This window comes from Ascaphus truei, chromosome 16, assembly GCF_040206685.1.
Source record: "Ascaphus truei isolate aAscTru1 chromosome 16, aAscTru1.hap1, whole genome shotgun sequence".
Taxonomy (NCBI): domain Eukaryota; kingdom Metazoa; phylum Chordata; class Amphibia; order Anura; family Ascaphidae; genus Ascaphus; species Ascaphus truei.
The window spans coordinates 18,357,899-18,429,987 of NC_134498.1; the positions used below are offsets into that span (position 1 = coordinate 18,357,899).

A 72,089-nucleotide genomic window follows, 5' to 3' on the forward strand; every position below is an offset into this window, starting at 1 on the left:
ATGGTCTGTTTACAGTTCCATGCACAGTACATTCACGGTAAAAGTGCATGTTCTTCAAAACCGTGGTTGTCAAAGGAACAAAAAGTATCCATCAGATGGTTGCTTGTAAGATCCATTATTAAAGAAGTAAGTATTTTAAAGTTGCACAAAAGAACTTACATACCTAAAGCCGTTTCACCACAAAGCCACATCACATACAGAAGAATGCAGGAATTGTATAATGTCTTCATATGTTGTAAGAATGAGTCTGCAAAATATAGAAAAATTGTTGTTCTCTCATAGATTGTTTCCTTTGTCTTTTAATACCTGGTACTGTTTGTCCATCAGCTGTACTAGAAATGCGATCATATTTACCCGGGAGAAAGAAACCTTTCAATGTGGTTTTCTTTAATAACTATAATAATAACAACTTTATTTCTAGAAAGCTTTTCTCCCAATGAAACGTCTTCACTGTTACAGAAAGGAAAAATGAAGAAACTTTTTAAAGCAGCCGTCCAAGCTGCCGTTTTATTTTTACATTTAATTTTTCCTCCTTAATATGTGCATCAATACAATCCAATAGTATAGTGATAAAGTGAAAAACAGGCGCAAACAGATAAAAGGGTTGAACACTAAATGTGAACCAATATAAACTTAAATAAGTGAAAAACAAGAATAAATAAATTCACGTGTATACAGTTCCACCCCCTGCTCTGACCCACTGGGAGGGGTAGTCTTCACTCGTCCCCAAAGGTTACAATAGTAGACACGAGATCCAGGGGGAGCATGGGTGTCACGCTTGTGCGAGCCCACAGACAAGACCTGACCCCGGCACTGAGGTGGGAAGGACAGTGCCACACACCCACAGTAGCGAAGGCGGGCCCAGTAGGTGGTTTGTAGTGTTGCTGGGTCTGGGTATGAAGAAAAAGGGTTATTCCAATACTCGCCAGGTTCCAAGGGTAGGAGAGGTACACGTAGTCATTATCCGTAAGCCAGGGGTAAAGAGCCAGAGAGAATCCAAATGCAAAGCCAGGTCGGTACACGAGAGGTTAATCCATAAGCCAGGGGTCACGAGCCAGAGAGAATCCAAATCCAAAGCCAGGTCGGTACACGGGAGGTAACTGTAGAAAACAAAGCAAGACAGGGCTGGACAAGCCAGGCGCACACACAAGGCTACACAAAGTCTATGTTCAGCAATGTATGCCAGGAAGAGGCAATCTTATATAGGAGACAGGAACCAATAGGGGAGGGAGCGGAGGCGGGACCTCCGCAGATGCCAGGATAGGCTGCAGGAGACAAGGCTCATAGCAAAGCTTGACACGTAGCTGGGGCTCGTTGCACGCCGTCATGCGCGTGCACCGCGCACAGCGGAGGTGCGCGCGTCCCGAGGGGGCGGAGCTATGCTCAGTGACCGTGCATAGAAAGAGCGGGTGCACACACGCTCTGTAACAGGAACGGTGATGCGCAAATCAGCGGGGGGCGAATCTTCGGCAGCTGCCGCTGCAGTAGAATAGATAGGCAAGGAGGGAACGCGCCAAAAGGGACGCACTCCCCGATTCCTCACAATGAGGAAGAAACAAACAAATCTAAGTGCAGCAGAATGGTAATGGGTTAAATGCAAGTTTCCACAATCTTGGCTCTTTCAAAATGACTACTTACAAGATGTAAGAGTCATAAACAGCAAGGCTGACTACTAGTCAATGGAGAGTATGCGCAGTAGTGATCATCAGGTTGGTTTTGGTACTCAGGAGGTTAAGTTCCACAATGCAAAAGAGAGAACAGAAACTGGCATAGCACAGATCAACCAAGATATATAAAGTTTATCTAAATATAAGTAATCCACTCACAATACTGCACCGACACACTTTATTCGAGCAAATACCCAGTATGTACCTGGCAGATACCTGGAATGCGCCGCTCCTCACCTCTGACAAGCCCCGTTGCGTTTGCCTTCCCAGCCTGGGTTCATGCCTGGTTGACGGGCGGCTGATCTGTTAAATGATAATGATTAGGATTTAATAGGCTGCAATGCTTCGCGTGTCTACCAGATGGCATAAATTCATGAATTGTAATGCAGTATATATATATATACTGTGCAGTATTGCAGCCAGCGGGAATAAAATGCTTCAATCCCTGCCTGGAAAATAACCCAATGCACTCGGGCAGAAAACAGTCACAAACCTCAATACACCCGGGTATACCCGAATTCGTGGGACTAGCCGAGCTCGAATAAAGTGTGTCGCCAGTGTATGAGTGATAAAAACGGGCATGTCACGCTTCATAAGTGTATGTGAGGATATCAGCAGCCAGCTGGCTCACCGTCCCGCAGCTCTCGGTACTCGTCTGTCTCTGCCTCTGCTTCAGTGCGTCGTCGCATGGCTCAGCGTCTGACATCAGATCCAGCTTCCTCGGTATGGTGGGGGCTGACCTCCAATGACTCCTCTCCAGACAGCTCCATGCAGAACACTCCCACTTTACGCGTTTCGATACGTGATTCACGTATCGAAACGTGTAGAGTGGGAGTGTTCTGCATGGAGCTGTCTGGAGAGAAGTCATTGGAGGTCAGCTTCCAGCTTCCTCGGTATGGTGGGGCTGACCTCCAATGACTCCTCTCCAGACAGCTTCGTGCAGAACACTCCCACTCTACGCGTTTCGATACGTGATTCACGTATCGAAACGCGTAGAGTGGGAGTGTTCTGCATGGAGCTGTCTGGAGAGAAGTCATTGGAGGTCAGCTTCCAGCTTCCTCGGTATGGTTGGGCTGACCTCCAATGTCTCCTCTCCAGACAGCTCCGTGCAGAACACTCCCACTCTACGCGTTTCGAACGTGATTCACGTATCGAAACGCGTAGAGTGGGAGTGTTCTGCACGTAGCTGTCTGGAGAGGAGTCATTGGAGGTCAGCCCCCACCATACCGAGGAAGCCGGATCTGACGTCAGAAGCTGAGCCGTGCGACGACGCACTGAAGCAGAGGCAGAGACAGACGAGTACCGAGAGCTGCAGGACGTTGAGCCAGCTGGCTGCTGATATCCTCACATACACTTATGAAGCGTGACATGCCCGTTTTTATCATTCATATTGTGAGTGGATTACTTATATTTAGATAAACTTTATAAATCTTGGTTGATCTGTGCTATGCCAGTTTCTGTTCTCTCTTTTGCATTGTGGAACTTAACCTCCGGAGTACCAGAACCACCCTGATGACCACTACTGCGCATACTCTCCATTGACTAGTAGTCAACCTCGCTGTTTATGACTCTTACATCTTGTAAGTAGTCATTTTGAAAGGGCCAAGATTGTGGAAACTTACATTTAACCCATTACCATTCTGCTGCACTTAGATTTATTTGTTTCTTCCCCATGCTCCCCCTGGATCTCGTGTCTACCATCAATACAATCCACACAATGATAAGTAATTAGAGCTAAGTTGCTGATCGAGCCATTCTGCTGTGATCGATCGGTGTAGATTCAGCTCGGCGGTTCACTAAATAGCTGTCAGTGCAGCAGAAGAGGACCAAAGTTGCAATGTTGTGTGGGGAAGATCTTGTGACCAGGCAGTCAGTAAATAAAATTGGTGCACTGTTAGAGAGAGGGCAGGGTTCAAAAAGGGGTGTGCCAGAGCCTGTTTCAGATGTGACTTTGTAAATGGTTGCTATAGAAACAAATAAAATGCATAAAAAATGTCCTTCCCAGTTATTTTCTCATAGTACAGAACTGATTTATTTTAAAAAACACACATGTAGGATATTGCTTGGTCTGCAGCTTTAAGGTTATAAGAGAGACCAAACACAAGGAAAGATACAATACAGGATGGGATGGTACTGTAGCTATTAAATGCCGGCCAGGTTGTGGTTAATTAATGAAATGCCTGGGAAAGCATGTAGTCTTGAGCCTGTGTTTATAGATGGGGCCTCTCAAACTGTATGAAGCACATGACTGTCAACTCTGTCTTGTGTTATGCATCAGACACAAGGATTCAGTGGTGGTTTTGAATAGTGAAATACCTGAGTTGCCTTCCTACTTAACCATTACACACTACAACCTTGTGCTGCTGTGGGAGACACCGCTCTGATAGAACAGTACCGGGAACTCAAAAGTGAAGCCACGAACATAAAAACAAACATGCAAAGGTCACATGTGCTGGTAATAAAACATTTTGACACTAAAAGACAGGGGAGCCCAATGCTACATCCAATTGACAAAACACATATGTAGTAAGTATAAAGTTAAATACTTCAATAATAATAATAACATTTAAAAAAATGAAGCCAGCTGGCGAAACGCGTTGAGTTGGAGAGCCTGTCATCACTTGAGACGTGGGAAAGGCGTTTTGGGAGGTATGCAGAGAAGTCACAGCGAATCAGCACCAAGTCTCATGATACGCGAGCCCCGTGACGTCATCAAACAGGAAGTAACTGCCGAGAGAGCTAGCCGGCGCTCCTTGGCATCCTTCCAATACACGAAGCAGGGGAGAGCTAAAACGAACATGCGGAGGGACCACCAAGGCCAAAGAAACCCATACAAAGTCTGTTTTCTGAGTTTTAAATGTGAGTTTACATTTTAAAACTTTGTTGTTTGACCAAATATACTTTCATGATCGGCACTATTGGATCTGTTTCTCTTCCATTTTCTATGATCCTGGGAGGAAGACTGAAGCCCCATGCAACCACATGAAAGAGAGAATTTTAAGAGGTTTATGGTTTTAAAATCATTTCTTATTCACTATTCATTTGTATTTACTGTATTCACCATTAGAATGTTCACTTTATTTATATATTGCACACAATTTGATATACGATCATTTGAGCGCTCCCCAAGTTTTTCTACACTATGTCATTATTACTCTCTGGCCTCGGTGGGCAACTCCTGTCCTCAAGGGCCACCAACAGGTCAGGTATTCAGGATATCCCTGCTTTAGCTCAGGTGGCTCAATCGGTGACTGAGCCACTGTTGGAGCCACCTATGCTGAAGCAGGGATACCCTGAATACCTGACCTGCTGGTGGCCCTTGAGGACTGGAGTTACCCAACCGTGCTCTCTGGGAACAAGTGACTTTGTATAGACTAACACAGCTGGTTATTATAAGGATTTTTTTTACCATTCATCCAAGGATAAATCTACTTCAAAAGTTTTTCTAAAGTTGTTCTTAGCAGTTTGAAGTATGCATCAGAATACCTGCGTGATCTAATAAATATGATTTATTAAGGCTACCCATCTCCATAAGAAAACAAAAACAGAATGAGCCATGATGAAGTTATGCCTGCCTAAAGGTAGTGACACTTTTTTTTTATTATTGGGCAAGCGATTGCAATCTATTAAAGATGAGTTTTCTATAAAAATGTTACGGCTTTTTTATTATATTGCTTTAGGAATTTCAGCTGCATACACCAGATGGAATTTCAGAACGCCTTAAGGGGGTAATGTCGCACAGAGGAACATGGTACATTTCTAGTTGGACATTAGTTTTAATTCCGAGAGACTATTTGTACTTGTCGTTTTCTATTATTTCATGTCTTTAAATGTTTTATTTAATTTTAATATCCTAAGCAATAGTTCAGTAATGTACAAATAGTTGCACTTTCTTCTCTATAAAGGGGGTATTCTGGATCCAGGGTCATGTCTAGGGTATGAATGAACCCAGCTAGCTTCAACTCAGCCCTCTTTCCAAAGCACAACAAGTCCTGTATATTTTCTTCACTTTATTTATGAAAGCAGCAATAAAAACAGGCACTTGTGGATAAGATGTTTGTGTTGGAAAGGTGCATCTCTGTGGATGCTTTGCAGTTAAGGGCAGGTGAAAAGAATTGGCCTTGCCATAGGGGTGTAACATGAAGGTACTCACTCTGCCAATGTCAGGAAGTAAAGACAGTGGGTACTGCTTGTGACACAGGGATAGGGCCAAACAAACTGTCAGCAGGGACAGGGGGGAATGGGAAAGCCCATTAACTTGGAGGACTAGAGATGTTGCCAGGGCAACCAGGGGTGTGATAGATTGGAAGGAAAAAAGGCAACATAATGTATCCATTCCATCTGCACTGGGAGTGAAACTGCAAGGAAAGTAACATCCAAATACAGCTAGCAGGCAGAACTGCCAAGGAAAGGGGGGGATGAAACAGAGAAGGCAGAAATGGGTATTTCTGTTCCATGACAGGGGGTGTAGTTATAACATTTGATGCATGCAACTAACTGAATGGACATGCAGTAGATGCTTTAAAGAGAAATTACGCTTTGTGACAGAACAAGTGCATTTTTACATTGTGTAGTAAGATATTGCCATATTATCAATCTGTATAGAGTGAAAGTTAAAGCTCATGCAGGCGAATGGGTTACTGTGTAATATCTGATAGAGGACAACTAGGATTAACCTCGCTCCAACCAAAATTTAGCATACAATATTTACTGTTCTGTGTGCCACCAGGGAAATGGAATACCAATAAAAGAAATTGATGCGTTGCATCAAGAAGACACGGCTCACACAAAGAGATCCCTATAGCGGTGCACAACAGATCAAAAGTACAGTGGTCTTAATGGTGATTACAAATTAAATTGTGTACAATATAGACTTTAATTCATATAATATATGAAGTTATACAATTACTGTAAAGTTAAAAAAAAAAACACAACATAAAACACTTGATCTGAATAAACTCCAATGAATAAATATACAAATATATATAAAGCCCTATAAATGTATCAGTACAAATGACCTTGCGAGGCTCATAGGTAGTGTACACTAGTATAGGGCTATTGGAGAGTTAAGTGATTTGAAGAACAGACGTAGAGTGTCTCCTCTACTGGGTTAAAGTGATACTCTATGATTTACTACAAAGATCTAGTATATGTAGCCCTTTTTCTGAACACCTACCTAAGGGACTACTGGTCGCTGTCTAACACCTGTGGCTCCAGGAGATCTGAGCCTCCGCTAGCTGGGAGCCTGGGGCAGTACACACTCATAACATAGCGCAGCGCCTCCACTTACCCAGGATCCCCAATTCGAAAGATTTACCCTGGGCAAGAACCATACCATACATTGTGAGACAACCAATCTTTACTGCTTCTGCCTGTGGCGCCTCCTTGACATCATAACATACATGAATATATATGGGTATACCATAACATAGATATCACATCCTAACACATTTTAACCGCTATTATGCTAAAGTGGCTCGGCCACACCTCAAGGGGAATAATGTCCTGTACATTCGTGGCTCTGCCACGCTCTCATAGAGTATGTCCTTGTGAAGCTTGGAGAGAATGTTATCTATCCGCTAGCCACTCGCTAGTGTCTGTTCAAGTTAATACTAAGGCGGGATCAGCGCCTGATGACCGGTGTCGGTGCACTTGTAGTATACAAAATACCTCCCGGTCACGGCGGTGACCACACCTCTTCTCAAAGGGTCCGTCGCATCTGTTCCAGACCTTCCGCTGTCTCCGGCTCCACCGTATGCACCCAGATGGCAGTATCAGTCCACAACTCTGTGCGCTTGAATCTGTCTAAGGTGACAATAACTATTAACTACGGGCGGCCCTACAGTACCGCAACCTACGGTGACGCAGGGGATACTCCTAGGGACCTGGGGATAGTCTCTGGCCTAAGCAGGCGGGTCACGGACCCCCTGCTCTCACACTCCCTGTTCCGGCAGAACTCCAACTCCTTCTGCTAGCGTGGTCCCTTCCTCCACGCTTCCTGTTCTCCTCCCCGACCAACCCAGCCTGTCCATTGGCTCTTCGCACCAGCTGACTCCTCCAAGGTACGCGGGGGTTAAAGTTCAGTACATAGTCCTTTCTTATTGGCGCGCTTCCTGGGCGCATGCGCGACCTTTCCTCTATACCAGTGACCTCGCAACATTGCGCAACAATATGGCGGCGCCCTGTACCAACTTGCCGGCGCGGAACCCGCCGTACATTGTACACATACACGTTGTATTAACACATCCCTACATTCTCCCCTCCCCAGAATCCAACGTCCCCGCTTGGCTATGCTACATAACATATATACAACAACATCACAGTACATCCCCTGCTCTCAGATTAGATTACACATCTCATTGAACAGTACCACTACTGAATGCATTCTATGTCGAGCCCACTGCTGAGCCTCATAATGGGGTGCCCCGAATTGATCGTAAGCCATTCTCATCGGAGGCTGACTAGTTCTCTGGCTTCGCCGAGGTTGTTCTTCATCGGCTTCCTCTGAAAAGTGTCCAGTCTCAACTGGCATTTCCATTTCTGCCCTTGAGGGGTTCCTGGGATCTACAATGTCTCTCTGTGGTGCAAAGCACGGGCTCTGCGTGTCTAATGGCTGACTCATTGGAGTCAGTGGATCTGTCATTGGACCAAGGGGCCCTTTACCTTTAGCTCCTTCGGGAGATGCCCCCGTGGCCGGAAAGCCCCTTTGAGAGGTTTCCTCCATAGGATTCTCAGAGGTGGCATTTATTACAGTCTCTAGGCCATCCTCTGTGTTCTCAGTTTCTCCATCCATTGATACAGTAGGTATTTCCAATTCGTTGTCCCCTACTTGAGGTATGGGGAGTAGGTGATTCCTATGCCACACCTTTACACGGCCTTCGGAGTCCTTGATACGGTATACTGGGAGGCCAGGCATCTGTGACTCTACCTCATACACCCCTTCTCTCCATCTATCAGCTAGCTTATGTTTCCCGGGAAGGCCAAGATTACGTAGGAGAACAGCATCCCCCGGGCGGATTTCCTTGTGTCGCACTTTGTGGTCATAGCGCCTCTTGTTACCCGCATTTAGTTGGGCCGTCGTTTTTTCAGCCAATCTATAGGCCTGCTGTAGACTATTCCGTAACCGCTGCACATAACGAAAGTGCGTTCTGTTTGATACCCCATCGGTAGATATCCGCAGTCTCACATCTACAGGTAATCGGGCTTCTCTCCCGAACATCAGGAAGTACGGTGTGTACCCGGTAGACTCATGTCGGGTACAATTATAAGCATGTACCAATGTCTCTACATGCTTGCTCCATTCTGTTTTCTGTGAGCCCTTTAGGGTCCCCAACATATCCACCATAGTGCGGTTGAACCGTTCGGGCATAGCATCCCCCTCTGGGGGGTACGGGGTAGTCCGTGACTTTGCTATATTTAGTAACTTTAACAGTTCTTTAATGAGAGTACTCTCAAAATCTCTGCCCTGATCAGAGTGGAGGCGGTTCGGTAATCCGTAATGAATAAAGTATTTCTCCCACAAGACTCTGGCCACGGTCACTGCCTTTTGATCTTTGGTAGGGAACGCTTGTGCGTACCTTGTGTAGTGGTCTGTAATCACTAGTACGTTGCCGATGCCTCGGTTATCGGGCTCAATACACAGAAAGTCCATGCACACCAATTCCATAGGTCCGGAACTTTTCAGATGGGCCATGGGGGCCGCTCTGGTGGGGAGTGTTTTTCTCTGCAGGCAGCGGGTACACCTCCGACAGTGTCGTTCCACTGACTCTCTCATTCTCAGCCAATAGAACCGATCCTGAAGTAGTCCGAATGTTTTGTCAACGCCCAGATGGCCGTGATCATCATGAAGGGCCCGGAGAACCATATTCCTCAGACGCTCTGGCAAGAATAGTTGTCGCTGGTCAGGATGATTGTGGTATGGAATTACCCGATACAGTAGGCAATTATCCAGTTCGAACTTCCCAAATTCATTCAACAATAGCTTCACCAGTTCTTTGGGGGCTTGCTTAAGTAGAGAGGGATTCTCTTGCTGCACAGCTTGACGAGCCAGTTCCACCAATGGGTCTTGGGTCTGGTGATGCACCAGGTCTCTCCAGGAAATGATTTTATCTTCAATAATATTCATTCCTTCTCGACTTTGATAGGCCCGTGGAATGGCTCGGGAGTGGCACCCCAGGGAATCAGCGACTCTTAGCTCTGAGAACGCCACCTGATCGTTGACTACGGCTGCTACGGAACATAGAGCACGGATCCCAGGGCCCGGAATTTCCTCCCAGACTTCCTCATCCGTAGTGGATTGAAGTCCCGGTCTCCGTGACAGCGCATCGGCCCCCACGTTGGTGGGGCCGGGTTTATACTTGAGGTTGAAACTATCAACTAGTTGGCCAGGGCTGCCAGCCACCGGTGTCCGGTGGCATCTAATTTGGCAGACGTGTTGATGTAGGTCATTGGGTTATTGTCCGTTCGCACTTCAAACTGTACTCCATACAAGTAGTCGTGTAACTTGTCCACTACCGCCCATTTTAGTGCCAAAAATTCCAGTTTGTGGACAGGATAGTTCTGTTCGCTGGGAGTCAAGCTTCGGCTTGCGTACGCCACAGGGCGGAGCCCGATGTCGTATTTCTGGTGCAGCACTGCTCCTTGTCCACTAAGACTGGCGTCCACATGTAAGACGCACATTGCTCAGGATCAGCATAGGCCAGTACTGGGGCCTGGGTGAGACTGGCTTTTAAATTCAGGAACGCTTGTTCGCAAGCAGGGGTCCATTTTTCCCCAAAAGGCGTTTGTGCCGTGACCTTTGTTTGTTCTGTATCTTCTGGATAAACTCTTAGGAGATTATTCAGGAGTTTGGCTTTGCTTGAGTAGCCTTCCACGAAGCGCCGATAGTAACCACAAAATCGTAAAAAGGAACGCAGTTCTTGGACGTTGCGGGGTCTGGGCCAATTCACCACAGCCTCTATCTTCCCTGGATCGGTGGACACCCCTTCAGCGGACACAATGTGGCCCACGTATGTCACCGATGGTCGACAAAACTTGCATTTGTCCAAAGATAGTTTGAGGCCCTTCCTCTGAAGTCGATCCAGCACCTTCATCAACCGTTCCGCATGTTCCTCTAAGGTTTTCCCGAACACTATAATGTCATCCAAGTACACTAGGCATTCTTGGGGGTTCATATCTCCCAGGGTCCGTTCCATCAACCTCTGGAAGGTGGCAGGAGCTCAGCAGATCCCTTGTGGCATGCGGGTAAACTGGTAGAACCCTAATGGACAGATGAAGGCCGTCTTTTCCTGAACCTCCTGACCCATTGGCACTTGGTAGTACCCTGACCTCAGATCGAGTACACTGAACCATTTACTCTCCGTCAAGGCGTTCAGGAGGTCCTCGATTCGGGGCAGCGTATACTGATCAGGGACCGTGCGGTTGTTTAGTGTTCTGTAATCCGCACAGAGACGGACCATTCCGTTCTTCTTACGGACTACCACGATGGGCGAGGCGTAAGGGCTACGGGATCCTTGCACAATACCAGCTCCCTCCATTTCGGCGAGCAGCCTTCTCACCACTTCCACGTCTCGGGGGGCTAGACGACGGGAGTGCTCCCGGAATGGGGTAGCATCACTCATTCGAATGGTGTGCCGGGCACTGCGACTGCACCCCACATCCATATCACTCGTGGAGAATACTCTTTGTCGTTCTTGTAGCTGGGCCCGCAGTCTCTCTCTCCATTCTTCTGGAAGCGGGGAATCTCCGAAGTCAAAATCCAACGGGGAGTCGTTAGTGGGGATAGTGTCCACTGGCCGTTCTGTCAGGGCCTTCTCCTCGGGTGTTACGGGGTATATACTACCCAGCAGCTGTCGCCGATCAATGCTCATGGGATACGGGGAGATATTCTGCACATACACCCAGGTTCGATCCGGGATTTTCCCGGGCCATTTCTTTACAGAGGCTATCACTTCATAGCCCAGCCGCTGTTCATCTTGGGCCATACTCTCCAAAGAGAAGAACTGATCCTCCGGACGTCGGTCCGGGTAGTGGCAGGCCGCGATCATCATCCTTCCCTCTCCGGGGGAATGTGAGTCAGTCCCCATTCTTTACTATATAGCATCCCATTCTCCTCCTCAGTCGCGATTTTACCGCAAACCTCTTGTAATACTGGACACGTAGCGAGGGCTAGCAGCGGAGCCTCGCCCGCTTCTTGCAAGTACATGCGGAACACTGCGCGCACAATGTCGGTGTTGGTCCCCAAAATTATCGGAGCGCTAGGGTGATCTTGAGGTTCGGGGCACACTAGCGCTTCCACTTCCATGGGATGATGTTTACCAGTGTTCAGCTGTGGAATGTCCAACTGCACCTTTACGACTCCATCGATGGGATAATCCTCGTGACTCAACCCCCTTAACCGTAAGGCATCAGCGGATAACAACGGCAACCGGTGTAAATGTTTATCATAAAAAGGCCTGTACACGATGGTCACTTGGGATCCCGTGTCCAACAAGGCCGACACGTAAATACCATCAATAACTACCCGAACAATGGCGGCGGGTCCAATTCGATTGTTCGTGGAAGGTTGGGCTCTGGCGCCGGCATCCTGGGGGGTGCATGGCATTGATTGAGCGGGCAGGGACGCCGTTTTCCGTAGGGAGGGACAACGGGCCCGAAGGTGTCCCATCTTCCCGCACGCATAGCACTGGGTTTGGCTGAGGTAGTTTTCGTTTCGCCCTGGCGGTGAGCTTCGCCCCGACATAGGGCGAGGTCGGGCCGCCGTCGGTGCCCCTGCGTCACCACGGTCTATTAGGTCATGGAATGTCAAGGCTTGTCCGGGCGTTAGGCAGCCACTAACACGTACGGATACTGGGTGCAAGGGCAGGAGCCCCCTCAGCAGCTGTGTAGTGCGCAGTCCGTCGGCATCCACTTTTGGTACCACGCCCTTCCTCACCATAGCCCACAAGTCTAGATGTAGACGTCTGAGGAAGTCGGACACCATTTCTCCTTCTTTCTGAGCCAGAGCATGAAATTTCACCATCAGCGCATAGGTATCCACAGGGGTCCCATAGGCCTTGGTCAAGCAGTAAATGAGGTCCGCCGCGTCAGCATCCGGGTGGTCATCCCGGTAGTAATGCACCATGTGGGACGCTGGGGGTCACAGGCACTCGACGATGCGCTGCTTCCGGACCGCGTCCGTGCAGGTCCACTCGGGCAGTACCTGCTCCGTGTGATCCAGCCATTCTTCTATCCCAACTTCTCCTTGAGGTATGGGCTTATCACCCGAGAACGCCTTTAACTTCCGGTATTGGAGGGACTGGGTGAAGTGGTGAATGGCGGCGGCCACCGCTGGAATAGAGGCATCGTCCTGTAGACTACCTCCAACTGAGGGGTAGGTGTCTAACCTGGACATACTGAGTCTATTTAGCGCGGGCCTCAGGACAGAGGGGGTGGACGAAGAGCCCAGGCTCAGTGCCGCCGGCCACCGTGGGTTCAGACTACTGTCAGGGGTGCGGTCAGGGCCTCCTGCAATGGCACCTAGCGCGGAGATGTGTTCTCGCTGTGGTGTAGAAGTGGCCAGCGGTTCAGTGAGATCCACTTGAACTATGGGACAGTGTACGCCAGGAGCCTCCGGCAGCAATAGTATTCGGGGCAGCGCTTCGTGACATATGTCCCGTTCAGTGATGTATAGGACCCTGCGCCACGTCCGGTCCCAGTCGTAAAAATGGTCTTTGGCTTGGGCAGTGTCCAGGAGTGGGAGTTTCCTGACCTGGTCGGTCACGGTGCCTAAAGATATATCGGTGGGGACATGCCCCAGGGCGAAGACACGGTTCAGGGGAACTCCATGCCGCTGGGCCCACTTGCGCACCTCGAGCGAGGAGGGCACAGACATGATGTAAAGCTAGTTGCAGATTGAGAAAAAAATGATTGGGGCACCCCAGGTCTAAGATCTCAGCAGCGCCTCCAAATGTAGCCCTTTTTCTGAACACCTACCTAAGGGACTACTGGTCGCTGTCTAACACCTGTGGCTCCAGGAGATCTGAGCCTCCGCTAGCTGGGAGCCTGGTGCAGTACACACTCATAACATAGCGCAGCGCCTCCACTTACCCAGGATCCCCAATTCGAAAGATTTACCCTGGGCAAGAACCATACCATACATTGTGAGACAACCAATCTTTACTGATTCTGCCTGTGGCGCCTCCTTGACATCATAACATACATGAATATATATGGGTATACCATAACATAGATATCAAATCCTAACACATTTTAACCGCTATTATGCTAAAGTGGCTCGGCCACACCTCAAGGGGAATAATGTCCTGTACATTCGTGGCTCTGCCACGCTCTCATAGAGTATGTCCTTGTGAAACTTGGAGAGAATGTTATCTATCCGCTAGCCACTCGCTAGTGTCTGTTCAAGTTAATACTAAGGCGGGATCAGCGCCTGATGACCGGTGTCGGTGCACTTGTAGTATACAAAATACCTCCCGGTCACGGCGGTGACCACACCTCTTCTCAAAGGGTCCGTCGCATCTGTTCCAGACCTTCCGCTGTCTCCGGCTCCACCGTATGCACCCAGACGGCAGTATCAGTCCACAACTCTGTGCGCTTGAATCTGTCTAAGGTGACAATAACTATTAACTACGGGCGGCCCTACAGTACCGCAACCTACGGTGACGCAGGGGATACTCCTAGGGACCTGGGGATAGTCTCTGGCCTAAGCAGGCGGGTCACGGACCCCCTGCTCTCACACTCCCTGTTCCGGCAGAACTCCAACTCCTTCTGCTAGCGTGGTCCCTTCCTCCACGCTTCCTGTTCTCCTCCCCTACCAACCCAGCCTGTCCATTGGCTCTTCGCACCAGCTGACTCCTCCAAGGTACGCGGGGGTTAAAGTTCAGTACATTGTCCTTTCTTATTGGCGCGCTTCCTGGGCGCATGCGCGACCTTTCCTCTATACCAGTGACCTCGCAACATTGCGCAACAATATGGCGGCGCCCTGTACCAACTTGCCGGCGCGGAACCCGCCGTACATTGTACACATACACGTTGTATTAACACATCCCTACATATATATTGAGACCTTCTTGTATAGCGCTGCTAGGTTTTTACGTAGCGCTTTACAAAGACTAATGGAAAAATAAACCGCTGAAGGTTGAGGGCTGAGTGCCCCTTGTGTGTGTATACACGTGTTTATCCACCTTTTCTACAACTTAAACCCTAGAAGACCGTGTCGCGAAGAGGCGGGGCAAACAGCAGCACTACATAAAGGGAGCCGTTTGTCACAATAAATATATATATATATATATTTATTTATTTTTTGGGGTGGTAACCAGCTTAGCTAGCCACTCAGTTAGAAAGGGCTGGAGTAAAGGTTTAGTTATTCTCCAAAGTGGAGTAGGCCTTTATATTGTTTGTTTTTGTATATTTTGCCTTGTTAAAGGAACAGGCGCAATAAAGCCGGGATTTAATTTCATCCTGATCGGCCTCCATTAAATATACCTCTGCAGACATCTCTTACAAGGTCACATACAACATAGGGGGGAATCATAGAATCTTTGCCAAGTGGTTCAAGCTATAGTGGTTTGGACTGCTTAGATAACATGTTTAAATACTGTGGGACTACAGAAAACTAACAGAACCCCTGAGGAAGTCGAGTAATTGAGCGAAACACGTAGGGTCTTTTGGCGCTTGGAGGCCACCATACCTGGAGTTCAGCGAAATTACATCATACCATCCCACAGTCCTGAGAGTACGGAGACAGCCTGGGGAGGCCGAGCGCACGGAGGACATGCAGCTGAGACAGAAGCCGGAGCCAGGTGGGAGTGCACCTCAAGTCACTCACTGCTTTAACCAGTGGGGGGAGAGTGAGTGTTTCCTTTCCCCACTGTGTTGTATGTGTCCTGTAGTAAAACATTAATATATTATTTGAGTTTCTATATGTGTTTTTCTATGCATGAGGTCATACTTTATACAAGAATAGGTGATTTCATGCTGTGAGGACATGGGGCCTCATGCAGTAAGCGTTGATAAGGGAAATATGGCCATGTTATAGCCAAAATTGGGTTTGAGATTCAGTAAGCGCCGATAAGTGCTTCATATCGCCAGGTTTCGGAGCCGATAATTTGGTTATGGCCAGTCGCCTGCCGATAAGCCTGTTTTCGACACTGATCGCCACTTTTTTAAATCGGCTGGATTCAACAAAAAAAAACAGCTTATCGGGGCTGATCGGCACTACGAAATTGAGATGTTATGGCCGATTTCTCCCGCCAACTAAAGTTGGCATTTTGGACGGGGGAACGATCGCTAAGGCTGCCGGAACGGCACTTAGAAAAAAAACATCTTCTGTACATCAATGGAAGTCAATGGAGCGGGGACGTATAACAGTATAGTACTGTTTACGTTTCATTGCTCACAATACAAGGGGGATTTGCATTACAGTGTGGGGGCATTCCCTGCATTGTGTCACAGCTGACGTGTCTTATTTGCATAACATTCGACTTTTACATGTTTTCAGCATTTGCGGGTCACATTACTCATCATGTGATGATGTGGCAAGGGAAAATACTATACTACACTCTTAAAGGAGAACCTCACATCATATCACACATTTTACTCAACTCAGCGACAATTATTTACATGATGTCACACATGTCACACATGTCACACATACACAGTATATTCATCTTCCTTTACATTACACAATGCTTGTAATGTGACACGCATCTTTAAACGTTCATGTACATCTGTATTCTCATGTTTACATATACTTTTGGGTCCTCCCTATTTTCATGACGTCACTTATTGGACGCTCAATCACATTGCATGTTTACATTGTAACCGTTGCATTACAAGCACTTCAACCTAACTTATACACACATGTACAGTAATTCATCATTGGGACACCTTGTAAACTCATTCTATACCAACTATCCTCCTTACACAAATGCATGCATATGCACACGACTATTCATTGTTGCCAACATGTCACATTAACATGGATAATTACACATGTTACACAAAACTTTTCCCACGTCAATCTCAGCCTTTTTGTCTCATTACATGACTGACTCTTGCGTTCACAAGTGTTACATGCATTGCACATGCAACTATTTATTTGCAAGCAATCTTTGTACAAAGCTTCACGTCACATCATTGCCAAATATCATCATTCCCTGCAGAATACACACAACAAATACTTAGAACAACAAGTGCACACAGCTTGCCACAGAAGTACTTTATTATGTTAATGTAACACCTTGCATTTTACTATGTCACCTGACATCATCACATACCTATTTAAAGGACGCACATTACCTGCTCATTCACAGCTACTCATTTCAAAATGTTGCGAATGTTTAGGAGACGGAGGAACATTCTTTTCTATGACATGCTTGATGATGAAGACAATCATATAGGGCAAGGGAGGGACACACCGAGGGACAGTGACAGGGACAGTGACGCGGATACGACAGGGACAGGGAGAGGGACAGGCCGAGGGACAGGGAGAGGGACAGGAGATCAGAGGAGAAGACAGAGGAGACAAGTTGTGCCTCGTCCGCGTCTGTACAGGGAGAGAACCCTGTTAGATGGGATGAGTGAGGAGGAGATTGTAAGTCGCTATCGTTTGAGTTCAGCAGCAATCTTAGCTCTTTATGAGGAGATAAGGGGGGATTTAGATTTTTTCACAGCCAGAGGTCGTGCAGTCCCTGGGCTTGTTAAAATGCTGTGCTCATTACATTATCTTGCTTCCGCGTCATACCAGACAACTGTGGGCATAGTGGGCGGGGTCTCGCAATCTACATTCTCGCGGGCCTTGACCCAGTTTCTCTATGCACTCAATAGACGCGCTAGGAATTATATTCATTTTCCTACAGAGGCAACAGAGTGGCTGGAAGTCAGGACTGGCTTTTATAATATAGCAGGGATACCATCTGTGCTGGGTGCAATCGATTGCACACATGTTGCTTTGATTGCACCTAGTCAGAGTGAGCATGTGTACCGCAATCGGAAGCACTACCATTCACTCAATGTACAGGTGGTATGTGATGCCACGATGAGGATAATGCATGTGGTACCCAAGTTCCCTGGTTCCAGTCACGATTCCTCTATCCTGAGGAACTCTTCAGTCTTCCATGCGTTCGAAGAGGGACATTTTGAACCTGGTTGGCTGCTGGGTGAGTACATATTTACATGTTCTAACACAAAACACATGTTGATTTAGGAATGTTGGCATTGTACAATTTGATCACTAATGTCAGCTTATGTGTGCTCCATTCATTATAGGTGACTCAGGATACGGAATTAGGCCGTGGCTCTTGACTCCGGTGCTAAACCCTCAAACTGAAGCAGAGGACAGGTACAATGCAGCCCATATATCTACAAGATCTGTTATAGAGAGGACATTTGGCCTACTCAAGACCAGGTTTAGGTGTCTGGACAGAACTGGTGGGGCTCTTCTATACAAGCCTCAAAAAGTGTCTGATATTATCCTTGCCTGTTGCATTTTGCACAATGTTGCACTCAGGCACAATGTACAGTCAGACCTAGCTGAGGCTTTGGTAGACGAGCATCCCACCCATGTAGCTGCTGAAAATGAACAAACAGCCAGTGGTGGCCAGACACGACAGAATCTCATCAATTCATTTTTTTCTTGTAAGTACAAACTCATATGTTCCTAGTACTACTTTTATAGTTTAATTATGTTATATTAACAATAATGTTTCTTTATATAACCTTCTGTTAGGACACAGATGAATATGGGTTGCACACCTTTCTTTTCTCTGCTGTGTGCACAAAGGGATGTGGCACCGGTATGTTATTGTTGCACAGGTTATATAATCCCTCTTCAATTGTACTTTAGTTGTGTGTATGTGAATACAACTTGGGTAACAAAGCACTAATATTTTAGCATTGTGTTATTCCTTATGCTAAGACAAAACACATATTATGCCCATAATCATTCATGCTTCTAGTATGCTTACATACAATGTTATTGGTGCAGTGTAACATGTACATCCATATGATGTGTACACCAGGCTGATTTACATTTTGAATGTCATGAAATATACATGGTGTTGTACATTTAACACCAAATACACACTTTGCTGTGTTGTTTACGGTACTGAAGATGGCATGTCAATGTTTGCAATTTATATATTGTTCCTTTGCATTATAGGTATATCTCCAGTATGACTGATCATGGTATGTATATTTGCTGACATCTCTCATAAGATGTGGCTACCTCAATCTTCCTATAATTATTGGAACTAAAAACCCAACATATTGGTTTAAACACAAATGTTACATATATGTACTTTCTGTATCATGTATATGCATTTAGCTACTCTTGAGCTTTCATGTGCATTGTATTACAAAATGATTACTCACATTTCATCACATTTTATGTATGTTTCCTTATAATTTCCATTAATGTAATATAGAGGTGGTTGGAGAAAAGGGGATAACTGTACTTATTTGTTTACTTACGGGAGCACATTCATCACTAGCATAGACACACTTTTTAAGACAACTGTTTGTGTCTCTATCAATTGGTGTAGGATCCATGTATAACACCGACAAATGATAACACCAGCTTTATTATGGTAGCTTATATCATCATATTGACTATACTATGTATTTCGAAACGATTAATAAACACAGTAAACTATAGTTAGTTAGGTTAATGAAATATACACAGAAACGTACTTCATAACATGATGGTGATGTCATATTCAGAACATCATGCATTGGAGGGGACCATAACATCTGGCCAGTAACATTATTTGCTACAGTCCCAAACCATTTTATCTACATACCCATGTAACAAGAGATTTTAAAAATAAATGGCTACTTGGTTGTAAGTGTCCTTTACATTGGGAGAAGGAGTGGCTCAGTGAGTAAAGACACACACTGGCACTGATAGTTTGAAGCAGGGGAGTCTGGTTCAATTCCCGGTGTGGGCTCCTTGTGACCTTGGCCAAGTCACTTTATCTCCCTGTGCCTCATGCGGCAAAAAAACATTTGTACGTTCCACGGGCCAGGGACCTCAGGCTGAAACATGTGTCTGTAAATCGCTGCGTACAACTAGCAGCCCTATACATGAACATGCTCATATTATTATTATTATTGTTACATAGTTTCGACAGTCATACGTTCCATTACATATTAGAATACACAAATGTGTTAGCAGAGTGGGAATGGTTGTTATATATAAAACACACCATGTCATAAAATGTTAGTAGTCATTAAAGAACACTCAATAAAAATTCATGAGGCACTCTTTTGCAACATCATTATGTTAATTAAGTGCTTATGCAATATAGGCATAAGGGTATCACATTTTTAATTGTTTGTTAATAAGCGCTGCAAGCAATATAAAATTAGTTCCATATGTAGTATAGTAGTCGGTGGCTCCTCCTCACAATCATCTCATATAAAGGTAGACTCTTCTGAAATCATACATTGATCCGATTGTATCTTCCCCGACATCTCTGAAATACAGCAAACACATGATGGTCAAAGATGGCACCTTACTAGATATGCATCCGTGACAACGCGTTACGCAGCTCTATATGATTGTGTAGATACACACGTCAGTCACTTATATGTTAGAAGTAAAACTGTTCATCAGTATGTAATGTTTCTTTAAATTTGTAGCAGGCATAACTATGTATAAGAAGTGAACGTTGCCTGTATACTGAAAGATGTGCGCGCACATCTTTGTGTGCGCACGCACTTCACGCTTGGCTCCACTAACTGTTAGCGCATGCGCAAAACAAAGCGTACGTTGTGCGTTCAATACATGTTGAAAATACCAGTAAACATAACATCTTTATTTCAAATACAATGAAGACGAAACTACATTCGTTCTAAACGAGTACATCTGTATTCTTTTTAAACAGACGTGTTTGAACAGAAAGCACGGCCGATAACACAATGCGCAAATGCAATACGTGTGACGTCATGTTAAGCCAGCGTGAAACGCACGCTAACACTCCTCCCACTCAATTAACATTCGGCTAACGCCCAGGGTACGCCTACAAACACTGAGCCGCACGCATCACACACTGCAGTTACCGTTACTATAACAAAACATGACAGCCAATAGGCTTTGAGGCGCGCACGTCGCTTGGGGGCGGGACTTACATCACTAATCCTTTTTAAGGACGCCTTGGCCCATGACAAGGGTCCCACGTCATACGTGGTGGACCCGGTTTTCAATGTTGTAGATGTTGCATGATAACAAAACAGGTATGTGTTAGAGTAATGGTAAAATGTTGCTAATATGTTTAAAGGGATAGGAAAGTACGTATATTTATTCCGTCAGCAATGTGTACTACTCTTTCAGGTCCTACTATATTGTATTAGGAAACAATTTGTTTGTGATCGCTACATGTTATGCAGTCTGCAATGTTACGCTGTATCCACGCATTGAAAGTGAAAATGGTGGTTACAAAAAAAAAAAAAATTTAAACGCAGAGTCAACGCATAACGATTGTTATATTTACCATTCTTCTAGAATTAACTCTTCGCCTGGCTGCAACTGGTCGCTCCAGAAATGCAAGCCATTTTCATCCACGCTTAACCCAACCGCTGAATCCAGTATGGCACATATCTCCTCCAGGATGCGCTCATAGGAATCGCCACTGCTTTCTTCAAATAATTGGTCGGGAGGTAGGTTCATTTCTTCCGGTTCCCATTCCAATGCAATTTCAGCTGAAAGGCTTGGTACATAATCATAGTACTTTTGTTCTTGTACAATGTGGGTTTCAGGAATGGAGGCTGCAGATATTGCAGCACGTATCGATTCAAACGGATCAGTAGTAGCGGATACATTGCTATTGCCATTAGGAATAAATATGCCTTTCACGACAATATAAGTGCCGTCTTTCAGGATAAATTGTTTTTCCGGGGCAATCTTCCAGAAACCATAGGTGTGTTGTAGCTTATCCTGGTCACGTTCAAAAAAGTCATTACTTGATAAAGTGAATCTTATTGAGGAATTAAAATTCCGTGCATGCTTACGGTCTTGGTAATAAGGATATTTTGCTCGAATGAAATCATCGATTTGGCGTGTGCTTGCTTTCTGTCCGCGACTGTTCAAGATGGCTTCACAGATCATGTACTTATACCCTAAAAGGGGATTAATATTGTTAACGAATTCATCAGCCATGTCTGAGTAGCACAAAAGCTGTGTGCAGGTCTGTGTTATTTGCTCATCAAAATGAATGTGCTGAATGGCTAACAAACTCCTGTTTTTCCTTGTCAAGGTCAACAAAAGTAACTACTTTGACTCCTTATTTCAAACGCCAATTGGATTTGGTTGTCTAATTGGGTTAACAGTTGTGGTTCGTGATATGGGACTGTGGGAGAAACATTTCTCCTTCTTTTATCTCGTTTGTGAAAAACATCCCTAGACTGTGAATGCGTTCACATAGTGTTTTTTTGAAAACTAACAAAGGCCAGTGTGTGAAAATATTTCTTAGCCAGGCATATCAGTAAAAACACACCTGCAAAAAGAAATGTTTTTTCCCCGCTTACATTTCTGTGTGTATGTGAAAGTCTGGTTAACTCCCTGTCTGCATGAGTTTAAATACGTGTGTATATATATATATATATATATATATATATATATATATATATATATATATATATATATATATATATATATATATATATATATATATATATATATATATATATATATAAATATATAAATATATCTCTTATAAAAATATATATATATTTATATATAATAATTTTTTTTTTTTTATATTGCAGGAGTACACACAACATTGATGGCATTAAGTATACCTTGTATGAAACCTATTTAAATGGTGAGAAACATGATTGAATTAAGTAATAAACATTTGTTTAAGCACAATACTGTTAGAGTCTCATACTTAGGATATTTCTCAAACATTAGGCCTGTATTATTAAAATAGTGTGCTTTCACAAGGAAGCATGAAGTGTATTAGTTTGTGTATACCAGTTTATATAGTACTATATATATATATATATATATATATATATATATATATATATATATATATATATATATATATATATATATATATATACACACACATATATACATATATATATATATATATATATACACATATATATATATATATACACATATATACATATATATATATACACATATATACATATATATATATACACATATATACATATATATATATATATATATATATATATATACACACACTCACACTCACACTCACTCAGTGTGTGTGTGTGTGTGTGTGTGTGTGTGTGTGTATATATATTATTATACATTCTGAGATGTTATAGAAACGAACACACAACTGATTAAAGGACAAAATTACAATGGCCAAGCAAGGCAAAGGTAAGTAATAATTTACACATAATCCTGCTGTACACGTACAAGAAAGATGTTTGCACTTACTTAGGTGTTTTAATAATTGCATGTGACTAATATGCATATGCAATTCTTACATCAATTAACACACCCAAATGCAATGTTTTGCTGCAAAGTCAATGGCAGCTTCTCTAAACTTAGCAACTGGCTCCTGGTGGACCATTACTGAACAGACGATTACAACATAAATATTTATAACACAATTAATTATGAGTGTTAACATTTCCAAACCTTCACGTGTACAAGAACATAGTTGAAAGTTTGGAAACAACACAGTCTTCAGCATACATACAATAGTAATTAGATAATCTGAAGTCAACAAAACAAGGCCAAACACATATTTTCTGAATTATAACATTTATTTTTTTTGTTCCTTTTGCGAGCGAGTAACAGGCCTGCTTGTTGTCTCTTGAATTTTCCTTTTTCTTTTGCCACCAACTTTAGGCACAACAGAGCCACTTTGAGTGGCCTCTGGCACTTCACGGGCAGGGCTTGTGGCCAGTGACTGTTCACCTACAGGGCTTGTGGCCAGTGACTCACCTACAGGGCTTGTGGGCAGTGATTCACCTACAGGGCTTGTGGCCAGTGACTCACCTACATGGCTTGTGGCCAGTGACTCACCTACAGGGCTTGTGGGCAGTGATTCACCTACAGGGCTTTTGGGCAGCGACTCACCTACAGGGCTTTTGGGTAGTGACTGTTCACGGACAGGGCTTGTGCCCAGTGACACATGTGAGCAAGTTGGTAGACACTGCACAAGTGATGGTTGGTCTGTTTCATGTGTGTCTTTTGTTGTTTTTGACCAAAAACTGGTCAGTAGTAACTGCTTGTATTTTGTTTTTGTGGGCTCCTTTGTAGGTGTCAGCTGCTGATTTTGTACAGATGGCAGTGGTAGTATGTCGTCAGGAACCTGCACAGCAATGTCTGCTACTTGACCGGTAACATTTGGGCCTGGTGAATGAATATCAGATGAATGTGGTGAAAACTGACCTGCATGAACAGATCCTGGCTGGGAGGTGTTGAATTGTGGTACATTAGTCATTCTCCAGTAATTAGCTTGTGTTTGCTGAACAACTAATGCTTCGAATGAGGTGTTGATTTTTTGCAACTGTTTAGGCACTTCAATGAAGACTCTGTGGAGATGTGCCAATTGTGATACTGTTTCTTCCTGCAGTCCAATCATCCTTTCCAGCACTGTCATCATGTCTGAATGGCGACGATTTTCTGCGTCCACTATTTTTCCCTCTGAAGCTACAATTGCATCGTATGTGGAAGTTGATGGACGATTTGGCGGTACAACAGTTTCTATTGGCACCTCTTCATGGTCACATGATTGTATTTCAGTCTCTTCTGTGGCGTCATCCTCATCATACTCATCATCCTCATCACCATGATGTTCTAAAAAGAAATGTACACATTATTAAATGGCATGTTAATGTATGCTGTGTTACTATGTAATTGTACTGTGTCCTAAGTAACACCTAACATGTTAGCATACGTTTTATAACCTCATTAAAAACTACCTTGACTTACGAATAATGTTTGGACTCAGTATGAAATATGAATGAATGAAAAGTTGCTCTAAACTCAGAAGTCCTACATGATAATTAACATCACTAACACAATACATGTTGCCTTACACTTAATTTTCACTGACACTAAGTAATCCTATTTAAAGAAGATGTGCAAAACAAATAATGCACATGACAACATAACATATAGAAGAGCACATATTATATGGCCAGCAAATGATACACTCACCTTCTAGTAGTGTTGAGCTGGCTGACCCAGGTGAAGACACTTGTTCCATCTCAGGTGACACATGTCCTCCAGGGGCAACTATATATAACAATAACATAAGTTTTACATTTACATGTGTAAATATTGAACAAACACTTATTGTATGTTCTGTATTTATGATTAACTAACAACATCAGTTCCTTAACCGAAAATGTGTGTGTGAAAGTGAACATAAATAGTTGTAATAACAATGTACATGCCTGTGTACTTAGAAGTTTTGAGTTCCCTAACATACAACATACTATGTTTCTGCAGTAATGCGTGAGGATAAATAGATTAAATGAGTACATAAAAATCATATGTTGTGTAGTGATATCAGTATCATAATGTACATAACCATTGTGAATGGTCATCTCATGATAGTTATCATGAAGGTGGTCATATTGCAAAAAGTGTTATTTTTGGTAGAGGATATGTGTGGTACATTAATCGAAGATGTGGCACACCTGAATGTGGCTGTGACTCAACAAGACAACACATGCAGTGTGTGATAATGTGTCTTTCATAGTAGTTCAACTATAGATATGAGTGAACTAATGTGTGACGTACGCTTTGATAAGTAATGAGTTGTTGGGGCATTTAGTAGCTAGAGTTAAGCTTTCCAATGAGTGTGATTAACTTCAGTTGTGCTATTCAGGTTGTAAGAAAGGTATTCCCTTCCCCAAAAAGCCTAATCAGCCACACCTTTCAATGACTTGAAACAGGTGCAAATGGTGTGAACTAAGTTGACCGTGAAATGAGGCTGTAATTAGTGTGTGTGCTGAACCCCACCCCCTCTGTTGAAGTGTATGCTGTGATGAGATATTAATTGCAGCTGCTTTAACACAATGGTAGATGAGCTAAGTAGTCATCTGCAGTGTTTAAGTTATGAAAACAATGACATAACATATGATACGTGTGCCTCATTATGCTGTCTGTATATGACATAAAGCAAAAATGGACCTTTTCTTAAGCAACTATAGATGTGTTAGTGCCAGTGATGTTTGTAGGCCGTTACATGCAATTTCTTTGATGCATGCTTAAAATAGGCAGTAATGTCATGTTTGTCGGAGTAAAATCAATAAAATACACAATAATATGATACATATTTCTGTTCTGTACCTGTAGCTACTAATAATTTCTCATGAACATGTGTTACACGTGTACTACCCTGTTGTTCCCCATCTTCGCCCACCATCAATTGCTTCCACTGCAGCTATGCATTTTGGGAATTCACATGTAAATGAGCACGCAATGGCACGTGCTATATTAGTTACTGCTTTTAGTAGGACTACTACATATATGTCTATTTTGAGATATATATATACAGAATCAGACATATACATATATAGATGCAGGTATGCTTATATTGTGAAGACAGTATAAAAAGCAGTGTAACTATGCAAAATAACTGTAAGCAACGACACGCCTAGTACAGTAATATTTATCACCTGCTGGAAATTGTGACGGATAAATTCCAATGTCACGGTCACCAGCCAAGCCTTCCACGACGACGGTAAGTAATTTTGGCCGAAGCAGCTCCTCCAATGGAGTCAATATGAGACGTTGTGGTGTGGGCCCACCTCCAGTGCCAGTAGCATGCACGCGTTGGTCTTGTATTTTCTTTTTCAATTTGGACCTAATATCATCAAATCTTTTCCGACAATGATACTTGTCCCTGACACGATTCCCACAGGCATTGACACCAATGACTATTGTGTCCCACATTTCTTTTTTGCTTGCTGCACTTGTCCGCCCTTGAAAAACATATAAAAGATATGAGGTAAATGAATAATAATATAAGCACCAGTTTCCTACACTGCTAGCTGTTCCAAGTGATAGCAAACATGCTGTTTTATGTGTAATATGTGCAGCACATGAGCATTCACTACTAAACCTATACATGTAAGCAAGCTTGCATTCATATTGTATGCAGTTATGGCAAATTGACCGCCTGTGTTTATTTGTCCTTGTAAGGCATGATAAAAAGCTGTGTTTCCACACTAATGAACATAGAAAGATATTGTGTACCCATATTTGCATATGAACAAAACTCAGATGACCTAGGATCACATGTATTTGAATAATAAATGTAAAGTTACACTTACCTACTAAATGTCCATATATACTGTCATAGTGCTCCAGAATGCCAGTGACAAGAGCCCTATTTTCCTGGTCATTGAAGCGAGGATTACGTGGCTTCTCCACACGTTTTTTCCGAGCAGGTTTAGGGTCAGAGCTTGGCTGGTGCTGACTGGACTCTCCTTCTTCCAATGGAAGAGCCTCCAAAAGCTGCCCACCAGCAAGCACGCCACCACCATCCACCCCATCAGCAACTGCGCCACCAGCAGCACTCCCAGCACCAGCACTCCCACTCCTAGCACCAGCACTCCCACTCCTAGCACCAGCACTCACACTCCTAGCACCAGCACTCACACTCCTAGCACCAGCACTCACACTCCTAGCACCAGCACTCCCACTCCCAGCAACAGCACTCCCACTCCCAGCAACAGCACTCCCACTCCCAGCAACAGCACTCCCACTCCCAGCAACAGCACTCCCATTCCCAGCAACAGCACTCCCATTCCCAGCAACAGCACTCCCATTCCCAGCAACAGCACTCCCACTCCCAGCAACAGCACTCCCACTCCCAGCAACACCACTCGGTGCACCAGCAACATCACTCCCCTGAACAGTACGTTCACTCCGACGCGTACTCCCACGAGTAGCACTCCCACTCCCACCAGCATCACTCTTCCCACGCTTTGCGGGCATACTTCCAGCACTCACAAAAAACAGACAAGAAATGTACAGGCAATCACACGACCCACTTCCACATATAAAACAAGACAAAGATGTAAACAAAACAACAATGGACAAAGCTCACCCAATACACAACAAGTCTCTCAGTCAATATGCAAATGTTCAATCGTCCAGCTCTGTGCGTCTCTCTCTCTCTCTCACTCCCAACAACACAGAGAATGATTAGCAGTACACGTTGCCTTTAAATATGGCGCGCAATCAAAAACATGCTTGTTTCGCCTGATTCAGCAAGATTTGTGATTGTGCAACCTAACAGCACCCCGCCACGCACGCCGATACACCTGTGTGTGATCGGCTCATCATCGTGAGAGTGGGCGGATTTGTTTTCGGGTTGATTTTGAATGTATTCGGCACTTACTGCATACGGAGAGGGAAAAACGCCAATAACATGACTAATCGATAAGCTTGCCGATTTCACATAATCGTCGCTTACTGCATGAGGCCCATGGAGAGAACTGCTGCAGGTGATCAGTGATATATTTGGTTTTTCATTGTTTATTGCACAGTTTATTGTCACCATTTGTATTCACTTATTGCCCGCGGATACCTATGTTTTACATCTTGTTTTATTGCGGTCTGAATAACCGCAGGTATCAGGCAGCACCTGGTGTATTCAACAATTGTAATTCACTTGTCCCACGTGGTATTATTATTGTTTTAAGTTAAATTCACATACAGTAGCACATGATTTACACTTTGGTTTATGGGTTTGCGTTATATTTATCTTTTCACTGTCTTATTCAACTACTGAATAATAGCAAACTAGGACCAAAGTGACCTTTCATAGGATGTTCCAAAAGTTGTTTTCGTGTCTACTTAAATTCTTGACAGCTATTCAATAAGTCAAGATATATGCTCACCTTTAGAACTAGGACAGAATCAGGATACAAAACAAGCATGACAAAACTAAGTAATGTATGATGTGTTGTACATATGAGGCATTGAACTAATTGTTTAAATTGATATGAGAAATGTCAAACCATAAAGTTGTTTGTTATTCAAAGGGAACATTTTGTGGATCTCTTTCCACCCAGATGTAATTACCTAGGAAGTAATAGTTGAGAAGTTAGGGGCAACAGATAAAATGAAGAGCTTTATGTTCTGCACTATATTATTTCACCTTTTCACTGTGCACAGCAGTGATCTGTGGAAACTGAAATGTATATAGTAACTGCTTTTGACAGATATTAATTCATTACTGTGATAGTTCAGATCAGAGAACTGACACTTTGAAGATTACCTTGACTGTGCAAGTCACTAAATGCAACAGGTTTAAAACCTCTCTCTGAATATGGAAAAAATGACAGATATATATTCATTAAAACACACAAACACAAGTTTGCACTTGCAATTGTTATTCAATTTGGTTTGAGATTGTGAATAGTAGAGATGTGCAAAAACATTACATTTTCACGGCAAAACTGTTCCCAAAATGTTGCGGAAATTGAGAAAAGTTCTAGTGAAATAAGCACATTTTGCAAGTGAATCCGCTGCATTTAAATGACATCCCGACTCTGAAATTTGAGGGCTGCAGCGCAATATAGTTTATCTGTGTGCAACTTTCTGAAATGACATCCTTACACAGAATGCCACCATGAGTTTGGAGATTTCCAGGACTACTTCCGGTGTCTTATATTTGAAGGAATCCCGGCCGGACGACCCGGAATTTCAGTCCCCAACTTTCTGAAGTCGAATGCTGAGTTCCGTGATTGGACAGCCAGGCCCCCTACTTCCTCCTGGCTCCTATTGGAAATCCCTTCTCCCAACCATGAGTCCTCGGCCCCAGCAAACCTGGTGGAGGGCCTCAGCGTACAAAGCAGACATTATTTTTAAGGCATCTGTTGAGAAAAACTGTAGCTCAAATCATGTTAATGAATCTATCAACAAATATGTTATAAAAATAGCCTCTAAATGGAAATCAAAATGTAATCATACTGTAGTTATTGAAATTCTATATGATTATACAAAGTAATCTCCTTCCTTGGAATACGATTCAAATTAACTTTAATTATATGTAAACATGTTTAAGAAAGTCCTTCTCTTGAATTTCCACTTTGGAACATGGCAATGTACTATAAAAACTGAAAAAGTTTCATTATTTAGGGGCTTGTTAAAAAATACATTCCAAATGGAATTACAGGGATGTTTTTTTTTAATGCTATAGCTACCGTATAGTGTTTTAAATGCAGTCTTTTCTTTTTGGTAACATTAGAAAAATAGTGGAATGTTTTATACAGGAATCTAATCCCTTAATACTTTTAACTAAAATCGGTGTTCTACTACTACTGGCAATTTAAATCATGAATTTAATAGTGATTAAAATAATTCTGCATTAGGAAAGACTTAAGGGCAGTCATTTCCATAAATTGAATGGCCTCAGGCTGCTGGGTTACTTTTCCCTTCAACCCCTGTGCAATTCCTTTTTAATGAAAAACACTTATTAATTTAGGAAGAGGATTAATTTGTATAATTGCTCAATGCTGGTACACCTAGTTTATAAATTAGATAACGCTGAAATATCTAATTAAGTAACCTAATACTTACATTCTCAATGATGCTATGCCACCAGAAATTGTATTACTAATTCCGTCAAGAAGAGTGGGCAAAGTTCTCATGAGAAAAGCAATACTGTCTAATAAAATATATCTTACATTTGAAGTAACTTACTTGTCAACTAGCTTTGTGATTTTCCATCAATTTTGATGGCTCCCATATCTCTGCAGTAGTTCCTGCAAATATAGTAAATACTTTAAATGCATTTTATTCTGGATAACTCTGAAGGCTTGGAGTTTATTCATGTTAATAATATAATCATATTTTTTTCTTACATAGCCCTGATAGTGTACACAGCGTTGTACTGTACATATAATTTTGCCAGTACACTAAGTGCCTGCTCCATTGAGCTAACAATCCAATGTTGGTATCTTCCCCCAAATGTGAAAGGACACGCAAATAAAAAAATAAATATAATTGAAGTACAATGTAGTGTAGGAATTTATAAAAAATAAAACAACTTACGTGACTTGTAAATATATCTCTATGAACTCACTTCGCAGAAGATTTGAGGCACTCAGGAAACATCTTTCATAGAACATCAATGGTTATTTGCGAGATGAATTGTACTTAAAAGTTCCTGATGAAGCAAGTGAATTGCGGAATGAGTTGGGTTGACGGAAGATTATCAGGTTGCAGTTTAGAACGCACCATCCTGGAACATAAAGGCTGGTGGTGAGATGAGTGGTTCAGAGGGACATGACGTAGGATGCAAGGAACTGTCCGGCAAGGTCCCCATGCTACACCTCGGAATGCACCTTGCTGAATGAACCCCTCCCTGGTTACAGCTTTGTGAGTTATATCTCGATTCTTTGTGAGTGTATACCATTCTACTGTGGTTTTTAAAACATTTTGATACAGCTTACACTATGTTCTCGCTTTCTTGGAGGTGTAAGATTCACTAAGTAGTGCCCCTATCCCTTTTCTTCTGTAATGTAATGCTGGTGACTGAGGCACAGAGAAGTATAGCAAAGTGACTTGACCAAGATCACAAGGAGCTGATACCAGGCTTCAAAGTCAGTCATCTCATTGTTTTCTAAGGCAGTGCCTTTACCCACTGAGTAAAGCATCTTCCTTAAGCTTCAATAAAACTTACCAAAATAGAAAGATTGTGTGGTGCTAAGAGCCATAAACAGATACTGGGATAATTTTATATGAAAGCATAGTTCCAATGTGGATTATCCTTGGAATATCAATGTATACTAGGGTGTGTTTAGGTAGGTTAATTAACACGCTTGCCTGGAAACCTCACAGATACAGTTGTAAAGGCTTATCTCATTGAATGTCCAGAATTTACAGCATGAAATAAAAATCCAACCGTGCCTTGGTCCATCAGCAGATAAGGGGAATATCTTGTCATCAAACAGACTCACTTGAATAGTGCAGCATCCTGACACTGTTCCCTGTGTCCTTGGATCCTGGTGTGACTTCTGTATATGTAGATAGAAACAATGAAGGAAGAAAAATGGAGCACTACTACTGTAACAAATTAAAGAAAAAGGCTGCGAGTCCGTGATCCATAAAAATTATTATTTATTGGACATAAAGACAAAAAAGAGCAAAGGTGTAGCCCCACCAACGAATTTCACACCGTAGCACTTTATCAATGTATTATAAAACGTACTGTTTGATACCTCCAGCATGTCAGATGCCATCTTACCATATGACAATATGATCGCTGTGGTTGCAGGTACTAACACAGATTGTGCTGTTTTTGTTATTGCGGGAAGCATTTCTCCCTGTCCCTACTCTAGGGGGGCGGGGGAGGGGGCATGATTTGTATGGAAATCTTGGAGAAAAATCCCCCCTGATCAGTGTTAAAGAAAAACAAATGTGGTTGGGATTTCTGCTGATAGAAACTACTAAGTACATGGCTACTTCCAGTTAAAAAAGTACAGTGTTACGTAATCCAGGGGTGCTCAACTCCAGTCCTCATGCCAACAACAGGTCAGGTTTTCATGATATCCCAGCTTCAGCACAGGTGGCTCAATCAGAAGACTGCACCTGTGAGCCACAGGGACTGATTGAGCCACCTGTTCTGAAGCAGGGATATCCTGATGCCCTGACTTGTTGTGGGGGCTTAAATACTGGAGAGCACCCCGGTGTAACCTGTACAAGTAGAATACCCTCTATTTGAAATGATTCACCGTTTTCAGCAGTTTCCATTGAAGAACTGCTTACATGCCTGTGTTGAAAGTATACCACGGTTGTATTTAAGTTTGGAGGTTCCACTCAAGGTTTTGTAGATGTTCAGAAGAATAAACTAACCTGGGAAACACACTTACCATTGTTATGGAATATCTCACGACAACACTGTGCTCTCATACTCATTAAACTTGCCAGTGTCACTGATTGATATTCATTGTTATAGGAGACAATAATATAGGTTTTATAGATCTTTGTCAAAAGAATGTGCAAGGCATTGAAATATCTTCTATATCAGAAGGCTGTGGGGTATTTTTTACTTTAATCATAACAGCCTGGATAGACAATAAAAAAAAGCATGCTTAACAGCAGCTTGAGGTCTATCTTCATGACATTTTCCCAATGACCGTAATCATTTTCTATAGCCCCATTCTGTCCAAATCCTCTTTCAGAGTTCTTGGACTTTCGGACTCTAAGGGGGCTATGCACTAAGCTCCGTTAAGTCACTTTTAGACCGCAAAGTGCTCCTCGATCGTGATTTTTGGCTCAACCCGATGCACTAAGCAACGCAAACAGGCACTTTGCGGTCTAAAAATGACCTTTTTCATGAATTTTTTCTAAGTCCAACTTTGCTCGATCGCAGCCCTGTTTGCGTGAAATTCTGCCCTTAAGCGGGTTGCACTAAGCAACGCAACCTTAGCAAATGCGAAAGTTGCGTTGATCAGAACACGTCAGGTAAGAGTAGACGCAAAGAAATCTGGACTTTTTATTTTTGCAAGCGCAAAACCCATACAGCAGGCTGGCAGGTGTCCCCGGCTGACCCCGCGGGGGTCCCGACAGAGCCCAGGGGTCACGCAGGTGTCCCCGGCTGACCAAGTGAGGGTCCCCGCGGGAGTGCGTGGGTCCCTGCGGGAGTCCGGGGGTTCCCGCGGCTGTCCCGGGGTCCCCGCGGGAGTCCCGGGGACCCGCGGGCCTGTGGTACCAATGTTGCACCTCCAAAAATAAGAAACAACAATTCTAACTAAATACATCCCCCTAACACATACTATACAGTAATGGCCAAAATTACTATTATCCAAATATGGATAATAATGCATTTGGCCATTTTAAATACATATAACATTCAATAAATACAGTTAGAACATATTACACTTACCTTTTACAGGCACCCACGAGGCCTACATACCCTCCCACACTAACCCCCCACCCCGTGAGGCCTAACCACCCTCACCCACTACCCACAAGGGAGGCCTAACCACATACCCTTGAGGCCAATACCCCCTCCCCCCACCCCAGTACCCATAACAAAAACAATACACTGCCCCACAATAAACATCATTCTATTTATTAAATACATTACCGACCCCCTGTTGCCCCCCAGGTGGTCCCGCCAAGTGCCATGGTCCCCCAGGTGGTCTCCTTGGGTCACCGTGGGCCACAATTGGGTCCCCACGGTAGGCCCGCGGATGTCTGGGAGCCCCGGGTCAGACCACAGGTGTCTGCAGGGCCTCAGTGGTTCTCACAGGGGTCTGGGGAACTCACGAGTGCTCACTACGGGTCTGCGGTGCCCCCACGGATGTGGGACCACCGGTTCATCCCCACACCTACGGGTCCGTGGTGCCCCCACGGATGTGGGACCACCGGTTCTTCCCCGCAGACTACCGGTCCGCGGTGCCCCCACAGATGTGGGACCACCGCTTCATCCCCGCAGGTGTCACCCGTGGAACCACCAGCCTGACACCCGTGAGAAACCCGAGGAGACCGCAGGTGGTCTCCAGAGATCTCACGCAGAACCAAGGAACCAACCCTGAATGTAAAATAAATAAACCGGACCTATACATACATCCCCCCCCCCCAACACATACAGTACAATAATGTGCCAAATAACTATTATCCAGATATGGATAATATATTATTTGCCCATTATGAAACACATAAAACATCCACAAACCAAAACATGAATTTTTAATCTTAAAACCACCACATTGCATGTTAAAATAAATCCAGAAGCCATTGCAAATATAAAAAAAAAACTGCAGCTACACAAATGTCTATGAAATGTCACACAATTGCATTGAGTGTGTACATGATGCAAATAATCTGTGCATCATATAACACTATGCAAAATATATGTAACAATAAAATACACTATGAAAAATGTCCCCTAACCACCAATGCCATCCTGAAAATCAATTAGAAACTAACCAACATCAATACAATTAGCATCAATCAATTAATCAATTTCCTCAAACAATTAAAATACAATGAAAATCAATTATACAATTCCCTATTCGATTGCTAAAGCCAAACATTGCCAAAACAATTCTAATTTAATGTAACCACCATCATTCTAATCTTACTACCATAAAAAAGCCTTTAGCTAAATACAAATTACATTATTCACAACAATGAAAAAATAAAGATGCTAAATACATTATCCATACATGAAAAGAACCTAAACATGAGCCAAACAATCAATTATTATCCCTGTATGTCTATCCATACAGATAGATAAACATAACATACAGGGGCAATAATACAGCATAAAATACAATGCATTTACATAGAAAATTCACATAAAATACACCCATTCAGTGTCCTTAAATGTATTATATACATAGATACATTAACGGGCATTAAATGGGAGTGAAAAAATAAAAGACATGAATGAAAAATCATAAAAACCTGTAAAAGTAAAAATAATAAACTTTCTTTTGTTTACTCACCATTAGATGTCCACTCACCAAAATCCAAGTGACCCGGAAGCACAGGAACCAATCCACAGGTAAGCCATAAAATAAAAAACCATAACAAATCCACGTCTGTGTCTTCTTTCTTCTTTGGGGTCTTCTGGGGTCTTCTTCCATCTTCTTCCATCTTCTTCCATCTTCTTCCGGCTTCTTCCATCTTCTTACGCCACGCCCTTCTTCTCTTCTTAGGAGGGGAGATGTTCCCTCCTCGGCGACTAGCTTCAAAATGAGGCGACATAGGCTTTTATAGGCCTATGACGTCACATTTTGGTCAAATGTTTCCCACGGTCCTGATTGGGCCGTGAAAAATATGTGATTTGGTCGATGCAAAAAAAAATGATGACGTCATTTAAAGGCAATGAAAGCACAGCCAATCAGAATGGCTTTGCTTCAATTGCCTTTAAGATGACGTCATTAAAAGAAACATGGCCGGTCTCACATGGTACCGTAGCCAATCAGAGCGTGGGAACTCCATCCCATCTCTGAGTTTATTTAGCTGCAGTTTGTTTTTTTTATATTTGCAATGGCTGCTGGATTTATTTTAACATGCAATGTGGTGGTTTTAAGATTAAAAATTCATGTTTTGATTTGTGGATGTTTTATGTGTTTCATAATGGGCAAATAATATATTATCCATATCTGGATAATAGTTATTTTGCACATTACAGTACTGTATGTGTTAGGGGGCGGGGGGGATGTGTGTTGTTTATTGGGGGCAATTCTCCCCAATAAACATGCTAATGTGCCTTAACCCCTTCATTGCTTTAGCGGCTATCCGCTAAGGTAATGAAGCTGCATTAATATATTTTTATTAATAGTGTGCGGGAGCAGGGGGTCCCCTGAGCTGAACCGCATTGACACCATCTTTATAGAGCCCACGTCGCGTCTTGGACGCTATAAAGATGGTGGCGGCACTGGCACCCGATGCCCCATACCGGGGCCTGTAACTCGGGAAGCAGAGGGTCTCTGAGGCAGAAATCAATGCGGTTCAGCTCAGGGGACCCCCTGCTCCCGCACACTATTATTTAAAATACATTAATGCTGCTTCTTTACCATAGCGGATAGCCGCTACGGTAATGAATTATTATTTATTGTTATGTGTGTTTTAATACTAGTGTAGATGTGCAGGGAGTCTCCTGAGCTGAAAAACATACTGGACACCTAACAAGCTCCTAATAAAAGCTTCAGTCAGACAGAACTTTGCAGCTAATATTGACAGATTTACTATAAATCATTCTTCCTGTTATTAAACAGGTTATTAAGAATTTATATTAGCGTTAGGGACCCCTGATATGTGGTCTGCCTTGGCGTTGGCTCAGGGGCGTACAACAATTTTGGCCAAAAATGTCAAACTAAAAGACCATTTACTTATTAGATATTTATCCATATATATTTAGGCACTGTACCGTGTATGAGTCTCACTAGATGTGCTAAAAACTGAGCTTTGTCTGTGTTTTATGTTATGTCTCTGGTTTTAATGCATATTGCCATGCTCAGTAGCACTCCTCTGATACTCATATGCTTATATATATGTTGTGGGTATTTTGGGGGTTTAATAGGAGCTTGTTAGGTGTCCAGTATGTTTTACAATTCTTGTCCAGCTAGTCATGGCTGATTGGAGGTTGGCAACCTCCTACTTAATTTAAGCTCACCCCCTCCCACATTTAAATGGTTATGGGCTCACTCCATAGCATCTTCCACTCAGGGGAACTTGCCTGCTTGCAGTTTGGCTTTGACATCTCTAATACAGAGTGCTTTTCCTGGTAATGTACAGGTTAATAAAAGCTTCAGTCAGACAGAACTTTGCAGCTAATATTGACAGATTTACTATAAATCATTCTTCCTGTTATTAAACAGGTTATTAAGAATTTATATTAGCGTTAGGGACCCCTGATATGTGGTCTGCCTTGGCGTTGGCTCAGGGGCTTACAACAATTTTGGCCAAAAATGTCAAACTAAAAGACCATTTACTTATTAGATATTTATCCATATATATTTAGGCACTGTACCGTGTATGAGTCTCACTAGATGTGCTAAAAACTGAGCTTTGTCTGTGTTTTATGTTATGTCTCTGGTTTTAAAGTCTCCTGAGCTGAACCGCATTGGTTTCAGGTCCGAGGACCCCCTACTTCAGGAGATATTGGCCCCTTTATGGGGTGCCGGTATCCCCTGCAGAATGTAAATAACCCGGTCACGTGACGCGGGAGCTTTAAACTGCAGGGGATACCGGCATCCAATAACGGGGCCTATATCTCCTGAAGTAGGGGGACCTCTGACCTGAAACCAATGCGGTTCAGCTCGGGAGACCCCCTGCTCATGTACACTATTATTAAAATGTATTTATTTAGTGTACGATCGCCTGTAACAGTCTTGCATGGAGATAGCAAATCTCAATGCAAATGTTACATGCAGCTTTTTTTTCTATCAGCTAGTGTACGGAGAGGTTCAGAACGCTAGCAGGGGGGAAAAAAGCAAACGTACGCTGTGGCTGTTTTGAGCTATTTTGAGCAGGTACGTTAAAAAATGGCCTCAAGGCCTTAGTGCATCGTGTCCCCGGCTTCACTTTTTAACGAACCTGCTTTTTGGCCAAATCAGAACGCAAAGCCATTGAGCTTAGTGCATAGCCCCCTAAGTCCCCAAATAAGAGATAAATTGAGTAATGGAACAAAATTGTGCAAAAATGAACCAGGAAGGGATGGTTACTGTCTTAATGCAGCATGTGGCTAATTTGAAGAAGATACGTTGCCTCTGTTGCTTTTTGGGCCACCGTAAGGCTTTGTGTGGCCCAAGGCAGCATGCTGTAAGTGGGACACCCCTGTAAAAAAGAGGGATCTACCGAGCTCTCCTCCAGCAGTATCGCGGCAGCTCTCCGCTCTGGTTGGCTGAAAGTTGAATCCCGGCACTGACAGGAGGGGAAGGACAGAGAGGAGACAGTGCCTCCAGAGGCATGGGGCCCAAGGCGACGCCTTGCTCATCTTGCGCTAAGAACGGCAAACACATCTGCAGGAAAGATGGCAGAACAGCATTAACCTTATCTCTAAACAGACACAAATTCTTGCTACACATTTACCTGACTCGCTAAAACAGACACGATCTCCCACGCCCTACATACTAAACCACAGAATGAAGATAGAGAAATGGATCCACAGAAGATAATTTCAGGGCAGGTATACAGATGCAGCGGCCATTATTTTAACAAATCAAGGTGCCGTTTTCGTGTGCGCTGCTGTACTCCACGTGGCATGAACGCCGCCAATCGCCCCAGGCACATGTGTTTATCGTGGTTGCTTTGTTTGAATTTCATGGATTGTGTGCAATTATATGCAATGAAATGAATGAATTGTAATGTGTACAGTACTGTGCTACTGTGTCAATTTCAGGTGTTTAAAAGCCAGAACACTAAAATGCAATTTTCTGCACTCGCCTGCACTTGCGTCTTAAGGAGGTACGGTTGGAGGAAATCCTGCACCATGACATGGGTATTCCGAGGTATACAATGTGTGATTTGTTAAAATAATGGCTGCTGCATCTGTACACAGGTGCAGAGTGCTATAAATGATTGTAGGATCTATATTTCAACTGGAAAATTGGAATCCGCCATTGGATACAATACGGGTGGATTTTTAAGAATCTGCTCTCAGATTCTATATTGAATCCCAAATCTGCTCAGGACTGCTGCCAGCAAGCAGAAAGGGGAGAGCCTTTCCCCCTAAAAAGGATAAATCATTTGTGTCCTATGTTTACTTGGGAAGCTTGTTACCTTGTTTTGTAGGAAGCGGGCACGCCGCCCAACCCTAGTCAGGGAAATCATTGTTTTAGTCATTGCTCAGTTGAGCAGGGTTTTGCTTTGTACTTGTTGTACTTTCAATGTGTTGCAGTCCCAGTGCCTGGGACTGAATAAAACAGATAGAAGCCTGCTAAAAGGAACATTGCATTACGTCTCATCGATTTACTCACCCTAAAAGACTGTGTTCTACCGGGCCTGAAAGTAATGGCGGAGCTCCCTCAGGAAGCCGTTTCTCATAATATGTAAAGATACAAATGAAACAGCTTATTAGAAACAGTAAATTTATATTGTTTTAAGGCAGCTGACCATACTTTGTATCCTGGACTCTAAAAGACTCTAAGACGCTCTGAAACACTTACGATTCGCTTCCTGGGTTCTGCTTTGTTCTATCCTATCCGGAACCCATTACACATGCAGTCTGCTTCCGGAGGACAACAAGAGAAGTTGTGTGCTTCCTTAGTTCCTGCTGGACGGTGGCTCAGAGGTGTCAGGATCACACATGGGAGAGAGGCGTGTGAGCAGAACAGCGGAGTCCAGCATCTGGTGCATGAGTATAACTCATAACATGCTCTTTATACTATTTTGTTTGTGAGTTTAAAATTGTTGGACTTTTTATTGGGAAAATGAAATTGTATTTTTTGCATATTGCACTATGATCGGGCGCGTTCTTTTTTTTCCGTTTTTCATATATATATATATATATATATATATATATATATATATGTTAAACATGTAAAAAGTTTGAAACTGACACCTTACGGGTACCATGCTACTACTGTACAATAGAGGCAACTCTTATTCTAACAAAAACCAGTGGCAATTCCCCAAAAGACCCAGGAAACACCCAGGTACATTCTGAATACATGCCTTAAACTTTCCTTAAACTAGCCCCAGCATTTCTGCATTGATTAATGGCCTATCAGATTAACAGCGGGGGTCCCTGGCAGTCCCATTCAAACTGAATTGGACTGCCAGGGATCCCTGCTGTGTTAATCCTATGGGTCGTTAGTCAATGCAGAAATGCCTTAAACGTGCCTCAAACTAGCCCAGAACATACCCAGCACATACCCAGCACATACCCAGAATGTAACCCGGCTAGTTTACAGCAAATGTTAGAATAAACGTTGCCTCTACTGTATGTCCATAAACCTACTTTTTTTAAAATTAGTCGAAATTTGTTAATATTTTAACACTAGAACTGCTATTGACTGTCTGCTTCATGCACGTTCAATGTGGGGAAAGGAATTGAGGAGAAAGGAAAAATAATGCGAATGGAGCTGAGAATGAACACAACGTTGTTCAACAAAAACTATTCAACGCTTTATATTATGTGAAAAAAAAACCTTAATTTCCCTTTGGCTCCTATTATAACAAGGCCAAAAGAACACAAGAGTTTGGTTTACACGAGGCACGGTATCATTGCAAGGAAAGTAAATGGAGTACCATAGCATCCGTGTATGTTTTTAGTCAAAATGATATTTCCCACAGCATATTTCCGTATTTTTCTTGGGTATTAGGCCATATTTACTAAATAGTCTTCTGCCACAAGAAATATTCTTTGTGTGTGTCTGTGTGTACAGTATACCTTATGCAGACAGTCCTCATTTTACGAATGGCTTATCTAACGCTATGCAATGCATACTTATGTTCATTTTTACAATGCAAAACTGCATATCCAACGCTCTTACAACGCTTTGCAAAGTTGTATATGTGTATATATTATATAATATTATATTATACTATATAATATATTATATTATTATATTTTATGTTATATGATATATATATATATATATTACAGTATATACACTATATAATTTATGTGTGTGCTGCGTATCTTATTGCCTGCATAAAATATTTGGTGTATTTTACTGTTAAAATTGCCTTCAGGAATGGAATCTTTCATTTAAACATTGTTCCTATGGGAAAACATTTTTCGCTTTAAGACGTTTCGCTATCCAACGCCATTTTGAGTAACGCATTTTGTCGTATAACTGAGTACTGCCTGTATATCATAAATAATTCATATTTCAAATCTATTGATTCAATGGTGATTATTGTTGGTTCTGTATTTTCTTTTCATGCTTTACAGATTTGTCTTAGATCATTATTTGTATAAGGATCAACTGGACAGTACAATTTCTTAAAGGCTAAGCTTGGATCCCCCGGCCAGAGCTTCAGTCACTCACATTTATAAATGTATTATCTATATATGCTGCCATGACAAAATAGGTATGTTCAAGTTAAGTATCATGCTCTCTAAAACACGTGTGATTATTTTCAAATACATTTGATTGCAAAGAAAATTGTTTACCTCCGAAGTCGCTCAAATTTTACTAAGCATTTTCTCGTTAAGTAGAACGGAAAAGGGATTATTTACTAAATTCTGGCTGCACGCTGGAATTTCATACAATCAAGGTTTTTTTTTTTTTTTTCTTGGCAAAGCTCAAACTTGCCTGCTGTTTCCAGAATCAACAAGTCATATATTTTATTTTGCAGCAATCATACTGTGGTCTAGTAACATTTCTTTTTGTCCATCCTCTACCTGGGTCCCTCACTGAGGACTGTTCCCTGAGGCATAAAAAGATAATTCAGTTTTTTTTTTATGTCTGAAATAACTCATCAAATGTTTGGTTCCAGCCAAAGAGAAAAAAGAAAGGCAATAGTGACTGAATAATACCTGTGAAAGACACCTTCAAAATAGAGTATATTTCCTTTTAAGAGCAGCCATGATGGTTTAAAGAAAAACTTTCTTAGAGCTTACGGAAAATGCATTTGTCACTTATTCTCAATTTCTCTACTGTTTGCTATGAAATACTAAGGGAAATTCTTTTCAATGCAGAGTAGCATTGTTTACAGTGATTTTCCTTTTATGCTTGTTTAAAGAAATTGGAAGATTTACTCCAATGTATGTCAAGCGTGTAGAGATGTATTTAGAAGTTGTTATTTTATCAGGCTGACATTAGAATTGAAATGTGTACACTCAGGGAATAGGTGGATGAGCATAAAAAAGAGAACGAGCGCACACAACTGATTCCTTAAGGTATCTCAAGAGTGTCTGGATTTCTACAAAATATTTCCAAAATCAAACAATTGAAACTTGATGGTTTATCTTATGTAACTTACATCAAGTGGAGTTCATGTAATATGCTGCTCACATAATTACATATAAATATGCTTTAGACAGTACAAAGTGCTAAAAAAATCAGGTGGTACTCAAGAATATTGGGAGCTGCAAAGACATATATATCTTCTTTATTTTGGGAATGTAGTGATGTGAAAGAAATATAACCTGGAGTTTTTAACTAAAGGGAATAAATGTGCAGCTCTAACCCAGTAAAACAAACACCCCTCTAAGTTCTAATGAATTGATATAGTGAAAAAATAGGGGAGTGCAGGATATACTGTAAAGTGACTGACTGAGGGGTGGCTGACTGGGTGGGTGACTGTCACGGGAGACCAGGGATTTACACTTTATACCAGGATCATATCACTGAGCAAAACCAAGAAGTATAGCAAATTGCGATTTATTCCTTAGAAACAGACGTACACACAATTGATTACAATATACAGGAGAAAACACACTTACTGGGGGTCTGGGCTACAAAACTAACCTTTCCTAGTCGAAATAGTCCATAAAACAAAGTCTTTAGGTTGACCGGGACTTAGGCCGAAAAGTCCTGGAACCAAAATCGGCATGAAGTTCCTAACGCCACCGCTATATCTCTTCTGGAGATGCCAAAATTCCTTCACCGGGAGATAATACAAAATGTCCTGGTACTCTTTTCGGCGTGTAGTTCCAGCCACGACCACTACATTCTCTTCTCAGTACTTGGCCCCGACAAGTGGGAAAACAAACAGAAAGGAACCTTTCGGTTTGTTTTGTCTATTATCCCCTCATCCCTTTTTGCACCGGATGGTATTTCCTACTATATTATTTACTATCTCACTACTTTTAAGCTGATGCGGGAGCTTTCCCTTCTTCCCCGCTTCCCCTGCTCTTGATCCCGAAAAGTGGGACTTAGAAAATTTTCAGCCTTGAAATTTCTGAAGCTGTCTCGCGTCAATTTCTCCAATGTTTTGGTGAGTTTAAATTTGCCGCTGCTTTTTTGTCACTTACACTGGCTTTCTTATATAGTACCGACCAAGTTTATTCTCACACGGCTAGAGCCGCAAGCCGCAAGGTTTCCCGGCTTTCTAAACGAATCCCCTCGGCGTGCCGCGCGTCACCGATGCGCGGTCACGCTTCATCGGGTGCGTGCGCGCCATGCGCGCGTGCCCAGGGCTCCCCGAAAGGAGCCCTGGTGTCCTCTAATGTGGGGGATGGCGGTGGGGGGCTCCGGTGGTCTCGGTGGACCCGGAGAGGGGGTGCCTCGATCGGAGGACCGATCCTCCGAGGCTCCGGCGCGCGCACGGGACACCCCGGCGTGCACCCGGTTTCTGTCGCGGCCGAGACCAGGCAAAAGTTAGAATAAACTCGGCCACGACAGTAGTTGTGGCCTGGGTTCCCCGATTGGCCCTTTTCCTCCGGTGCCGCTCAGGAGAAGGGGGTCGTTGTGGGGGCTGCCGAAGTGGCAAGCGCATCACCGGAGCTCCGACGGGAGCTAATGATCAGAGCGCCGCCATCTTGCCTTTGCACACGCATGTGCAGTATCTTCCCCTGGTGCGGTGGCCATTACAAGGTTCGTGCATGTGCAGGGACAATTGTGATGGCCATTAGAGATAGCGCACGCGGCACCAATGTTAAGGGGGTTCCGCGGGGACTACAGCCCCTAGAAGGCCACAGGGCTGGGAGTCAGGTGGCCAGGCCTGGCCAATGAAGTGACAGGATTCTTCTGTGAGGCAGTTGATACATTTGGAACTCTGTAGGTTGCTGGCAGTTGGAGCAGGGACGCAGCTATGGAAGGTTGTACAGGTGCAGGGGTCTGTGACCCCCTGCACTAGGCAAGGGATCCCGGAGGCCCCAGATAGGCCCCAATTCATCCTAAGCTTGTGGCTGCTTTAGGGAAGGCCCTTCAGTTAGGAGTCCTTCCCCTTTAGGGGTATGCTAGATTAGGGCCATTTGAACTGGGACTAGACTTCCAGAGAGTGAGGGAGCGTCATTGTGGAAGTCATTCCAGAGGGAGCGGAGGATATCGTTGGATCGGCGGATCCCCTGCTTCTCGTTGTTAGCATGCCTCGGTGTGGACACACCCGGTAGGTACCATTCGCCAAACATGCACCAACACCGGTATAATAAGGCGCTGATCACGCCTAGAAGGGTGCGCCTCTTTTGGGGATACTTATTGGGTGAAGTGACCAAGGGACACCTCTGCTACTGTGGACACGGTGTGGGGATACACGGTGGTGGGACAACGCCCTGCGTGGCGAGGTTTAGCTGTAACCATTAGTATTTCTATTGCCTGTATGTGGTTTATGGTTATTGCTCACAATAAATGTTATTATCGTTATTCTTATAGCCTGTGGACTGTTATTAATAGTTCCTGCTCGGGGTTATTCCCTCCAATTGGGATCCCGTGCAGGTGGAGGCCCTGCCACTCCGGTTATTCGTTACCCCAGGCTCCCAGTAGCGGAGGCTCAGACCCCTGTGAGCCGACAGGTACCGCCAGCACTAGTAGACCCTTCACACTAGAGGGAAAGAGGGCTACATAGTATTTTAGATTCATTCATGAAATACAACAACCAATCCTAGCCTGGGAACTTTACAACCAACCAATCAAAGGGCTGCCAGTCTTCCAAAGATGGGTTAGCGGTTCTTCTGAATGTAAGAAGGGCATGCGCGAGTTTGCCACCTTAGACACTTGTTATTCAGAAGCCACCCCCTGGGTTAAGTGCCTCCAAATCTGGGAAGGCAAATGCTACCGTGATAGCCAGCATTATTTCCCGGACGTGGGTACTACACCTAACCATCCTGCCCAATGGCTTTAACACCTCTGGTAGCATCTGTGGCTTTGAAGTATGGACCTAGGGCAGACTCAGTGGCACCATCAGTGGCCAACTAGCCCCCCTCAGAGTACTGTCTTTAAAAAAATGTCCCAGCTTGTAAGTATAATACATTTATAAACATCTCAGTTTAATAAAAATATACTTTTACCTTTACCTTTAAGTCTTTTGGGCTATGAGGGGTAGAATGGGACTATATACGTGTATTCCCACTAGCCATTTCCCTCATACACTGTAAACCTGCATTAGACTGTAAAAGCCTTTTAGCCACATTGGCTATAAGAAATATATAGTGACCATTGGCAGCTCTAAAGACACTTAAATCCCTGCACATGTGGAAAGGATAGTGGTTATATGAGGCAATAAACGTAGTATGAAATGGCTTGTTGTCAGCAGCCTTCACGTGCAGGGGTATTATAATGATCAGGAGACAGTGTATATAAGTGTGGCAGTCTGTATATCTCTCTGTGGAAGCGAGTAAACCTATATCGCTCTGTACAAATTGCTGGCAAGAAAATATCTCATAGTGGGTAAATGATTTGAAATTACCTCTGTGTCCTGCGCGATGTTGCAATCTTTGTGTCACAGTTGATCCAGGGAAAAGTGTGCCATAACACATACGCTGTATCTCCAAAGCTGTATACCGACAATGAAGAAACAAGCCAGTCCTGCACTGCTGCTGCGGGTCCGTCCAATCAGAAAGCAGAATCAAGAACTCTGTAGAGTATTGGTTATACACTCGAACAAGCCCCAAGCACTCACAACTCACCGGGTAGGAACAAAAATAAAATAAATTTTAATTAAACTACATAATAAAAGTGACAAACTGGGGACATACTGGGACAAAACCAACAAAACTCTCCTCCCACATGTTTCACGCTCTAACAGCGCTTTCTCCTTGAGAAAGCTCATCTACACTAGTATTCAAATTTATATTAAAATCTTGTGATCGCTTGCGAGATATGCGCTGGGAGAGGCAGCTCTCTCTGTGCAGCTCTCTCTGCAGCTGGAACAAATCTCCGGTGAGCCCTTTTGAGAGAGGCGATCATCACGTCGCCGGCTACTCACCCGTTTTGGGAATTTAGCTATCACAGTTAATCGAAGCTTTCTGAATACCGTGATAGCAACGCTCCAAAAACTGGAGGCGTAAAAAGCTCAGCGATTTTTTTTTTATGAAGCCTTATAGAATAGGTCCCCGTATGTCTAATAAATGGATGAAGTATTCCTTTGGTATTTACTCCTCAAAGTGGAATAATGGGGACTGGTTAAATTGGAGATAGCACATACTTAGAATGTTTGAACAAACAGATAATACCAATCTTTGATATAAAGGTGCACCAGTTTTCTCCTAAACCTTTTCACATGCAGTTTTTCCCCCGCACTTGAGTTACTGCATAAATGTGCCAAACGAAGCAGTCTTTTACTCACTTCTTCTGTGTGAACTGTGTTCTGAGGATTGAGTTGCTGTTGTAGACAGGAATACTCCGGTGTGCAGTTCCGCTGGGCTGATGCAGGAAAATCAGAGAAAGATAGTGACGCATCACCATCCAATCAAAATTGAAGAAGAGGGTGACCAAAATGTTCAAAAAATACTTGGTTTATTGAGACATGTAGTATAGAGGAAAATCACCTACATGTTTCGTGCTGAGCGCTTGTTCACGGTATCCTCAGGTGGGCTCCAAAAAACTCAACGCATTTCGCCACTTGGGCTTCGTCAGTCTGGGGTGCATTGGCTAAATTGGTATTTTTATACTTCTTTCTGGCCAATAGTGTATTAATACCCTAATTGCATACTAATTCTTGCTAAATATTTTTAATAGAACAAAAACATTGAAAGTACAATTGATGTATACATATAGGCATTCATTTAAAATAATAGCTTTCTTTAAAATATGTATCAAACGAAACATATTTAAAGCATACAAAACTTCACAAACATGGGTGTAATTAGCTAAATTGCATAGAATGACTACTCTGAAGTATATATCAAATATTTAGATCTAAAATTGATCTAGTTAGAGTGTATTTTGTGTTTTCTTAACTTTAAATACATCTACAAAACATATTACAATATATAACCCTTTTAAAAAACACAAAAATATTTAAAAAAAAAAACATTTTATACAATTAAATTAAAATCGGTTAACCTCATTTATAATTTTAAAACATACATAAATATATATATTATATTATCATGAACACTTTCTGAACAATGCCTTGTAAGAGTATTCCTATTTTGATAGCTCAGGCAGTTATATGGGGAATAAGAGAGGAAATTAGATAATAAACATTTGATTGGTATTACATATATTTTTATTATTATGGCAAAATAATCAAATTTAAAACTTTAAAAAAATTTTTAAAAAAATGTTTTCCTTATATATTGAAGATAGAAATTTATTTGCATTCAAGTAGTTAAAATAAACCTTAAAATCATTAAAAAAATATCATGTTTCAAATCTCCGCATTTAGTCTATTTGGTGTTAAAGTTTTTAATTTAAAAATCCATAGGGTTTCCCTCTGTGACACGGTCCGAACCATGTCTCCTTCTCTCCAATTTTTCTGAACACTTTCTATTACTCAGTATTTAAGATTTGCGGGATCACCATTATGTTTCAGCTTATAATGCCTGTGAACATCATGAGACATACACTGGCGTCACAGTTTATTGCACTGCGGCCAGATCCGCAAGCCGGGAGATTTCCCGGCTTGCTAGTGGCCGCCCCTCGGCGTGCCGCGCGTCACCGACGCGCGGTCACGCGTCATCGGGAGCGTGCGCCCCCTGCACGCGCGTCCAGGGCTCCCCGAGGGAGCCCTGGTGTCCCGCGATGTGGGGGACAGCGGCAGGGGGTTCCGGGGGACCCGGCGGACCCGGCAGCGGGAGGGAGAGCGCCCCGATCGGAGGGCGCTCTTCCGCTGCTTCGGCGCACGCCCGTCACCCTCCGGCGCGCACCAGGCTACTGCTGCGGCCGAGAACGGGCAAATGCTCGAATAAACTCGGCCGCAGCAGTAAGTCCCTTTTTTATATTTCCAACGTGCTCCAGTATGCGGACATGCACAAGTCTAGTTGTGCATCCGACAAACTGGAGCCTGCACGGACACTCCAAATGATAAATAACATTGTTAGTCTTACAGTTGGAAAATTGTTCGTTATTAAAAAATTCTCCTGATTCTGATGACTTAAAAAAAAATGTAGTGATGTCAGATTGTAGGCATCTCCATTCAATCATAGCGTCTGCCTAGCAGAGCAGGGGATTGATCACCAACGCTCCTGAGTGCTTCACAAGCACCCTCACGGGTGTCAGAAGTGTTTGGTGACATTCCCAGTCCGTTATACTCCTATCTGCTTGGTGTTAATCTCATACTAATGCTCATGGAGTGTCCAATCATACAGCTGATTACGCGTTCTCAATATACAGTATACTAGTGCTCAGTTTCTAAGCACAAAGTGAAATATATATATATATAGACCCTACTAACTAGGCAGAGCTATAGCTAGAACTTCTGGGTTCGCACCCACCTACAGACATGACTCATAGTTAGGCAAGATACAGACAACCTCACCGATATATCTATCTGGGAATTGTGTCTCTATCTAGAGAATACTAGCATGTATTAACCGTGGTATCTATGACGGTCAGAAATTGTCCTGTTACTATTTGGTGGTTTTTACTATAACCAATCGTCTGGTGATTTTATTCACCCCCATTATTTTATTTGTTTGTATAAATAATGTTTCATTTTTACCTTTATAGCAGACTACCAAAACTCTTTATTTAGGGGATACTATTAATAATCTATTATCAGCATTACACGGAGGTGATATCTCTACGGTAATCGAGTTTACCACTCCACTTTTGAACTAGTCCGTCCATCCTTTAAGGTAATTAGAGTGCATGCAGTTGGGTATTCCAGATTCCCACCGTCGGTGGAGAGAAACACTTTTTTTCTTTTTATGCTGCTAATCTTCTACACATTAATGATATCTTAATGAAGTAAAAAAAAAAAAAGAGAACATTTAAAGCTATCACTACTGTATGTGGTTCAATCATATATTGCGATAATGAAGATACAATGGCCCACTCACTGTGACATCTTTCAGGTTCTACCACAAAATGCCTGGTTTTTCCAGGGGCAAAACACATGATAAAATAGGAAATGTCCCGGAGGAGAGCAGCCTCTCTCAGTCTCTGTGTTTAGGTACCGTAGCCAAGCCACGGAATATGCCATATGTTATATTTTATATAGAATATTTACTTTTCTACTCTCATGCTCCTGAAAGATCACGTACTTTTTGCTCTTTATGGTTTAATACTTTTTAAACTGATTAAACAATCTTTCAAGTTTATTTCATAAAACGTTAGCCCTGGATTTCTACACATTTGCGAGCTGTAAACTAACATGACATCGTTTCAGCAAGTCATGCCCTCTAGTATCTATTACGTTTTTGTTGTGAGTATATATATTGCAGTATAGCTGTTGAAAAAGAAAGTCCAGGACATGCATAATATGAAGAATTTACTATGATAAGAAAATACATTTTTGCTGAAATTATTTGGTTTCTCTTCCCTGGGGATATTAGGAAAATGTTCCTCAGCGGTCTGTTAGGGATGTTTTCATCTCAGTGTTTATACATTATCATATCTCCAATCACAAAGACACATGTACTGTAGGGGTTCTGCTTCTTAGAATATCACTATATTCAGCACTATTTCCTTTCAGAACAACATCATTGTGGAGCAGTAGTACAGAAGGGATTGATCCGCACTTAGGAATTGTTTGTTACCCTGGGTTGATGCAACACATAACACATTATTTGCTTGAGAGCCCGTTTGGCCTTAAGCAGTTATCCCCTAATGATAACCCAACATGCGAGTGCCATAGCACTTCCAGTAAAATTAAGCTACCATCTCAACAGATCAACAGATCTTCAAAGAAGAAAAACTACAAAGACAAAGCGCACAGGAGTAATATATTCAGAGCAATATATTTCAGTTACATATGTAGCATCTATAACCTCCAATTCATTAAAAGAAATAAAAAGCTCTGTAATATATTGAAATAAGAGCCCAACGGTCCCTAATGTAGATTATATTCAGCAGGGACCAAATGCCCCACATCCCTGAACCTACCGACTGGGACTCAAACTTTCTAGGATCGTCTATGTGCACCAACTTGTAGTAATAACAGTCTCAACGCATTTCGCACTTACAACGCGCTTCATCTGGGTTTAATGCCACTGAGATATTGCATCCCTATATACTGTCCCGGCCAGCTTTATTCTAAAGCTTGCCGTGTGTATAGCGGGCTAACCGCGGGGCTTCTCTCCGTTTAAACCTGAGTTTCCCGCGCGGTAGACGCTTCAATAGATAAGCGCTAATGGCGCTTACTATTGAAAGCGCCCGAGGCGCGGGAAAACCGGCCGAAAACGGCCAAAGATAGCCGCGTGCAGACCACAGCTGTTTTTAAACTGCGGCGGCAGCCGCATTAGTTTTAAGCTGGCAGGGACAGTATGCCCATATATAATCAGCAACCAATTAAACTATATAAAAACATCAATAATACATAAATAATATATAATTCATAATGAAACCAGAAAGATCAAACTCAATTGTAAATGTAACAGATTTTCTGGCCTGACTGACCCACCCAATCTCACATTGGCCTCATGTGGTCTAACCAATCCCCATTACATGATCGTGTCTGGTGGTGCACCTGTTGGCAACAGGACTCCTGAGTCTCCCACATGATGTTGTGTGGGGAATGCCAACCCAGACAGGCAGCTGAGGTAGTGTGTTAGAGTCCTACCTACATACAGTGCAGCGCCTCCACCTCATTAGGATCTCTGCGACCGCAAGGAGATGGTTCTGATGAGGAACTCCTTCTCGGTGGTGCTTTCCGCTGGAGAGTAACTTCAGTCTCACACAGTGGAGTTGTCTTGAAACAGGGCATCTTTATTGATCAGTGGGCCAACTGCCCACTCACAGCTGGCAGCTCAGCCGCTCATCTTTACCGGTACTTCCCTTTGAAAGGTCTGTCCTCCTAATAGAGTGGGATCATCTCTCCTCTTAAGGAGATCACCACCTGTGCCAGGTCCCTGGACACAGTGTAGGCCCGCTGTCAAGGCCTGACAGCCTTACTGCTGATTACTGTAGAACTCTCTTATACTAGAACTTGAACAACTCAGTTCCCATCCAATGACACACTAACTTTGGGCAGTGCTGTGTCTTATATAACAGAGGAGAATAGCTCCACCTCCTGTGTCACTAACAATGGACACAAGGTATGTTACCACTCCCCTGATGTACATATGACACCTCACCAGGGTGTGAGGGCAAACCTCCATGATTGTGGCTGGCAATCCTGTAATTTACCAGGTTTACTGCCAACCTGAGAGAGAACTGTATACCATTTTACAGCTTGGCTTTATTCTCCCCCTGGTGAATCCCAACGACCCGTCTGGGACCTAATTTTGTTAACCTTCGTTCAGGAAGCACTGCAAAATATACAACAGAATTATACATAACAAATTTATACCATACAGTACTCATGATATATATTTTGAAACCTTCAATGCATACTGACCAGCAGATGGCACTGTACTTAATCAGACCCCACTATTTATCTACCTAATAATAGTGCCTGAGATCTGGCTTCTTCACTTCCCGGCCAGCTATGTCTGTTACAGTCACGCTGTACTCCCGGGTGACCAATTCTCCGGTCTATACACCACCTTGTTCATGTATACACTTCGTCTTATGCTCCACACCCTCATGAGCTGAGAAATTCTCTCCTCTGCCCGGCGCCCAGTGCATCCGCCACCTCGGTTGACTATATACATCTCTACAGTCTCCCTTAGCTACCCATCCCTCTGGTCCTCTATTTCTTGCATGAGGGGTTCCGGTACATAGGGGTATGTAGATGGACGTTCACAGAGGTACACAATCGGACACTTTATAAGGTGAAATTATAACGAGGCTTTATTGTGCCTTTTCCTTAACATTAGGAAACCATCCAAACAAGGGGGAAACAAAGCTTCTATTCACTTGGGAGTGGTTCTAGTGAAATACCATGCAATTCACAACTCCCTTAATTAAGCATGTCTCCCAGCCCCAAACATATAGCATGAAATAAGCAGATATAAGAAGTCTCTTAAGAATGAAAGTCCTATCTGTTCCTTGGAGGGAAAATCTTCTCTGTTTCTGGTTCAGCTCCCTTCCCTTAGGGTTTGTCAGCATTCAGGTTTAGAAGTTTTCCCTGTGTCTTGAAAGCAGCATCTGCTGTGTCTTCTGGCAGAGCTCAAGACAGGTTGTGAGAGTAAAGACAATCTCTGCTCTCTCTCCCAAGTTCAGCTCAGGTATGAGCTAAGGAGACTCACTTGCTGTCTCAACAGACAGGCTTTTGTAAGCAATCTAAATCAGGGAGGTGGTGTTTATTAATTGACTACCAGCAGTTAACCACCACACTGCTAGATTAAAGGCACATTACTTGAACAGGGATTACTCCCCTGTTACAGGGTACTCCAACCCGTGGGAGTTTTTATACTTGGTTACTATGGCCCTTTCGGCCCGACTTGTCCAAATAAGTCTAGCGCCGCCTGCCTTCCCTGGCAACACCCATGACAGGGGCTCTTCTGGTTCTACAGGATCCCTCAACCTACTCGATCCCTTTGGATCCACTGCCCCTGACCCGATGTCATGCCAGCGCAGTCTCAGCTCCTCCAAACGGCCTTCCTCCGTAAATCCCCCCGGAGCCCACCAATAATCTCCCACCCCCTCTTGTCGGAGGATAAACCTGGTGCGGTCGAGCCAGGCCTCATACCCCTCGAACTTGGGTGGCCACCACCGGTGCTCTCTAGCCTCTGCTGGAACCGCCACGGGGCCCTCACTCTCCTCCAATTCTCTCCCGGAGGATATCCCCGAAGTGGCCGTAGATCTAGATTGAGACCCCAACCGTTTTGGCCTACTGGTGACACTAACCCGGATACTACTGGGGCACTCACTGGAGACAGACACCTGCCGTGTGTACCTCCCCGCTCCTGACCCGTCATCAGACGTAAAACAGTCAGAAAAGTCCACGCTTTCCCCAGTCCTTTCATCGGATGTGACTCGGGACTCTCCAGACAACCCTTGGCTGGAGGGTGACCCATAGGAAAAGGTGATGGGGATAAGGACTTTAGCTACGGCGGGGGGTTGGGCATAGGGAAGGGCTATTTGTATCCGCGGGGCTACGACACGCACTTCGCCGCTACCTGGTCCGGTGCCATCGGTCTGGCTCTCCGGTTCTCCTGTCTCACTGCTGTCAGGCCTCCACGGGGCCTGCCAGCTCTTCCCGGACCCAGGCGACCACATACCGCTATGGAGAACAAAAAACCCGGGCGCTACCTATGGGGATGCTAGATAAGGTTAAGGGGGATATAGAAACCTTGGTGGTAGGCAAGGTATCCCTCTGCTTCTTTTCCGCCTGTGACTCTAAAGACCAAAATAAAGGATCTACCCAGGATCCTTCAACAAATGAGACAAGAAAAAAGGGGGGGATGGTGAAGCACCGGTAGAAAGCTAGTATACACTGAATGGATTGTGTAATGCTCTATGCCAATGTGAAGGGTTTTGTAGGTGTAAAATAATTTTTAACACTCACACGGCCTTGTGCGAATGCTGTCGCATCGAGGTATCTTTTGGACTCTCTTTTCTTTCTTCTTTCTCCTTTCTTCTTTCGTCTCCTATCTGTCTTCTGGATTCTTTCGCCGCCTTGCGTCTGAGTTCTTCTTCTCCTACTTCTTTGATGTTGGACTCACCCTCGGAATAAATATATACACAAAATATATGAGCAAACTGTGATTGTATCTAGAAGATATCAGGAAATGTGATATGGATATATAATAGGAATAAGTAATATGAATAAAACACTCACACGGGCCTGTGTGCGTGCGCTCTATGGGATGGTATCTTGGTCTCTGAGGGGCAGTCCCACTACTCAATGAATAGTTGAGGCTCTAAACAGAAAGTCAGAGGCCACACCTTGGTTAAAAGGCAGAAAACAAAATAAATGTTACTACTCACACGGCCAAGTGTGAGTGCACACTTGGAAATGGTATCTTTAAGATTCTCCTTCTGATGTCCCAGCTGGGAGAGGTCCACTGGTGCTGCACGTGAGTCCTCACCCCCCCCAATGGGTCAAAAAGTTCTGAGCCCGGGAATTCAAGGCCAAAGTCTTTATTAAATCAATAAATAAAACAACAAAACACAGCTAACTCAGCCCGTGAGTTACTCTGTGAAATAGTAAAAAAGCCAGTCTTTTGGGAATCGAGCAGGACTTATGGTACTGCAGCTGAACTGCCTCCGCGTCCGGATGTAGCGCTGCACGTCCGCGTGACCCGCTCCCGACGGTGGCTTGATAGGGTCTAAAATCTTGGGGGATTTTGAGCTACGCGTTTCGCCCTATGGGCTTCCTCAGGCTCCGTAGTTAGAATGGTCTGGGCTCGCTGCTCCTGCTTTATATAGTGCGGCCGGCCATTCTACTACACCCCCTAATTGTGTTTATTCTGATATTGAGTGGGTTATGTGCACAGTGAAGTAGAACGGAATGCGGTCACACTGTATACAGGATCAATGTAGAACAGCTGATACCGATTTCAATACTCAGAATAAACACAATTAGGGGGTGTAGTAGAATGGCCGGCCGCACTATATAAAGCAGGAGCAGCGAGCCCAGACCATTCTAACTACGGAGCCTGTGGAAGCCCATAGGGCGAAACGCGTAGCTCAAAATCCCCCAAGATTTTAGACCCTATCAAGCCACCGTCGGGAGCGGGTCACGCGGACGTGCAGCGCTACATCCGGACGCGGAGGCAGTTCAGCTGCAGTACCATAAGTCCTGCTCGATTCCCAAAAGACTGGCTTTTTTTACTATTTCACAGAGTAACTCACGGGCTGAGTTAGCTGTGTTTTGTTGTTTTATTTATTGATTTAATAAAGACTTTGGCCTTGAATTCCCGGGCTCAGAACTTTTTGACCCATTGGGGGGGGTGAGGACTCACGTGCAGCACCAGTGGACCTCTCCCAGCTGGGACATCAGAAGGAGAATCTTAAAGATACCATTTCCAAGTGTGCACTCACACTTGGCCGTGTGAGTAGTAACATTTATTTTGTTTTCTGCCTTTTAACCAAGGTGTGGCCTCTGACTTTCTGTTTAGAGCCTCAACTATACATTGAGTAGTGGGACTGCCACTCAGAGACCAAGATACCATCCCATAGAGTGCACGCACACAGGCCCGTGTGAGTGTTTTATTCATATTACTTATTCCTATTATATATCCATATCACATTTCCTGATATCTTCTAGATACAATCACAGTTTGCTCATATATTTTGTGTATATATTTATTCCGAGGGTGAGTCCAACATCAAAGAAGTAGGAGAAGAAGAACTCAGACGCAAGGCGGCGAAAGAATCCAGAAGACAGATAGGAGACGAAAGAAGAAAGGAGAAAGAAGAAAGAAAAGAGAGTCCAAAAGATACCTCGATGCGACAGCATTCGCACAAGGCCGTGTGAGTGTTAAAAATTATTTTACACCTACAAAACCCTTCACATTGGCATAGAGCATTACACAATCCATTCAGTGTATACTAGCTTTCTACCGGTGCTCCCCCATCCCCCCCTTTTTTCTTGACCACATACCGCTGCTCAGTCGGGAGGACGACGCCATCTTCCATCCTGCTCCGCTGTGCCCACTGGAAGAGAGGTCATTGATCTCGCGGGACCCGTCGCCATCTTGTGTTGGGTTCCCAATCGGAACCTCTTCCTCCACGACGACATCCGGAAGTGATGGTTCCTCCCATTGCTCCGCTCGGGCCTGGCCTAGGCCTTCCTCCGCCGCTGTCACCACCGCTGCCTGAGAAGGACAAGGACGTCTCTTACCGCTCCGTCCCCACGGAATGGTTCCTTCTCCGCCGTTGACTCCGCTAGTCACCACGGCCGTGGGACTCCGCCTCTCCAGCTGTCTCTGCACAGGCGATACTCGACTCCGCTCAGTTGCGACACAGGTGAGTGCCGTTTCTCTTACAGCACCGCTGTAGTGGTCCGACGGCTGGTGCGTCACCACCGGAATTGAGTCGCTTGCTCCTCGTCCGAGGAGTCGGGCTCCAACTCAGGGAATGGCACTCCCATCGGGAATCGCCGCTTAATTTCGCCGCTCTCACCCCGTGTACACATCCCTTTTTTTTTTCTTGCTCCGTAGTTGGCATAAGGAGCGACCCCCATTCTCCGGGGTCCACCGGCTCTACCTTGACCGTGGTCAGGGCTGCAGCTGCCAACTTAGCCATATCCGCCCCCACATCCACGGCCTGCCCTGGTACGAAGGGCTGCAGTGGCCACAGATAGTGGATGCCGCATTGAGGGCATCGAGACGTGGTACAGATGGTACCACCCGGTAGCCGACACTGCATGCATTGGCAGGTCACAGTTTCTTTGCCGGCCGCCCTGAGCACCAGGAAGCCTCCTGGGGCCGAATAGGGCTGGGCAGAGATGTTCGAATCGTCCTCGATCATGCTGACCATATTAACGACAGGAGACACATTTTGCAGTGGTCTGCTCTGCTCGCTGGGTCCTCGTGATTGAAGTGCAGGGGCTGGTTTGGTAACTCCTCCTTCTAGCTCCACCCGCATCTGACAGAGCTGGAAGCCACTCCCCCTTGTTGAAATCAGGGGAGGGCCCCACAAGTTTATTGTATGACCCAGCACTGGGGCTGAGCTTGTCACTGTCCATGAGGGCGCGGCCGCAGCTTTTGCGCCATACCCCCCATCAGGGCGGGGTCTTCCTTTTGGCGCCACTCCCGGCCAACTCTCTGCAAGCCTTGCTTTTGCAGCATCTTCTGCATCCGACCCACGCGGTCTCCCGGGGAAGCGGGAACCGCCATTTTGATTTGCATTGCCAATCACTTTTGCAATTGAGGTAGCTTTTGATGTGTTGTACGCTGACTGGCAAGCAAATCCATCACTTTCTCCACACACTACTACTATGTCCTCCTTACTGTCCTCCAGGGAAGTACCCCAGGGTCCCAGGCAGGACCAAAACGGTGCGGCCACAGCCTTGGCGCCACTCCACAGCAGGCTCGCAAAAGTAGTTTCAGTAGCTTTCTCTTCATTAGGACATACACCACGTGCGCTCTCTCCATCTGCCTCCGTCCGCCAACTTGGACCTTCCGCACCGCGCGGATCCTCCATTCTTGCGGTCGCCATGTACATCTGGTTACTGTTTTTGTGGTTACTGTACATGGAGCTCCTCTCTGCGGGGCAGCTAACACACCGACACAATAAAGATTGCCCGATGCACCACCTTGTGAACCTAATGTAGGTCTGACTCGTGTTGCACTACCTCAGGCTAGGCTAACTCTCTTTGTGTATGCTGTGTCTCTCCTTTCTCTCCAGTCTGTGCTCTCAGCGGTAAGTGGTCTGGAATGGGCTAAAGTACTCTGGCTTCTCCATGCAGTACTGGGGCGTCTACCTACTGTTGGTCAGTCTAGCGCAGACCCTCTCCAGGATTCCTGACCTCTGTTAACAGGCTATCCCTTTAGGCATCCTACCAACTAGCACTACATCAAGGTGACTAGGACAGCTATAGCCCTGCTCCAGACTCGCACTCCTCTCAGGTTCCCAGGTCGTCCCTGCGGTCTGACAACTCCATCAGCTCCCCTGACTACCCCTGGGTTCCATCCCAACACAGCACTGACTGGCAGCATACACTCTCCTGTGTCCCAGTGTGCCTAGCAAAAGCCTGTCCTGTTGACAGGTATCTCAGCAGCGCCTCCAAATGTAACGGATTTTCTGACCTGACTGACCCACCCAATCTCACATTGGCCCCTGTGGTCTAACCAATCCCCATTACATGGTCGTGTCTGGTGGTGCACCTGTTGGCAACAGGACTCCTGAGTCTCCCGCATGATGTTGTGTGGGGAATGCGCTAATGGCGCTTACTATTGAAAGCGCCCGAGGCGCGGGAAAACCATCCGAAAACGGCCGAAGATAGCCGCGCGCAGCCAGCAGCTGTTTTTAAACTGCGGCGGCAGCCGCATTAGTTTTAAGCTGGCCGGGACAGTATGCCCATATATAATCAGCAACCAATTAAACTATATAAAAACATCAATAATACATACATAATATATAATTCATAATGAAACCAGAATGATCAAACTCAATTGCAAATGTAACGGATTTTCTGGCCTGACTGACCCACCTAATCTCACATTGGCCCCATGTGGTCTAACCAATCCCCATTACATGGTCGTGTCTGGTGGTGCACCTGTTGGCAACAGGACTCCTGAGTCTCCCGCATGATGTTTTGTGGGGAATGCCAACCCAGACAGGCAGCTGAGGTAGTGTGTTAGAGTCCTACCTTCATACAGTGCAGCGCCTCCACCTCATTAGGATCTCTGCGACCGCAAGGAGATGGTTCTGATGAGGAACTCCTTCTCGGTGGTGCTTTCCGCTGGAGAGTAACTTCAGGTCCCTGGACACAGTGTAGGCCCGCTGTCAAGGCCTGCCAGCCTTACTGCTGATTACTGTAGAACTCTCTTGTACTAGAACTTGAACAACTCAGTTCCCATCCAATGACACACTAACTTTGGGCAGTGCTGTGTCTTATATAACAGAGGGGAATAGCTCCACCTCCTGTGTCACTAACAATGGACACAAGGTATGTTACCACTCCCCTGATGTACATATGACACCTCACCAGGGTGTGAGGGCAAACCTCCATGATTGAGGCTGGCAATCCTGTAATTTACCAGGTTTACTGCCAACCTGAGAGAGAACTGTATGCCATTTTACAGCATGGCTACATAAAGAAAAAATCATATCTAAAATTAACACTTCAAGTGCTACTGAAACCAGACAATACTGTATGTTAGTGACATAAAAATGTATCCATATGTTTATAGAAAATTGATACACTAATCATAATCAATTATAATGCTAGGAATATAAAAAAGGAAGACAAACTAATTCCAAATATATAAATATATATATTAATTTACTTCTATCAATAATAAAAATAATTGAAATATATCTTAATTTATATTTAAATATAGAAATGTGCATAGTGCAATACTGTACGTTATAAGCTCTTATTAAAAGATTAAATACATTATAATATATAATACTATTCTACTGTTTATCTACATCTACTCTTAAAGTATATACTAATCAATTCATTATTATCAGAAGAAACATGTAATAACATTTTTCTGTAAAATATGACAAATAAATATGTTTCTTACATATCTATACATAGCATTCAATAAATATGAGAATACAATCTAGAAACTCCATACTAAAAATATATACCAGTTGATATACCAATAATTGCTAATAACATGTTAACTATATACTGTATGAGTAGGACCTCTTCAATATATGCAAAGTGTATGTGTATATATATATATATATATATATATATATATATATATATATATATATATATATATGTATATATATATATATATATATATATATATATATATATATATATATATATATATATATATATATATTACGTTTTGGTGAGTGAAAAAGGCGACAGAAAACCTCCACCATTAGCATATATCTAATACAGAATATCACTTGTGAGCACATTCACATGTCTTAAACAGGTCTGCAACCCTGCCTTTCAACCATTATCACCTCGCATACAGTGCTTCCACTGCAGCAAGGGATTCTGGTAAATGACATGCAAATGAGCACACAATGTCTGGAATATCCATTCACATGGAGTGAGCGATATATATCACACATAAACACACACACATATATATAATCAAAAATAAATAGACAATATCATTCTGTGGCTAACAAAATGCTTTTATTTGTGGGAGCTTTCGAGGTACACTGATCTCTTCTTCCGGCGGTGTAACAATGAATGAAAAGGGTTTTAACTTTAAAACATAGCATCCTGGAATGTGATCTGTGATTGAACTCTATCCCTCCTCCCTGTGCAGTATGCTGTTTTATGACTAGAGGTGTAAAATGGTCCCTGAATGTTAGTGATGTAAGAGTATATGTGTGTGTGTGTGTATGTATATATGTAAATAAAAATTGGTGAAGATTCCCCAGTGTATACAGTGCTTTACAAAAGGTGTGTGTGGAGTGGGAGTGTATTTCAATGGTGTGGGTAGGTGTGGAAATATAAGAGGCTGTGGCATAACTAAAAGTGTGTGGATACTATGTGGTCCCTATTGGTATATAGAGATGGAATGACATTGAGCATTTGTATGTGTAAGAGACAGCTATGTATATATATATATATATATATATATATATATATATATATATATATATATATAGCGCAGTATGTACGGACATGGCCTTTAGCACTCTTTGGAAGAGAGTTCTCTCATGTCAGTATTGACTCATAAAACTTCTGTCTTGGTTTAGGCTATCGCTAAGTGTCTCGAACAGTTGCGTAAATTTGTATTCATGCAACCGTCTCTCTTTCGGTGTTCTAAGATTACCATGACCACGTGGCGTAATTTGATACCGCGTTGCCTTGGACACGAGTCCTGACGCCGGCAGAGACAAGGTAAGTTCAGAGTTGCAGGCGCCTCACGCGATCCCCCGGCATTTAATCTAAATGCTTTGGGGGAAGAGCGCAGGGCCTCTACAATGTTGTGCCCCCCAGAAAAAATCTTGCACCACCCATTTTGCGCTTTGCTGGCATATAGTATTGGTTGGAGAAAATAATGCTATATAAACATATATAGTTATATATCTGCATTGGCTCAAGATGTGGATCCAAATGGTAAGTACCTTAGCAGTATATATGTTTGTATACTCCAATAGTGTCTATGAACTAGTGAATGCAAATCTCTAGTATCCCATTGAGAAATTGCAACAGAAATCATACATATTAACAATGTTACAAAGGGTCTTTCTCAAAAGATACACTCTATCTGGTAAGTGTGTAGCTAAACACTGCTGCTGTTTCTTGGAATTAGCAGCCACTGTCAGCTGCTCACATCTGTGGGTATTAAAGATCATAGAAGACCCATTTGACCCATAAGGTAAGTATGTACTAAGCAATGCTCAATAGGAAAGAGAGTTTCGGCGCACCAAATTCAAAATAAAAAGTAACCTATATAAAATCAGGTATTAGGACAGAACAGGAGTGCAGCTATTCCGTGATGTCACCACTGTGACGTCCTGCTTGCCGACATGTTTCGCGTGTCCTCACACTTCATCAGGGGAGGAGTCTATCAATATCTTGCCTACGGTGAATATTTATCCTCTGTGTCAACAGAGGCTCGTAGCTTCATTGACCAATAGTAGTGAGGTATCATAGTTACATAGTAGATGAGGTTCAAAAAAGTCATACGTCCATCAAATTCAACCTATGCTAAACAGATACTTTATCCTATATCTATACTTCCTTATTGATCTAGAGGAAGCCAAACAAAAAACCCCAGTATCATATCATCCAATGATATCTCATATTTGGAAAAATACATTCCTTCCTGACTCCAAGAATTGGCAATCAGATAATTCCCTGGATCAAAATTCTTCCCATGTTTGCTTATTTAGTATATCCCTGTATACTGTACCTTTCCTTTCTAAAAAGATGTTGAACATTTTTTTTGAACAAATGTATTGTATCTGCCATCACACTCTCCATGGATGACAAAATTCAATTTTTTAACTTCCCTTAATGTAAGGAACTCTTTCCTTTGTTGCTGATGCAATCTCCTGTCCTCCAACCTTAAGGGATGCCCCTGAGTTCTTTGTACTGCCCTTGAGATGAATAGTTCCTTTGAAAGCTCCCTGTACTGTCCCCGAATATATTTGAATATAGTTATCATATCCCCTCTTTTCTAATGTAAATAAATCTAATTTAGCTAGCCTCTACTCATAAGTTAGATTGTCCATCCCCTTTTATTAATTTGGTGGCTCTTCTCTGCACTCTCTCTAGTTCCATAATGTCTTTTCTAAGGAGTGGTGCCCAAAATGGTACTCCATATTCAAGGTGTGGTCTTACTAGTGCTTTGTAAAGGGCATAAGTATGTTTACTTCCCTTCCATCCATTGCCTGTTTAATGCAAGATAAGATCTTGTTTGCCTTTGCAGCTACTGCATGACTTTGGGCACTATTGCTAAGCCTGCTGTCTACAAGCACTCCTAAATCCTTCTCCATCAAGGATTCCCCAATTTATCCCTATTTAATTTGTAAGTCGCCTGTTTATTCTTGCTTCAAAAATTTATAACCTTACATTTATCTGTATTAAACCTCATCTGCCATTTACCTGCCCAAGTTTCCAGTCTCTCCAAGTCATTCTGGAGAGAAATTACATCAAGCTCTGATTCTTCTACCTTACACAATTTAGTATCATTAGCAAAGATGGAGACTTTGCTCTCGATGCCAACCTCAAGGTCATTAATAAACAAGTTAAAAAGCAGGTGACCCAGTTGCGATCCCTGAGGTACTCCACTCACAACCTTATCCCAACCTGAAAAAGTTCCTTTTATGACAACCCTCTGTTGTCTGTACTTCAACCAGTTTTCAATCCAGGTGCATATATTTTGACGGAGTCCAATTTGCTTTATTTTGTACACCAACCTCGTGTGGAACCGTATGAAAAGCCTTTGCAAAATCTAAGTAGACCACATTAACTGCATTACCCTAGTCTAAACTCCTACTTATCTCCACAAAGAAACAAATAAGGTTAGTTTGGCTATTACTGAACTTAACTCCTTGAGAATTTTTGGATGTATGCCATTGGGGCCAGGTGCCTTATTTACTTTATATTTTTCAAGCTGCCTATGAACTTCTTCCTCAGTTAACCAATTGTTCATTAATATGGAGGTTGTGGCTTCCTCCTGTGGCACTACAATTGAAATTGATTCTTTCCTGGTAAACACAGAGGGAAAGAATTTGTTTAATACCTCTGCCTTTCCCTTATCTCCAATAATCTGCCGGCTCATCTCACACTGAAAGGGTCCTATATTTTCTTTTCTGATTTTTTTTGTTATTAAGCTACTTAAAGAACTTTCATGGTTGATCTTACTTTCTATTGCAATCCTTTTTTCTAATTTGATTGCCCTTTTGCAATTTTTGTTACATTCCTTATAATTTTGATACGATGCCTCTGTCTCTTCTGACTTAAAGCATCTAAACTTCCTGCCTCTTGTTTTCCATTTCCTCCTCTACCTGTTTATTTAGCCACATTGGTTTTGACTTATTTCTTTTATACTTATTACCCAAGGGTATACAGTACACTGATGAGTGTGCCTTTCTAACAATGTTGTAAAGACTGCCCATTTATCTTCTACATTTTCCCTGAAAAAGCATCATCCCAATGTATTCCTTGTAGATTAGTCCTCAGTTTATTAAAATCTGCTTTTCTAAAGTTTAAGGTCTTTGTTGAACCGAAGTAATCTGTTTTTTGATAATTTATTTCAAATGAGACCATGTTATCATCACTGTTACTCAAATGTTCCAGGACTTGAATATTTGCTATTACTTATACAATGTTTGATATTACGAAATCCAGTATTGCCCCTCTCCTGGTTGGATCCTCAATAATTTGGGTCATATAAGTGTCGTTAAGCACCCCCGAAAACCTGTTTCCTTTTGTTGTAAAGCTAATCTCATTGCCCCAGTCTATGTCTGGATACTTAAAATCACCCATAATGCAAACATGACCTAGTTTTGATGCATGATCCATTTGCAAAAGGAGAACAAGGAAGCGCTTTCTTCTGTTAAACGCTGTGCTACACAATTACACGTGGACGCTGACAGGACCATCAGCTGGAGCCCGGCTACACAGACCACACGTGCACACCGACGTGACCGTCAACTGGAGCCCTGTGGAGGAAATCTAACCGGAGGGACCAGAAACCGGACAAATTTGAGTCGAGAGACTTTGCGGACGACCCACAACCAGGTTTATTCTCTCATAAAGCATTCAAAGGACGGATCACATTGTGAGTGACACTTCTGTTGTCCGTTTTTTATGTTTTATTAATTTGTAGGTATTTTGTGGATCTGTACTATGTTTTCCTTTTTTTCTCTCTCTCATCATTACTGAGACAACTCCCTATTAACTGATTCTACTCACCATCAACTGTTGAATACGTTAAAGAAAAGCACTGCAGTGAGAGTGTTCTGCATAATCCCTATTAAATGTTTGCATTTTGTGCACTACATAAAGGGTGAAATTATCTATTAGGCCGCGCTTATAGTGTCGGCGCTGGCAATAGCGATGTCGCGACAAAACAAATGTATTGATGCCGTCGCATGCGCTTATAGTCGGAGCGACGCGATGGCGCGGCAGCTTGTTGGAAGTCACTTCAATTTGATTTATCCAGCGACCGCAGCATGACGTCAGCATCACCGTCACTATAAGCGCGGCCTTATTCACACCTAAGGTGATTTTCTTCAAAACCGAAACCCTATGTTCTTCTCTACTGTTTGGTGTCTTTAAAGAATTGTTGTCTAATATTTGGTATTTGTCTTCCACCATTCTCTTGTACAATTGGTTGAATATTTACCCAAGGATAATATTAGATTAAGTGCACAGTTTACAACTATACACTGTTTTCTTTTCTCTTGTTTTTTTATACATTACACTGAGCACCGATTTCAGGAAGAACAATGCCGAGGAGGACACATTTTTTAGGACCAACAGAGGATCTGTACAATCCTTGTCACCTCAGTAGCACTCCTCTTTGACACTTATATGCATATATATACCTTGTGGTTATTTTGGGGGTTCAATATGAGCTTACAGGGGTTCTGTATGTTTTGCACCTCCTGGCTGCAGGACTTCTGAATTTAAGAGGTGATCACTGATCACATTAACATTCATTCGCATATTAACATTTATATACAGTATGTGTTGATTTGATATCACTATTATTGTATTATATGCATGTTTGTAGCATATTTTAGGAGTAGAGCGCTGAGGTTGTGCTTTTATCTATTATATATTGCACTATGCACCTTTTTATATTTAAATATAGATTAAGATATTTTCATATCATTTTGATTATCGATATGTTAAGTAAAAGCATATTATTTATATATTTTGAATTTGTTATGTCTGCTTTTTTTTATATTCCTAGCGCTTTAATTATAATTATTTTATTGCATTTCTATAAATACATGGATACATTTTGATGTCACTAACATATCATTGTCTGGTGGCTGTCACCCCTTCATTGTTAATTTTATATAAGGTTTTTCTCTTTACAATTGAGTTTGATCTCTCTGGATTTATTGGTATTTTTTTTATTATGTATGTATTATTGATTATGATATTTTTTATAGTTATATTGGTTGATTATGTATGGATATATATAATATATTAATTTTGGTTATACCTTGACGTGGTATGCAGGCTTATGACGCTTTGGCCAAAGGGTTTAACTAAATAACCAAGTAAATATTATTATTATTGAAGTATTTAAACTTTATACTTATTACTTTATATGTTTTGTCAATTGTGATGTAACATTGGGCACCCCTGTCTTTTGTTTGTATACCGTACATTGGCCACGCTCAGTAGCAGTCTTTTTGACATAAATATATATAATGAGGTGGGTGTTGGAGTTAGAGCGTGCTGGGAATGTGTGTGTTAATTTAGTTCCTGACTGGTAACAGTTGTTTGGAGGTAAGTGGCCCCTCCTCCCAGAGCTCTCCCCTCCCCACCTTTTTAACTTGGGAGGTTCTAGCATTTTGCTGAATGGACAGGACTCACTGTGGTTCTTTCCCCTCATACGGAGGTAAAAGGAAGGGTTACATTGGTGCGCATAGACGATCCTAGAAAGTTTGAGTTCCAGCCAGTGGGTTCGGGGATCCGGGGCACTCTGTCCCTGCTAAATATCATCTATGACTCATTGGACTCTTATTTATATCTATGACAGAGCTTATTGATTTGAATGAATTGTAAGTTATAGATGCTACATGTGTAACTGAAATATATTGTTCTGAATACAAGTACTTACCTCTGGTGGGGTTTGTTTAATTTTTGCATCACAGGAGATTTTAACCCTGAAAACAAAAACATTTTCTTTCTGAAACAATAGTAGTATTATTAGTAATTACATTGACTATGATTATTTTATATTATTGGTATTATTTTGCATAATTACCTTGAAAATGGTTACAGGAAATCGGGGTCTTTTAGTTTGTTCACAGTACGAAGGTGGAAGGATAATTACAGCTACTCAATCATCACATTTCAGCTTCTTACCGTACAGCTCTCTATATAAACCCAAGAATAGTACTGCCTTCAATCTTAACATTATTAAGGTCACATTTCTTTGTCATACCTGCTTGGCATGTGTTTCAGAATAGGTAGCACATTATTTTAGAAGAGAAAAAACCTTAACACACAAATGGAAACCTACTTAAAGCTGAACCGTGTTAATTTCAACTTTGGGGACCTCCTGCTTCCCAAGATAGGGGGTGTCAGTAGTAGCTCTGGCTGACCTATGTGGGACTCTCTAAATGGCAGCTTTAAATGTCCGATGGGCCAATTGGAAGCCAGGACGCAACCCCTTTTGGCTTCCTACTGCAGAGAGATACCAGCAACCCCCTACAGAGGCATGTATCTCGGGAAGCAAGGTTTCCCTGGAGCTTGAAATCAATGTGGTTCAGCTCCGGAGACCCCCTGCTTCTAACCTAGGGGGCGGGCGGGGGGGGAGGCGGTGCTTCTTTAATATGTAAATGTTACAGTATATTCATTTGCAACAGTGAAGAATGGCAAGAATAAAAAGTGAAGGGATCTATAGAGAGAATAGGATATTCAATATCTCATGTTTATCATGCTGGATAAAACCATACGAGTCCATATGGGTCTTTTTGCTGTAGGGTCAGAAATAAATATTTCTAACAAATATTAACTTTTCTGTACTGGTAATACATGTATTGTAAGTCATTCTGTCGTACCTTATAATCTATAAATACTCACCTAACAGTCCTTTCTGCGTTATTCGTGCACTTACAGTAGGTATGCTAATAAGGGACAAAGCATACACACAAGTTCTCTGCTGAACAATCCTACCAAAATATGCTCCTGCCACAACACATTTCAGTATCATATAATGTATTGTTTCCAAGAGTCACAATCTATAAATTACCGGACACTAAGAACCTACAGCAGCATTCAGTCATTGAAAATGCATTGTTTCCACGTCTTTATCTTTACTGTATGCTCTGGGAAAAAAACAGGCCACTTGTCCTCTTATGGAATAAAAATTGAATGTGCGGTGTTAGTATTTCAGCATCTCTTGTGGAGAACAAAATATAATTGGTTAAGGGAAAGAAAGAAAGAGAAAACGAATATTAAATTCTGCTATCCCGCATTCTGCAGGGATCGTCAGCTCGGGCCACTCATTTGAGTTGCTGTCTTCTGTTTCAAAGTCTTGTTTTTCTTATCGAATTTATGTACTGCATATATTTTGTATTAATAATAAAGCCTTTGTGTCTCTTATACTTTTATGTGTACTGCACTTTGTCATGTTTTTCTTTTCTTCCTATGCAAAGGTAGCATTCAAAGCGCAGACAAGAACAGTTATGACTTTGTATGACCTCTTAAAGTGGTAACACCATTAATCCTCCACTGCATGTTGAGCTAGTAATGACATTTTGGATAGTGCTCGCTTTCTCCAAGATGCTGATTTGCTTGCAATTAAAGTAAGCCATGCAATATTACATATAACGGGAGTGAACTTTTCACTCGTATATTTATTTAATCAAGATAATTAGAGAATGATCAAAGGACAGCCTTTCATTTCTTTAACCTTTTCAATGCCCATCTGGAATTAAGTGAAATTCTCTAGATATGGGGAGTCCAACTCCAGTCCTCAAGGCCACCAACAGGTCAGAGTTTCAGGATCTCTCTGCTTCAGCACAGGTTGGTCAATCTGTTCCTGCTTCAACAGATGTAACTCAGTATTTGACTGAGCCATCTGTGCTGAATCAGGGATATTCTGAAATCCTGACCTGTTGGTGGCTCAAGATTGATACTCTAGTGACACTTTTGATTTTTGCTGAATATCATATGTTTTCAGGTTGCATTTGCTCTTCTTTTAAAACACCCTGGAAAAGTATCCCTTTCTCTTCTGTGCACGAGACAGGGGGTGGCTGTAACATTTAAGCAAATGCCTCTGGAATCAAAATCGATGTTGGTGTCGCTGCAGTTTTATGAGACTTCAAGTGTTAAATAATACCCCATTCCACCATAATTTGATTGTAATATGATATTGTTAAAATTGTTTATCTAATTGCTACTTCTTTAAAAACGTCCATATTATTGGATTTTTATTATTATCCTTGGTTTATCCTGCTTTATAGTAATTTTTTTCTGATTTAACACAGTAGAGGAAGCAATTGAGTCTGGAAATGAGTGAACTGGATATTTGCTACAGGTAATCACATACAGGCAGTCCTCCTATTAAATGGGCTTTTGCATTCTAGAATTGAGGCAGGGTTATAATAAACAGTCAATCTTTACATCGGTCAGCTATGTTGTAGGGAAAGAAGCACAAAAAAAACCTAGTTGTTTCAAGACATTGCTTCTATTTCCCTATTCTCTTTTTATACAGTATTGACAAATGTTTTCCCTTGTGACTACTGCTATATCATTGCAACCAAGTACAATTACAGTGTGGTCTGTGCAGTCAAGTCTGTGAATCACTGGTAAGCTTGATTGCTTCTTTGCAGAGCTAATAAGTTCTGTTTGTGGAGGAGGAAACTTGTCAATGTAAACTTAGCACCATATTCACTAAAAGGCACAATCTATGTTATGTGCTAGATGTTTGCATTATACAAACATAGATAGATAGATAGATAGATAGATAGATAGATAGATAGATAGATAGAAAAAAACAGTGCTAATCACAAAATAAATGAAGTGTCATGAAATAAATAAATTAGTGCATAAAATAAAAAATCATAAATAAAAAAGTTATAGTTACAAGTCCAGTCCAGGAGAAAAAAAATGTGTAGATGGTCCAAATAACAGATGATATAATAATGCCACAAATGCAGGTATGGGGGCAGCTGTATCTGGGAGGATCACTCCCCAAGAAGAATCTTTAGAAAAAACAAGAAAACAGCGCACAGAGGGGAAGACAATGGCCACTTACAAGAAGAATAAAAACAGAAATCACATAAAGGTATCTTGGTATCTCTTTGGCGGTACCGCTTTAAATGTCCTCGGCCAGCTGAGGGAACCTCCGGATCACAACCTCAGGTTCCTCCTGCCTGGATGCACGCCGCTGCGGAAAACAGGGATCCTCCGACACCAGTACGGACAGCCACAATATCCGATATACACAGCAGTGATACACAGCAGTGATGGTACAGGGCGATCCGTTCCTCTTCAGCTTACAACAACGTGTTTGGAGGAGAATCCCTTCGATACACAGGTTGTGCCTCAGAAAAGCGTGTGGACGTCACCCAACGCGTTTCGGCAGCAACAGCTGACTTCTTCAGGGGTCGCCGGATGTCATGCAAAACATACAATTTATAGATAATACTATTAGAATGTCATTGGTCAGCAGTTCATGGCAACAATCTAATTGGTTGCTCATATAGAACAGATTGCCTGAATTAATCTAATTAATTAAAATAATAAATAAATATGAGGAACACTGGAAACAAAATAGAATGAAAGGAAAAGAATCTAGAGACACAGTTAACTTAACATAGCATTTAAACTCAAACATGTGCACATATTGCACAACTAACTGTAGTAAATAGAAAGCATATACAGTAGCGATAAAAATGACAAGTATAAAATCTCAACATTTGCGATAATGGTTAAAAAAACAGAAGAAATAAACTTCAAGAGATTCCTAACATAGACATCAACGGCAGAGATGTTAGTAAACGAGATGCTAAACGTACAATGGGAGAGATAAGAGGAGATCCATGATAGAGCTTTGTTACGGATACCAAGGATATGGAGAATGTGAAGGAGAAAAGAGTGGTCCACAGTATCAAATGCTGCAGACAGGTAGAGCAATATGAGCAGAGTGTAATGACCTTTGTCTTTGGCAGCATGGAGGTTATTAGTCATTTTAGTGAGAGCTGTTTCAGGGGAGTGAGCAGTGCGGAAGCCAGATTGTATAGGGTCTAGGAAAGAATAGGAGGTGAGAAAATGGAGCAAGTGAGAGGCGTTTAAGGAGTTTAGAGGAAAAAGGCAGGAGGGAGACAGGACAATAGTTAGATAGACAGGTAGCGTTAAGCTTGCTGTTTTTGAGTAATGGTATAACTTACATGATTGAAGAAGGAGGGTGTCGTGGAAAAACTCAGTCCACACTTATTATTTAGGCAAAAGCAATCTGTTGAGAAACTTTATTGCAGCGGCCGCTTGCAAGAATACATTCACATAAAAATCAAGACATGCGTCTGATCTAACATAAAATGTACTAACTAATATATGCCCCAAGCAGTCTACTTTATACCCCAAAAGTAATGGGAGTGGATACATAATTTTGCAGTGCCGTCCATATGACTTCATCGGGCATCCTGTTTTATTTTTACATAATTACCAATTATATTTTGCAAACTAGACAGGACAAAGAAAGAAAGATAATTTATGGCACCCTCACCGCCCCCCCCCCTCAAATCGTTAGGCGAAAAAGGAAAAAAACAGCGAAGTGCTAAAAGGAATTTTTACAGTTAAGAAGTTATGCAAGAGTCCAATAAAGGACGAGATAACAAATAGTCAGCTTTTATAAAGTTGAGAATAGGTTCAGAGAAGAAAAAAAATCTTCTTTCATATGTCTATTTGACTGCATCACTGCTATCCATAGTACACTGTAACACAAAGCATGACTTTTCTTATAGTAATACATAATATTAATAATATAAAAATATCATACTTCCATAGGGGAAACGTACAAGAGAGGAGCTGAAAATGTTTGTTAGTATAGGGATTAGAGTAGGAGCACGAGGTTTGAGAACAGGGAAAAGGCTTGAGAGGTCAAGTGGTAGAGGGAGAAGAGGAGATCAGTAGCGACATATCTTCCTCTGTGGCGGTAGAAAAAGAGTTGAGGAATGCTGTAAGAGAATTAGGAAAAGGTGCAGAATTTGAGGAGGATACAGAGGGAATGTTTTGACATATGGAATCCACCTTTGTCTTGAAATAGTCAGCAAAGTCCTGATGTGACATGGAGGAAGAAAAACATGTAACAGATTGTGCTCTGAGCAGAGAGTGAAGACAGAGAAGAGTCGGTGTGGGTTAGACTTGTGCATATTAATTAGTGAAAAAAAAGTAGGTTTGTTTAGCCTGAGAGAGGGCAGAGTTGAAATAGGGTAGGATGAATTTGTACTGAAGGAAGTCTGCAAGAGTATGAGATTTCCTCCAGAGGCGTTCAGAGGAACGAGTGCAGTAATGTGAAATGCATGTGTGGCAGTTTAGCCAGGACCTGGAGTTAGAAGGTGTAACAAACAGGGTGCGGCCAAGAGGCAAAGGTGGGGATTGAAAAAAACGACCTCCAGTTATGAGGGCGCATCCGGAGTGTAGATTAATAGTTGGTAGCTGGGTTAGGGTTGGAGAAATTGGGATCATCATAGGTACTTGCCGTGGTCAGGGTTGGCGAGGTGCGGATTGTCGTAGGTAATGCAGGGGTCAGGAATAGAGAAGTCAGGAGTCCAGATGCTAGCCAAGGTCAGACACAGAAAGAGACTGGTACTAAGAACAAAGAACAAGATCAGGAGGCAGGGATTGCAGTAAGCACTTTGCACAAATTAAGTCTTATGCTCAGCCATCTTGCCAAGGGCTAGCTGAGCATATATATCCAGAAACCAATAGGAAGCCTGCAGGGAGGAGAGCTCAGCAGTAGGTAGTCCTGTGATAGGTGGAGGAGGAGTCCGCAGCGGCAATGATGTGATGCAGAGAAGCCAGGCTCTGTTTACTTGTGTGCGCAGTCCCTGCATGCTGTGCGTCGTTGGCGCTATCACGGGGAGGATGCCGGAGGCGGGGCCAGCTTCTCCAGTCGCATGGTGCCCACGCATTGGGCAGAACCAACAGGTGAGATCTGTGACACCGTGGGATGTGCCGGGGATAGAGGGCTGAGCGAGGTACCTGGTGGAATTGATGAAGCTCTGATTGGTGGAAATGCATCTGCCCTGAATGCTGTTTGTAAGACTCCTTGGTGAAGCCAGTTTCCTGAAGTTTGTGGTTCAATACTATATCAACTCCGCTGATCAATGAGGAGTCTGTTCCTTCATCCGGGTCTTTTTTTTTTTGTT

General features: G+C 42.8%; 1 protein-coding gene and 1 long non-coding RNA gene across 2 annotated transcripts; one reads left to right on the forward strand and one right to left on the reverse strand.

Annotated features, from left to right (window-relative positions):
* Positions 1-21,165: 21,165 nt before the first annotated feature.
* On the forward strand, positions 21,166-24,849 carry LOC142467674 (uncharacterized). Its single transcript, XR_012788470.1, has 3 exons — positions 21,166-21,323; positions 22,431-22,486; positions 23,917-24,849. It is a non-coding gene; the product is annotated as an uncharacterized LOC142467674 (long non-coding RNA).
* LOC142467673 (uncharacterized) lies at positions 23,416-25,463 on the reverse strand. The gene is made up of 2 exons (XM_075573604.1): positions 24,820-25,463; positions 23,416-24,456 (listed from the first exon to the last, which is right to left on the reverse strand). Exons 1-2 carry the CDS (start codon positions 24,914-24,916, stop codon positions 23,417-23,419), a joined length of 1,137 nt encoding a protein of 378 aa, XP_075429719.1. The 5' UTR covers positions 24,917-25,463; the 3' UTR covers position 23,416.
* Between the last annotated feature and the right edge of the window lie 46,626 nt (positions 25,464-72,089).

Coding starts and splice junctions, on each gene's coding strand:
- LOC142467673 (XM_075573604.1), bottom strand. CDS start 24,916: ATGTTATTGTTATATATAGTTGCCCCTGGAGGACATGTGTCACCTGAG. Junction 24,457..24,819: donor CAGCTCAACACTACTAGAAG/GTGAGTGTATCA, acceptor ATTTCTTTTTAG/AACATCATGGTGATGAGGAT.